At 43.7% G+C, this 72089-nt stretch overlaps 2 protein-coding genes across 3 annotated transcripts; one reads left to right on the top strand and one right to left on the bottom strand.

The window, feature by feature from the left end:
* Positions 1–24157: 24157 nt before the first annotated feature.
* Slc40a1 (solute carrier family 40 member 1) lies at positions 24158–43629 on the bottom strand. 2 transcript variants are annotated; one of them, XM_048456009.3, is made up of 9 exons: positions 43539–43629; positions 42252–42439; positions 41744–41811; positions 37445–37604; positions 35188–35303; positions 34590–34716; positions 28291–28536; positions 26941–27591; positions 24158–25783 (listed from the first exon to the last, which is right to left on the bottom strand). In XM_048456009.3, the coding sequence occupies exons 2-9, from the start codon at positions 42292–42294 to the stop codon at positions 25470–25472; spliced, it is 1725 nt and encodes a 574-aa protein (XP_048311966.3). In that variant the 5' UTR covers positions 42295–42439; positions 43539–43629; the 3' UTR covers positions 24158–25469. The 2 variants fall into 2 exon arrangements, with proteins under 2 accessions (XP_048311966.3, XP_048311964.3); XM_048456007.3 differs by lacking the exon at positions 43539–43629 and having other exon boundaries at positions 42252–42592.
* On the top strand, positions 42293–48808 carry LOC148117690 (uncharacterized). Its single transcript, XM_087902366.1, has 3 exons — positions 42293–42331; positions 42444–43039; positions 45004–48808. Exons 1-3 carry the CDS (start codon positions 42293–42295, stop codon positions 45107–45109), a joined length of 741 nt encoding a protein of 246 aa, XP_087758492.1. The 3' UTR covers positions 45110–48808.
* The last annotated feature ends 23281 nt before the right edge of the window (positions 48809–72089 follow it).

A 72089-nucleotide genomic window follows, 5' to 3' on the forward strand; every position in this document is an offset into this window, starting at 1 on the left:
CCTTCCCTTGTGCTTGCAAAGCCTAGGCTACTGCCTGTACTCAGTAGGCCCTTGGTAAGAACTTGTTGAATAAATGATTGAATGATTACTTGGTTGGGATCAGCATCTCAGCACCCCTATCCTTTCTCTCCCCTCTGCATGCTCTCTCCCTCCTATCAGCTACTACATTACCTTCTCACCACCCAGTTTTTCACACTCACGAATCATCCTGCGAGCGCAGGAAAGCCTTCCATGTTTTATCCTAGGTGACATCCAAATCTTTGCTTCCCCACAGATAGTATGCAGTTTACAGAGAGATACCAGCTAATGGTCTGCCTCCGATGTCTGAGGAAGAAGGACGGAGGGGTCCACAATGCCAGCCCTTTATTACAGACCTCAAACAGGCTTGTGTTCCCTTGCTGTTGACTCTGAGGCTAGAGATGGCCAAAGATACTGCAGGATAAATCAGCTCCCACCTTATAACTTTATACCATCTATAGAAACAGCAATTCTCATTTTCAGTCTCCCTGGATTATTACTAAATTCATTTGTTTGCAGATTCACCCCAAATGTCACTGTGTTTTGTATTAGTTGCTTGTTTATATTTGGCTGATTTACTCTTGTTTTAGTAGATGTTGAAATAAGTATGTGCTTTACAATTTTAAAAACCCACATGTTTCTGCCAGGAATCTATATACAGATGATTTGTGCTACACAGTTTCTTATTGCCTTTCTTGCTCAGAATATGACATCACACACAAACTGTAATATAATCAATGTGTTGCTACTGATTCTCTGTTACGTATGCCAGTCCTGTGGTGCATCTTTTAAGGTACATCGTGTTTCTTTAAAAATATGATTAAAAGGTAGAATCCCTTTACATACGCACGTGCGCATGCACACACACACACACACGCACATGCACACACATTGTGGGTGAGCACAGATCCTACGTTACAGAGAATAGAGCAGGGGAAGGAGAGAAGAGGTATGGATGGGTACCCGTAATATGACTTCTTCCCTACAATGACAGGAAACCAAGGTAATGAATTGGCCAGTACATTTTAAAGGGGATGGGTCTCAAGAACTCTAGAAAGAAATATCTGAAGTATACATAGAGAGGAACAATTCTTTTTTTAATATTTATTTATTTATTTATTATGTATACAATATTCTGTCTGTGTGCATGCCTGCACACCAGAAGAGGAGACCCCATTACAGATGGTTGTGAGCCACCATGTGGTTGCTGGGAATTGAACTCAGGACCTTTGGAAGAGCAGACAATGCTCTTAACCTCTGAGCCATCTCTCCAGCCCCGAGAGGAGCAATTCTTATTCCACTATCCATTGGCTCACTTAACAAACATTGATTTGGTAGAAAGGGTTCTTATATGCACCAATCATAACATGTTACTCTCCCACCCATGTTATGTTTTCGGATGGTTAAGCAAACCTAAGTCATTTGAAGACTAAACTTTGAAGATTTGGGCTATTTTGTGCTCATCCCAAAAGTACAATGTTTGTAGTCTTTCTGGAACATTTACTTGGAGCTGATGATGCTGATCTGGAAGCTGAAGCTGAATGGAGCCATTCACGGGATCATGGCCTCCTCCCCGCTTCAGTCTGGACTTGGCCTTTCCCCCTTTCCCCTCTGTTGTATACTGCAACTCTTCAGAAATACTTCAGCAGCATTCTTACACTGAAGGATTGCCATGTGTCAAGACTACCCTTTGCATATATCAAGCACCTGTAACAACCAGAGAAAGCAATATGATAGATTCACTCAGGAGCAAATGGAAACCTGGGATTCTGTAGTATGAGAAGCAGAGGGCTGCGTCCCACTGCCTGGCTAGCTGAACCCTGAAATAACCACACAGAAATTGTATTAATTAAATTACTGCTTGGTCCATAAGCTCTAGCCTTTTATTGGCTAACTCTCACATCTTGATTTAACCCATTTTTAATAATCTATATGTCACCATGAGGTCGTGGCTTACCGAGAAAGATTCAGTGTGTCTGACCTGGCAGCTTCATGGCAGCCCTCTCTGTCTGCCTTCCTCCTCCCAGCATTCAGTTCTGTCTTCCTGCCTGTCTAAGTACTACTGCCCTATCAAAAGGCCAAGGCAGTTTCTTTATTTAACCAATGAAAGCAACACAAATACAGAAGGACCTCCTACACCAGGATTCAAGATCATTTTTCTTGTCTTTAAACTTCATCCCTTTTTCTCTGGTTTCTTCAGGTTCTTCAACTGCTGTGAAACCATTCCTAAAACAAGCCTGAGCCCCCTAAGGCAGGCATGTCTCGCCCAGCAGCGGTTTAGTCTCCCTTCTGAGGTCTGCCTGGCTTAGTGACCAAGCATTGTCATCCTGAGAAACAACAGGATAAGGTGATCGAGCGGAAATCAGTCAGTGAAATCAGACAAATAATAAAGTTAGTAACAAATAGTAACATTCTGAACCAGATGATAGTATGAATTAAAGGTGGAAAATTGATAATGGAAACAAAATGGAGCTAAGAAACAATGATTTAAGGTTCGCCAGACTCAAAGAAACGTCATTATTACCCAGGCAGCCTGCAGGCCAGTGACGTCACAATAAGTTGGGGGAATTTTATACAACTAGATCATTCTGTTTCATCATGAGGATTATAAACACAGAATGAGCTTTGGTCCTGTCTTTCAAGTTCAAACTCACTTTTAGAAAATGGCTAGAAAAAAAATTACCTAGACCCCAAAAGATAAATGCTGTATGTTTTCTCTTATATGTGGATTAGCTTTTAAGCCGTCCATAGTTCTGTTACAATCCATATCCCCATAGAGATTAGGGACCCAGGAAGGTACTAGGGAGGAGGAGAGATTTCCTAAGGAAAGGGAAGTAGAACGCACAGTTATGGAGAGTCAGGGGGGAAGACTGAAGGGGAGGATTAAATGGGGGCAGGGAAGGATGGGGGTAAGGGAGGGACAGCTAACACTATGGGCCATTTGAGGGAAAACATACTACTGTAAGCCTCCTACAGTATATGTGTGTGTGTGTGTGTGTGTGTGTGTGTGTGTGTGTGTGTGTGTGTGTGAAAGAAATCTAACCAGAGCCATCAAATAGTGGGGAGACAATGTCCCAACTAGACAATATCTTTCACCACCAAGAGAAGCCTCCAGTACCAAGAGCAGGTTGCTTCTAGTTGAGGAAGCTGTGGAGGGTAGAAAGAGTATAAGAGCCACAGGGGATAGAGAATCCCAAAGAAATCATGTCCCCAGAAGTCATAGAGACTGTGGCAGCATGCACAGGACCTGTGCAGGTTTGAACCAGTTGGGGTCCCAGTGCTAAGAGGGGATGGGGCACAAACTCCCATCGCCTAATCAAGGAACTATTTCCCATTGATACCCTCTTGCAAAAGAAAAATTCATAACATAGTTTTGTAGAGTTTTTTTCCCCATGTTGCTTTGTTTGAGCATTTTTTACCTTTCTGATTTTTTGTTAATGTAATATGGCTTCTGATTTTGCAAGTTTTGTGTGTTTGTGTGTCTAGATCAGAGTTTCTTGTTGGGCTTTTGCTTTGTTTGGATTTTTTGTTTGTTTGTGTTTAAAGGAAAAGGAAGCAAAGGCATGGAGTTGGTGGGCAGGGAGGTAAGTAGGGTTTGAGAGAAGATGGGGGAGGAGAAAAGCATTATCAGAATATATTGTATGAAAAGAAATTTCAGTAGAAAAATGTTTCGGTGGCCTCGGGCATTGTGACGTTTAGAAAAGCATTAAAATTGTTTAGCAGGATGTAGGTCAAAGAACTGATGATGGCATGCTAACGTGTTGTGATAAAGAAAACTATGCACATAAAAAGAAGAAATGGATTTAAACCACATATGAAGAAGCACAGACTATTTTCCCACCTGCTGCCTCCCTTTGTCATCAGAGTCACACAATGGGCATTGTTCTCTGGTTTAATAAGTTGATTGACATGCTTGAGGTGGCGCAACCAAAGCCATGTTTGAGCAACTCCATGTGGATCCTTTCCCTTCAGTTAGGGCTAGCCTGGTGTCTGCTGGGCAGGAGGTGTCCTGCTGTGTTTTTGTACATGTACACAAAAATACCTAAGTACTTGGTGGGACAAATTAGAAAACAGTTTTTTTTTCTTTTTCCTTTTCTTTCACTCACTCATTCTCCTTTTTTCCCATCAGACCTTAAAATTCAACCCAGTCATGACGCTGATTGAGAATCACTGATCTGCTGCAGCTTTGACTCAAACAGACCATGAATCATGGCGAAATGATTGCCTAGTATTTGTGCCAACACCCTGCCTGATCTACACAGGTTTCCAGGGAAGCTAAAGAGCAGCCTAATCTACCAGATTGTTGTTATGATGTCCCTAATGTGACACTCATTATGATTGGTTACATCCATACCCTGGCTCTTTCTTGGAAAGAGACAGCCTTCAATGTTGCAGTGACCAAGAGGAAGCCATGACCCGAAAGAGATCCCGTGTGACTATGGCATAGTTAGATGCAAATAGAAAGGTTTTCTGCTGATATATGAAGCATACTTAACAACATACCCCAGTATTCATCCAGTGTCCCTAAAATAATAAATGGTGTCAAAACAATAACAACAACAACAACAACAAAAATCCAGTGTGTAAAGCCCCAAACTTAGCCAAAAGCAAATGTGAAGAGCTGGCTAGCTAACAGGTCTCCTCACAGGCATATGAGGTGACTTTAACCTGCTTCTGATCTCTTCTCTGCCTCCTCTACCTACTGTCTCTCTGATCTGAGACCCCCTACCTCTGGTACTTTCAGGGTGAGACTTTCTTCCCTCCATCTTTCTTAACTTTATGCCAAGGAGTTAATGCAGTCTTTGAGCTCTGACATCTGACCATCTCATCCTGCAGCTGGAAATTCAGTCAAACACGTGGTCACTGTCTCCTCTGAGAGGGTTTGCCCGATTATCGGTGGTGGTGGGTTCAGTGTAAGACTCTTTACAAGGGAGAGGAGGCAGGAAAGTCAGCCATGGAGATGTGATCAAAGGCGCAGATGGGCAGACATCTGGAAACACTACGGTGCCCACTTCTGAAGGTGGAGGTAGAGACCACAGGCCAAGGAATGCAGGCCGCCTCAAGCAAGTAGAGGACTGTAGATTTGTTTCCAGAATGTCTGAAAGAAGTACAGCCCTGTCAACAGCCTGACTGTCACACAGGGGGAATCTGTTATAAACTCCTGACATCGAGATTTTAAGAGCTTCCATTTGCATTGCTTAAGTCATTGTCAGAAGGTTCATTACAACAGTGATAAGAAGCTCATAACTTCCAACGTCAAAAGGTTAAAAAAAAAAAAGCAAACCTGTTAGCTCTTAGAAAACTGAGAATTCAATGGTTGGGGCTATGCCACACACACACACACACACACACACACACACACACACACCTTTGATTCCAGCAGAGGCAGAGGCAAGCGGATCTCTGTGAGTTCAGCGTCATCCTGGTATATATATTGAATTCCGGGACTGGCAGGGATCTGTAGAGAGAATGTGTCTCAGGGAGAAAGAAAGAAAAGACAGACAGACAGATAGACAGAAAGAAAGAGGGAGAGAGGGAGGGAGGGAGGGAGAAGGAAAGGAAGGAGTGAGGAGGGAAGGAGGGAGGGAAGAGAAAAGGAAGGAGGGAGGAGGGGAGGGAAGGGAGGGAGAAAGCTGAGAATTCAATTTGTGATGACTCACTTTCTTTTTTAAGTAATTTTTTAAGATTATAATATAATTTTTATCAATTCCCTATTCTCTGCCTTTCACTAAACCGTCCTATGTACCCCTACCTTCCTCTCTTACAAATTTATCCCCCTTTTTCTTAACTTTCATTATATACCTATCATGTGTGTGTATATATCCTAAATCCATAAATACAACCTGCTTACTCTGTATAATGTTGCCTGCTTTCAGGTTCAGATAACTTATTTTTTTCAACATGAGGATTCTGAGGACAATGACCACTTAGAAGTTTTATTTTAGTTTGAGACAAGACGAGATTAAGTTTGGTTTGTATAGTATTTGAGCAGTGGTGAATGCATTATTCTGTTTTATAAAATAGTATTTTAAATCTAGTGTCTGTGGCCCTTCAGAAGTCTTTTGCATGTATAACGCTGACTGCACTAGGAGGCGCCCAAAGGAAGGGTCTTCTGCCGGGGAAGTTGGCCCTATGGTAACTCAGCCACTAAGGACTGTCTGCCCTCTACAGAATGATCACTCACCTAACCAAGGACACCAATGCTGAATTTCAAATTTAAAAAGCCACTTCAGAATGTGGTGACTGGCTTTCCTTTATAGTAACATTTAATATCGAATGATCATACTAACGTTTCCAGAAATTATAATCACATTCTCACCCATTCAGAGTCTTCCATATGAATAGGTAGCTTCACCTAGCTTTACTTTTATATTTAAAAAAAATCTCTTGGTGGTTCCATTGCGTGACTGGGCAATCATTGTGGATAGGAAGAATTATTCCATTTCAGGAGAAAAGTAAGCTGTCCAGGATGGTGGCGAAGATTCATTACCCCAGATGGTCTCCAAAGGGCCCTCTAGCCAAAGAGTGGTTTTCTCTGAGAAATGAAGTGGATTTGGACCATGAGACAGTTTTAAACAGCTAATGTAGGCGTATTCAATCAAAGCATGAGCCAAGCCACTCTGCCCTTACTGTGGATGGGAGATTTTATGTGCATCACCACAGGTTGGCACTGGGAATCCACTGTTTCCAGACATTAGTGCACACATCCTGTGTTACCTTGCAGAAGAAAAGTGTATTGTTTCCCGGTTCTAGAGAGTGGAAACCCAAGACTGAAGAGTCAGCATATAAGCAAATTCACGCCAAGACTTTCTCCTGGATGGTCGTGGCTTGCTGGTGGCCTACACACCAAGACTTTCTCTTAGATGGTTGTAACTTGCTGGTGGTATACATGCCAAGACTTTCCCTAGACGGTTGAGGCTTGCTGGTGGCATACATATCATGACTTTCTCTTAGACGGTCGTGGTTTGCTGGTGGCATGCATGCCAAGACTTTCTCCTAGATGGTTGTGGCTCGCTGGTGGCATACATACCAAGACTTTCTCCTAGATGGTCGTAGCTTGCTGGTGGCATGCATGCCAAGACTTTCTCCTAGATGGTTGTGGCTTGCTGGTGGCCTGGACCATTCTTTGGCAAGGCTGGATCATTCTGTTCTCTACCTTCATCTTTATTAATCAGCTTCCTATATTTGTGTCTAACTAGCCACATTTTTATAAAGTTATCAGTAAGACTGCATTCAAAGCCCACTCTGGTCCAGAATGACCTCATATTAACTGCGTCCATCTGTGGCAGCATCATCTCTAAATCTGGTCACATCCAAATGGATCGGAACTCGGGTCAACAAACAAATTGGTGCGGTGCAATTCAATCCATATGGAATTTGGTCCATTGAACAAATCTACTAGAAAAACAGAACGAAGCAGGTTCCCCTGTTTCACGGTGATCGAAAGAAAATGGCCCATAGGGAGTGGCACTATTAGGAGGTGTGGCTTTGTTGGAGTAGCTATTGCTTCATTGGAGGAAGTGTGTCACTTTTGAGGGGGGCAGGCTTTGAGGTCTCCGATGCTCCTGCTGCACTCAGTGTGGCACGCAGCTTCTTCTGCTGCCTGCCAATCAAGATGTAGAACTCTCACCTCCAGCACTATGTCTGCCCGCGCGCTGCCACGTTTCCTCTCATGACCATAATGGACTAAATCCCTGATACTGTAAGCCAGCCAATGGTTCCCCATCATGACCATGGTCATGGTGTCTCTTCACGGCAGTAGGAACGCCACCGAAGACATCTCTCCTCTCTACCAAGTGCACAGTCTTCTTGCTTTGGCTAGTTCCTGCCAGTGCTATACAATCTTTCTCTTTGTTTGCCCTCCTATCCTAGGGGGTTCGGACAGAAGCAAGTTCTCCCAAATTGTTCATTATTTAAGACTAAAAGCTTATCTAACCCTGTATTTTCCATGACGTCATTTGCAGAGAAGCCAGCAGGACCTGTGATTGGCATTTGATTTGTTCCTCCTTTCCATTACTTAACTGAAGCCCTAGAGGGTAACGCTCACAGTGGACGTTCAGGAAATGTCTGTCTGCCCGTCTTTCCTCCTCTAACTGGCCTTGGAGTTGTTGACATGCTTGTCTTGTCTGCTGGGTTGGAGGCTCCTAGGATATTAGGTTTATATGATACCCACCTTTATCCATCCTTCCAATAGGTTCTTACCTGAGAACGAAACAAAGACAGTTAATTCAAACTAAAAAGGTATCTGAAATGTCACTTGGCATACCAAGAAAACGTGCTTTAAGTCACTCCGCTAAAACACAAGCTGAAGGTTAAGATGATTTGTCTGTCTGAAATTCCCACTTTGTTACATTTACATTGAACAGTACATTGTATGACTTTGTCTTTGAAACATTTCTTAGAACTACCCTATGGATGGGAACTTGCAGGCAAGGGATGGAAACTCCATATACTTAGAAGCCCTGTAAAAGAGAAAGGAAAAACGTTCTCCCAAACCTTAATCTCAAACATGCCCTTTCAGATAAGATTTGCATAGGTAGCTGCTTCTCTTGATCTTTAGAACAATGTTTCCTGCCAGAGACTTGCTTTGCTTCCTAGTTCCTCCATGGTGGGGTGAGCTCACCTATAGAACAATGCAAGACTGTGCTCTCCAGCAAGGACATATCCTTCATTCCCCTCCCCTGGGTGGATGTCCATAGTCAATAGTAATGTTGTTGCAATTTCAGAGACTACCCACTACATGAACCCAACAGTTACACAGTATCAGCTTTGGCTCTGGAAGCTTTCTTTGTGCATCTATTTATAACGTGCATTTGTTTATGTTGTGTGTCAAGGCATGTTTTTGCCATGGTACACATGTGGGAGTCAGAGCACAATTTTCAGGTGTTTCTTTCCTTTTGCCCTGAGGTTCCGGGCACTGAACACAGGTCTTTGGACTTGCGGATAAACATCTTTACCTGCTGAGGCCTCTCCCCCACCCAGCTCTGGGTATTCGAACTGTATAATCAGATCAATTTTCTTTTCAGAGAAGGGCGATTAGACTGAAGTAGCTATTCTGTGGATTCCACCCACTAAAACAAAGCCACAACCAGATGAAAGAAACTTCTCCATCTGTGACAGGATATGGGCCCTCGGGGTAATGGCTGTGTTTAGTGGGGAGCGGTCAAGCCAGTTCCAGATGTTTAGATTTGCTCAGAAGCAGAGCCCTGGGGGCAGATACCTAGGCTCAAGAATCAAGATCTTCCCTTCTAAGCGAGCAGGACCTAGGCTCAAAGCACCAACTCCATCCCTGCTAAGTGAACAGATACTGAGATTCAAGGAACAACTTCACCTTTACCAAATGGGCAGTACCAACTTCATCCCTTCCAAGTGTACAATGTATTAAAGGTATTGGCCGTAACGTTTCCTTCCCCAAAAGCTTTCTGTGACAATTGAATAAAACAACAAACCCTTCACACCCTAGAGTCCCTACTCAGGCTACCTTAACGTTGACAGCTGCCGGGTTTCTGGTTGAATTCAGCTGACTAACTACTGCTATGCATGCCAGTTTGTTCACTAAGTTCGGTATTCCTGACCAAGCCAGCTCTGTGGAGATGTAATTCACATCCTCCACACTTCTTTCCTTTAATCCGTAGTGGCTTTACCATAGGCACAAAGTTGTAACTATGATTACAATCGAACTTCAGAGCACGTTTCTTTTGTGCAAAATAAATTACTGGGTGCTTTTGTGATTTGGTTGTTTGCTTACTTATCTGGTGTTAAGGCAAAGTCGTACTATGTAAGCATGGCTGACCTGGAACTCACAGAGAGTCGTCTGCCTCTGCCTCCAGTATAGGTGTGTGCCACCACACCGTGCCTGACCAAATTAACCAATCATCTTTAGGAGTTGTTTTCTTCTTATGGTTTAGAATTCTCCTCATTCTATGTTTTGAATAGTGGCCTAATTATTATTATTATTTTCAACAGCTAAGTTGATTGCTTTTCTCTGAAAACAATGTTTCCTTGTACCCAATAGACATATTTTAGGGTTTGGGTGAGGACTGTATACTGCTCCATACTGCCAACGGTTGGGTTAAAAGTATTCTCATAAACAGTGACCCTTACCCATTTTAAACACGGAAGGTCTGGAGAACAGCCCTGGAGAGAAAGCACTGAGAAGTATTCTGCGATTAAGGGAGTTCACTGATGCTCATTTGATGACGAAGCACAGGCTGACCCAAACCAGCCTCTCGTGGTTTGGCACTCGAGGCCACGGGTTCAGTGGTAGCTGGAACGCAAGTGTGAGCACCTGGGCAGGAAATGAAACTCCCAGCCACCATCCTGAAGGCGAAGTGGGCTAGGCTGAAAATATGACCAACTGGCAAGCGAAGAACAGTGGGATTGTTTCGCAAACTTGCTGAGGTCCGAGTTAGTTCAGAACACCCACAAACACAAGCCTGTCTGTACCCCACGTCTACAAACTGGAAGCGCATGAGACTTTGGGTTTCTCCTAAGTCGGTAGGCTCCTAACAGACAAAATATGCACGCTATGGAGAACGTCCAGAACTTTCTTTGGACTACTTCAGGACCAGCTGCCCGAATATTTCTCGTGTTGGCTGCCTGCCCCGCTCTACTTCTTTGTAAGAAAGACCACAGGATTTTTTTTTCACTCCTTGTATCTCATGTGGGTTGATGGAAAAACATTTCTAAAACTCAGTGTTTTGACCATGGCTGTGACTCCCGGGAGCTAAAAATACACTGCTAGGATATTTTTCTCTTCTGATAGATTCCTGTTTACTCAGTATTCAGGATTCCTCTCACCCTCGCTCTGGTAGCTATTATCACAAGACAGACAGTGAGGCACTAGAAGATGGCCCTGCAGGGGAGGCAAGCCACTTCTGCACAAGCGTGAGGACTTGGGTTCGATTCCCTCAAGCCTCTGTAAGGTGAAAGAGAGAATGCACTGGGCAAAGTTATCCTCTGACTTCCGCATGCGCACCCGGGCATCAGCATCGCTCTCCTCCCCAATAACATACGCGGTAAAAAATAAAAACCAAAGCCAAAATAAACAAATAAAACAGAAAGTGAGAAATGCTGACCAGGATATGTAAACCCTGGAACCTGTTTGCATTGCCTTGGGGAATGAAAAAAAAAGCTGGTGAGGTTACAGAAGAAAACAACAGGGGACAGATATCACGCACCTTAGCCACCCCCCTACTGGGTATGCACAGGAGGGCACAGAGCAGCAAGGGTTCCAGCTTAACCTTCCACCCACATTTATAGCAGGTAGAAGCAGCCCACACATTCATTGATTGGGAAGCTGGTCAACAAGAGGTGTGTGGATACCCAAAGTGGTACTATTCAGCCTGAAAGGGAAAGACCATTCCGATGGATGGTAAAACGCGGCTGAAACCAGGAAGACAGGCCAAGTCAAAGAAGCAGGTTCTAAGAAGGACAATTACTAGATAGTTCCACTTGTTCAAGTACCGATAGTGTCTGACTCCTTGAGATAGAACTTAGAGCGATCATTACCAGGACCGAGGTGCTGACACTCTGAGCTGTTAGTGTCTAATCCACAGACAGAGTGGCGTCCTAAGGATGGTGAGACTGTTTCGGAGAACTGGTGGCGGTGATGATTGCCCCACAACGTACTGTACTTTATGTCACAGGGCTATTATACGCTTAAATTTTTTAATAAATGCCTGCCTAAAACTTTATCAAATAAAACAAAGATCAAATAGTTGAAAAATACTCTTTTGTGGTACTTAATGGAAAGGAACATAAAATTCATGAAAAGTCTTTTGTTTTTCTGATAGGATCTTGTTTTAGTTGCTTTCTATGGCTATGGCAAAACCACCATGACCAAGGCGACCCCTAAAAGAAAGTGTTTGTTTAATTGAGCTTACAGTTCCAGGGGGCTAAAGTTCATAATGATGGAGGGAAGGCATGGAAGTAGGCATCTGGAGCAAAGCGAGAGCTCACAGCCTGATCCACAAGCAGGAGGCAGATCACAAGAGGAACTCAAAATGGCGTGCGGTCTTCTGAAAGTCCACCCACACCGTCCTACTCTCTCCTGCAAGGCCACGCCTCCTAATCCTTCCCCAAACAGCCACCAACTGAGGATTCTGAAGACTTGTGAGGAGCATGACCACCACAGAGTCACAAAGTAAGGCCAGTCCAATAATGAATAAATCTATTGTTTGAGTCAAAGCGTGGTTTTGCCATAGGACACACGTGGAAGTCAGAGCATAGTTTTCAAAAGTGGTTCTTTCCTTCTGCCCCGTGGTTTTGAGGACTGAAGACAGGTTTGGGGCTTGGGGACAAATGTCTTCACCTAATGATGCATCTAAGCCACCCAGCTCTGGAGAGTTTACAAAGTATTCAAACAAATAGATGAGAAATATCCTGAAAAATGCAAAAAGAACTTGTCTGCACATTTTACAAAGTTAGAATGGATCCTGAACTATAAATTTCTAGATCTTGGTAAGTGCAAGATAATAAAGCCGGTAAGTCATGTCTATGTGAAGTGGGCATTCAATAAGTTACTGGTTAGCAAGCTCTCATTGTGTGCTATGTATTATTTTAAGTCCTTTATATACATTAACATGTGAGCCTTGAAAAAACACCACCAGGAAACAGTTTCGATCTTCCTGGTTTTGCACATGGACAATCAGGTTTGTCCAGTTGTTAAGCAATGGAACCAGAATTTGGACCCAGGTAGTCTGACTCCAAGATCTTATCTTTTAATCATTCTACAGTATTTTAAGCCACCAAGAACTCAAACACAGACAATTAACCAAAACCAGGCCTCATTTTATATGGTAGAGCTTAATTCTAGACAGTTTAAAAACACATGAATAAAACTAAAAAGCACCAGGTAGAAATATAGTAAGGCTTAAAATTTTTTGTCCTTTAACAATGTCAACCATGTTACAAAGTATTCTGGCCCTCACCCAGCTCTCTTTCAACTCCGAATTGCACCCCCTGAGCCTCTTAGACTTTTAAAAGTCTCAGTGTGACGAAGCCTCTTCACAGAGCGCACAAAGGATTGCAAGTCGCAGATCAGCCTGGAGCACCTAGCCAGGATCCTGTCTCAAAACAGCCAGCGAAGAAAACTTACGGACCAGGTTCCGCAGCATTTAAAACCATCATGAAAGTCACATAAGCAAGCAAGTAAAGTCATAATCACAGTGCGTACAACAGGTCTCCAGAAAACAGACACTTTTTTTTATATATATATAAATCAACCAGAAGACCATAAGCAAGCCTAAGGAAACAAGCATGAACATTTCATAAAAATGAGAAAAACGGTCAGGTGTGTTGGCACACACGCCTTGAATCCCAGCCCGAGGGAGGCAAAGGCAGGCAAATCTCTGTGTGTGCAAGGCCTGCGTGTTTCGCATAGGAGGTTCCAGGCAAGCCAGGACTACATAGTGAGACCATCTGAGGGCAAAGAGGGGGGATGCAGGATAAGAGATATTAAAAGGTGTTTAAACTGACAATGTATTAAGGACGTTCACATTTGAATGAAAACCAATGCTCTTTTATCTCACTGGCAGAGATATAACTAATTGGTAAAATCCAGTGTTGGCAAAGCTGTAGAAAGAGGGCTTTGGGCTGAAGCTGAGTGCTAACATGAAGCCCTTAGACTCGATGCAAGCATTACAAAGTGAAAAATAATAGTAAAAACTTTATGAATGGACAGCTCTCCATTTTGTTTTTTTGTTTGTTTGTTTGTTTAAGAGAAGATCTAGAAAGACACACAGCACAATTTCTCTGGAGAAACTCCTGGCTCTCCAGAATTTCACGTATAACATAGGAAGTCTTCTGAACACTATTTTTTTTGCGGAGATCACTGCCATGTACCCAAAGTACTGTACACATAAAAATGTCATCACGGCCCTGTTCAGAAGGGCAATGTAAGCTGAAAACAGCCCCTCTGCTCTTTGGTAAAGAACTAACTACACAAAGTAGCAATGGACCATAAAACCGATGACGTGTTGACAGGGAACGACGCTGGTTCAAGGAAATACAATGAGGACACTGGATGGCAGAGGTCTAAAGCCGCATAAAGAAGCACGTGTGCACCTAGAAGGGCTCTCCCTGCAATGTCCAAGACATTTATCATGATATGGAGAGATTTTCAGTGAGCTGTATCACCAAACAAGGAAGCAGAACAGAATATGAAGATGTGGCTTTTCACAAGTCCATTGTTCAGCAAGATGCAGGGTCTCAGTGAATTAGCATTGGCAGTGATGCGGGAATCCGATTTTGACAATGTGTGTTTTTGTTTGCTTGTTTGTTTGCTTGTTTTCAAATGGAGAGTGTATCTACTTTTTAGAACTCTCCTCTTCTACAGATGCAAACTAGAAGCAAGAATAATTTGCCAGCCAAGTGGTGGCGGTGCATACCTCTATCCAACACAAGGCCAGCCTGCTCTACAGAGAGAGATCCAGGACAGCCAGGGCTACACCGAGAAACCCTTTCTTGAAAGAACCAAACCAAAACAAATCCCCCCAAAGCAAAACAAATCATTTGCTCATCAAGAGATGAGGGACGAGTTAAGTGTGTGCACGCTCCAGGGAGGGGCTAGTGAAGTATGTGCACACTCACGGGAGGGACAGGTGAAGTGTGTGCACACTCACGGGAGGGACAGGTGAAGTGTATGCACACTCACGGGAGGGACAGGTGAAGTGTGTGCACACTCACGGGAGGGACAGGTGAAGTGTGTGCACAGTCACAGGAGGGACGAGTGAAGTGTGTGCACACTCAAGGGAGGGACGAGTGAAGTGTGTGCACACTCACGGGAAGGACAAGTGGAGTGTGAGCACGCTCACAGGAGGGACGAGTGAAGTGTGTGCACGCTCACGGGAGAGACGAGTGAAGTGTGTGCACGCTCACGGGAGAGACGAGTGAAGTGTGTGCACACTCACAAGAGGGACGAGTGAAGTGTGTGCACACTCACAAGAGGGACGAGTGAAGTGTGTGCACACTCACAAGAGGGACGAGTGAAGTGTGTGCACACTCACAAGAGGGACGAGTGAAGTGTGTGCACACTCACAAGAGGGACGAGTGAAGTGTGTGCACACTCACAAGAGGGACGAGTGAAGTGTGTGCACGCTCCAGGGAGAGGCGAGTTCTCAGGTTTTATCTCCGCCTCAAACTTTCCAGTGAACTCTGTATTTTGCAGAGCAACGCTGTGCCCCTAGCTCAGCTCAGAACATTTCACAAGAGCTCCTTATCAGTCCATTAGCTTCAGCATGTGATGTTTGCCTTCTCCAGAGCACAGATTGTCTGCTGGGGTCAGGGTTTTTGAACTATAGTTACATTATACGGACTGTGAGCAGAAATGTCCTCTAACTAGCAACTATTAACACGAAATGCAAAATCCAGGAAAAGAGCAGTAGATGTCAGGTTCCACGAGAGGAGAAAGAAAGAGCTAAGTGATACTGCTTAAAAAGGCAAAAGGTCTAAATTCTGTGTATAAACTATAAATACAGTTGTAAGTATTTGTGATCACACTAGCTTTGTGGTACTGGTCCTCTCCTTTCCTGTCCCCTGCTCTCCTCTGTCCTCTCCTCCCCTCCCCTCCCCTCTCTTCCCCTCCCCTCCTCTCCCCCTTCCCCTCCCCTCTTCTCTTCTCTCTTTCCTCTTCTTTTATAACCAGGCAGTGTCTCAGGCAGTTTGGGGTTGTTTCCATTTTAAAGTCTTCTGGAGCCGTCTCATCTTTAGTTGATGTGTCCCGTGTTTGGATGGGTGTGATTTTCACACGCTATTCCAGCCAAGGAAAGCAGCATCACGTGAGAGCCGTGAGTCCCACCCTGTCAGAGTCAGCACTGACAGGTCAGTTCATGTCTGATTGTTTATTTAATCATCTCAACAAAATTAAGCTTAAAAATGTTTCCAGCATGTTGCTGAGCATAGATCACCGTCCAGAACCGAGCATACTACGTAAAATGATTTATATACTTTCTAGTTTGAAGTTGTGTTTCATAAACCGTTTTAAAGGTGTGCCATAATAAAGCATTTATTTGTTAAAAGAAATCAGAAGCTCAAAAGTTTTGATAAATGTAAAATATTGGAGAATATGGATAAAACACTTTTGGGGAAAGAAGAAAACCACAAGACGACTGGAAGTTCAGTTTCAGCGTAGAATAAACAAACCCTAGATAAAATAAGCTACAAATTAGTCAGTGAATCTGCATGTGGTGAAAACTGTTTATTTGTTAGCAAATAAACAACAGAACAACAAATTAACACCCACTAATACTACATCTCTAGTATCTTGCATATAATTCTACAACCTGAACTTTTCCTTCCTCTCTAAGCAAATATACCTGTGATTTTACTGCTTTTAAAAATAATAGTTTCAATGTATTTTGGTTCTATTCCCCTCCCCTAACTCCTCAAAGACGCGCTCCCACTCCCTCCCTACCCCACCAACTTCCTCTTCTCTCTCCCTTTTTATTAAACCTACCAGGTCTCCAATTTGGGTTGCCCAGGATGTGAGGCCTGCCCTCACCTCTGGTTGACCAAGAATCATCATTAATGATTCTCCCAGCAGCTATCAAAGGCCAATGGATCCCCAGAGAGGGGTGGGACTTCATACCCACACCCCTCTAAGTAAATGCATTTTTCACTTTCACGAAAGAAAGCAAAAGTAATCATTTACATGAATTTACCACTTCACAATACTAGCCTTTGAAGACGCCCGTTTAGATATTCGTAGTTGTACGGTTCTGAGCAGACAATGGAAGTTGCCTTAGTCACTGAACCAGTGATCTCATTAACAATTGTATTTAAGAATGAACTTGCTAATATATACACGGGGAACAAAGAGGCAAATGTCAGGATCCGCTCGGACGGTTGGTAACTAATTATATCTAATTCTCAACGCTACTAACATTATCTCTACTGCTTGGTTTAGTGACATAAGGCAACCTTTCTCTCAGTGGCTCACTACCCCAGATAAGTAACTCATCTCTACCCCTTTCCTACTTCTTCTCCCAGCTTTTCTCACTATATGTTTGCGGTTTATTACATATCATAATCTCAAATAATAAGCCTCAGTGTCCTTTATTGTTTCATGAATTCACACAGCATCTCAGTTTTCTCTCAGAACGTTGAAGATGTAGGAATGATGTACGTATGGTACTGTATATCTGCAATACTAGCAATCTGGGCGCAAGGGCAGGAGGCTTCTGAGTGGGAGGGCAACCTGAACTATGTAGGGAGCCCTACCTTAGTCTGGGCTACACAACAAGACTGTGTCTCAAAGCCAAGCTCTCAGGTTTTATCAACTACACAATGATTTAATTGATCAATATTCTAGCACATTCTGTTCTTATTTCATGAAGCCTCTGGTTCATTCATCTTACTAAAATTCTAGGGGCTTGCATAGTCTTCTGCTTAATTTAATATTTCTTCTTTGATCTTTGGATAGTGTAACTACAACTCTTAAAAAAAAAGAAAAGAAGCTGTATTTTCTTTCATGAATTATCTGTCTTCTTTGATCTGTTCTTTTCTTTATGCATCTACCGCTGCTATCTGGTGCGTTACTTTTCCCAGATATCCGACCACCTTTGATTATCTGTTCACACTTATGAGAGAGAGACAGAGACAGAGACAGAGACAGAGACTAAGTTAATTAATTCAAGAAACTCATTTAAATGCCTGCTGCTGTTGAGGAAGTTGTGTTTTCTTAACTGGCATCCTGTGAGGGAGAGGATTGTGAGTAAGTGAGCAACTCAAGTCAGTAAATGACCTTCAGGGCACAAAAGTCATCAGACCTTCACTGTGACTCTCAAATAGGCCATTCTCTTGATGTCTCGGTCTCACCAGGGATGTGAGCCCCTCCGGGGGCCCTTCTCTAGAGGACCTCAGTCTCACTGCAAGCCCCCCAGAAGAAGTCTTCATTTCTTTATCTTCTATTTGCAAATGTCTCCCAGTCGGTGACATCGGGCATGTGCTCCTGGGTGGATAGGATTAGTTGTTTTAGATAACACAACACTTCTGCCTTCTCCCGCAACTGAGCTGTAATCCACAACACTCTGTGACCTACGCCTTGTGCTTGTGCTAGGTTTATAAGCCAATATTCCTCTACCTGTTTTTGAATACGGAACACTGTTTTAGAACAGGCCGAGAATGGTAGATTGTGTTGAAACAAAGAGTATCCTCAGTTCTGCCTTACGAATTTAAGAAACATTTAAAGGAGACCCTGGACTAAAAGTGCTGATGCCCAGGGAGACAGATGTCAACATTCCATTGTGCAAATGGAACAGAAGTTCAGGCCCATGAATATGGTGTGGAAAGTCCTTCTGTATATGTGTTGCTTTTATTGGTTAATGAATAAAGAAGCTGCTTTCGGCCAATGGCTTAACAGAACATAGACAGACTGGAAGAGATATATAGAGAGAAAGTAGGCAGACCCAAAGAGTTGCCATGTAGCTGACACTGGGAACAGACAAGCCGTAGCCTTGCGGGTAGGCCTCAAGTCTCTTGCTAAGGTGTAAAATGGTGGAGATGGGTTGACTAAAGATGTAAGACCGCACTAGCAGTACGTTTGGGTGATTGGGCAAGCAGTGATTTAAATAATACAGTTTCTGAGTAATTGGTTATTTCGGGAGTCTGGGCAGCCGGGAAACAAACAAGTGGCCTCTGCCTGCAAGAATACAAAGCTAACAATTGGAAAGGCTTAAAATGTGTACACAGCTACCCCTGCCACTCACACAGATGTTAGGAAAGCCGCAGCATCGCCGGAGATCTGCACAAGCACAAACCCAGATGTTTCTCAAGGCCGCACGGCCACAGATAAAGGAAAAACTAGCCCCTTGGAAGCCTCGTTAGAAACCCTCGCATTCTGCTAGTAGACAGAATTCTGCCCACTTTACATGCAACGCGCATTTAGCATAAATAAAGCCCTCAAGAACACAAGGGATTTTCTGGCATTTCCCATTAGCTAAAGCTTCAGTCAGGCTTTGGGTGTAATAGAGGGAAGTAGAGAGAAATGGTTGGGGATTCTATTCTCGTTTGAGAATAAAACAGCTATGTACTCATATAGTATTTATGCTGCAAGTCGGCCTTTCCCATCCGTGCAGTGCAGATGAGAGATACACTTTTCACCGAGTTCAGGAATGAACTGAATACTATAGACAAATAATTGGTGTTCAAATAATAACTCCCTCTGCTCAAATATCTTAAATGCCTTTTACTTAAATATCTTAGAATTCAATGAGAACATTTGCATCCAGTTGACGCTAATACATCAATACTAGACAATACTAAATAAAAACTTAACTCTACCACGGCACAACTATTCTTTCTCAAATACAGTTTGAAACAGTCTACTATCCCTGTAAGTATGGCCTGAACTCTAAAATACCCTAGGTCATTATAGGTTTTTGAATATTAGTTCTACAAAGCTTCATGTATGTTCATGTACACACGAAGAAAAGACAGTGACTGCCTCAGATAATTTTGATCATAGTCATTTGAAGGACTTGACAGTACACTTTTCTTCTAATAATATACAACAAGAAAGATATTCAAATAGAAAATCTACCCGAACATGCACAAGGCCAGGAACAAAAGAACTCCCCTGCGCTTTGATATTTCATGCGTCTGTTCTTTAGATAACACACATGTTCCCGCGTAGACCTGGAAAGTGTGAACAAGTCTCCATATGAGGACAAGGTCCTTTCGTTTGTAAAGTGTGAGCAATATGACCGATTCAGACCTCTTAGGTAACTGTGCACACGGTGCCACAAGATTCTAACATTCCTGCTCTATTCTTGAGCTCTGTCTTGTACAACAGACGTATTCTGGAAGGAAAGACCAAAAGAAGAAAGAAGCCGCCATGGAACAAGCTGTGCAGTTGAGCTGCAGTTATTGGGAGTTTGAAAGAGGAATAATTTGAGGAAAAAGATAAAACTCAGGGGGTTCTTTTTAGTTTTATTTTCTTCGGGATTTTCAGTTTGCCTTTTTGGTCTTAGTTGCAATCTTAGACTAAACTTATTTTCTTTTACAATTTTTATTGACTTTTATTCATGTGTATGGATGTGTTTGTATGTGTGTGCATCACACGTAGGTAGGCGCTCTCAGTAGCCCTCAGAGGCCAAGACTGAGCTGGACCATGGGACGGGAGCTACAGGCAGCTGTGTCGCCGGTGTGAGTGCTGGGGGGAGTAACCAGGGTCCTTTGCAAGAACAGCAAGTGTTCCTAACCACATTTTATTTCTTTTTAAATATTTATTTATTACGCATACAACCCCTGCAGGCTAGAAGTTGGCACCAGATCTCATTACAGGTGGTTGTGAAGCACCAGGTGGTTGCTGGAAGTTGAACTCGGGACCTCTGGAAGAACAACCAATGTTCTTAACCGCGGAACCATCGCTCCAGCCCCTGCAATTTATTTCTTATCGTGCTAAAATACATTAGGCAATTTGTGTACTTACTCACCCAGGCTATAAATCTTTAAAATGCTTGATGAATAGACCTACAAGTCAATATGAACATGACTTCTGTCACGGATCCATCAGCAGGGCTAAAATCTTGGCAAACAGACTATGGTGATACAACAGAACGGACCTCTTCAACTTCATTGAAAAGTAGTAATAAGAATGGATGAAATGTTTACAATGGTTGATTCCAAGGACTCGGAGAATGGTAGGGGAATGAGTATTGACACTCAGATTCTAGGTTTTTTCTTCTTCAAAGTGGAGCGTATGATCTTTACAATTCAGGCAAACTTTCAAAATCATTTTTAAATAGCATTGTTTAACCCAACAGTACTGGCAGCATACGAAATAAAGGAATGAGATGCCAAATTTTTGACCTATGATAGCCGATAAATATATAGATTATGTGACATTTATAGTGCTTTGTAATAAGTTTAATAGCTTAAAATATTCATCGCAGATGTTTGCCATGCTTTCTCTGGTTCCCCCAACTTTGCAATTCTTGCATAAATTTCTCCTCACAATCACTAGCTTTATGAAACTACATCCTCTTGTTCACAAACCATATCATTAGAGAACTCTATTTTTTTAAAAAAGGTAGCCTGTCATGGTGTGTGTGTGTGTGTGTGTGTGTGTGTGTGTGTGTGTGTGTGTGTGGTTTTCAGGCTAATTGCCAATATTGAAGAATTCCAGGTCCTGTCAACACAGGGCCGAGTCACATGGCAAGTGGGTCACATGCACTTGCCTGAGAGCCCTGACCATACCTTGTTCCCTACTAACAGGCCTTGGGTGTGGGTACCTTCAGAATTCCTGGTGCATTGTTTCTTCTTCGTAATATACTGGAAAGTAACTTCTTACCTCCACAGAGGGGTAAAGGTTATTGACTATCACGCCTGTTAAGTTTGCTACAAGGAGCTGGGGGACAGGTAGGGGAAATGAAGGGATGGAAGCTGGACTGATTCTTTGAAAATAAACTGAAATAAAATGGATTGGAAAGACTATTCCATTTTCCCCCCCTCATTTTTGGAATCTAGAGGGATGGATAAAGGGAAGACTGTAAGTAGATGTGCAAAGATCAGGGAAGAGGAAGGGAATCAGATGGGGAGAAGGGAGGCAGGAAAGGGGGTGGATTGGTGGATAGGGCCCTGCTCTGCATACACCTGAAATCATCACAACAAACTAATTGCTTTATGCAAATAATGTAAATTAGTAAAAGACAGAAAAGGTGAGGGTTTCTTCTTTGTGCTTGATGTGCGACTAAAGGAGTTTGCGCCAGAAGCAGCAGCTTAAAGGGCTACAGAGAATGGAAAACACACAGGAAAAAAAAAAAAACCACAATGAATGTGTTTTCAAGTGGATACAAAATGGGGAATTATTTCTAAAATGTAATTGCATACAAAATAAAAGAATATTTTCCTACTTCGAATTCACTGTGCTGTACTGTCCCACTGACCCTGAAGGATTTGGAGCTCTTTCTCTTTGGGGGAGCACGCCTGGAGTCAGGGTCCCTTCCTCCTCCCAGTCGCCCAACCCTGCCCTAATTCTAAACCCTCAGGCAGTAAGTAGCAAAAGCTCTCAAAGATCGCTGCCACAATTCCCTTCATTTTCCTCCTCTTCCAGCTCAGCACAGGCCCCGTAGCCTGCAAAGATAAGCGTGGTGGCTGTAAAATTTCTGTTAACCCACGACTCCACGCTCCTTCCTCCTCCCCCGGGGCCTCTCCTTGTGGGTCCAGCATTTGGCAATGTGCCCATATCAATAGCCTGGATCTTTTCCAGCTCAGATGGTTCGATCCTTTGCACCGCGTCCCAGCCCTTCAGTTATGGCTGCGAACTCTCAGGGCAGGTATCTAACTCCAGCTTGACCTCTGTGGGAAGGAGGAGAGGACCCTGGCGAGACTGCAGTCAAGCCTAGCTTAGCTGGCGTCTGCTGTCTGTGTGAACTCCAGATCTGTAGCTCCGGGGTGATGCCGGAAGCTCTCAACCTTAGGGGAAAGGAGATCTTTATCCACTATGACTTCTAAACTTGCATTCACCAGACCTGATCACAGGACCTAGATCACGTCTTCAATAAAGGATTACGGAATATGTTTCTGAGTGTGTTCTTCCTCACAGAGATCAGACATCTCCTGCCTTTCTGGGGTCCAATCTCTTGAAATGCCACCATCCTCAACGGCTCCGTTTGGCCGCGCTTGTCCGCTCAGGGAAGTACTGGGATAGTCAGAGCTGGGTTTCTAATATTACTCCCAAGTTACAGAAGGGAAAGTAGAACCTCAGAATTCGCTGTGACTGATTCAAAGTCAAAGAATGTGCACTGGGCTCCATGCTCCCTGCACTCTTATTCGGGATACTGTAAACTAATAACGTGGGCTACAAAACTGGGGCCCTTTATAGAGAAAACCACATAGCTCACCAACTCCAGTCATACAGGGAAGAAACCAGCATAGGACCTAACTAGTCCCTCTGAATGTGGGGTGATATTTGGATGGCTGGGGCAGACTGTGGGGCCACTTCCTACTGTTTGTACTGTTTCTTTTGGGGGGGGAACCCATTCTTTTTGGAGGACTACCTTTCTCAGTCTAGATATACTAGGGAGGGCCTTGAACATTCCCCAAAGCAATGTGCCTTACCCTTTCTGAGGAATGGATAGGGGGTGGGATGGGGCAAAGGTGGAGGGAATGGAAGGAGGGGTGGGAGTAGGAACTGGGATTGGTATGTAAAATGAAAAAAGATAGTTTTCTCTTAAAAAATAAAATAAATAGAAATCCACATTATCCAATACAGATGTCCTATACTAAAAAACAGCTTAAATAATTAGCCCCAGGAATCGGCACATGGGGCTATCTGAAGTTAAAAGTTTCAACACAGCCAAAGAAGTTATCAGCGGGGTGCACGACAGAAGAACCAATCGCATTTCACACAGGGAGCTGACATCCAGAGTTTACAAAAACCTGCAAACATTAACCACAAAACCTCTAAACTGTTGACTGAGGAATGGGCTACCAAATAATGTCCCTCCAAGAAGAAACAAATTGCTAACAAGAATTTCAAACTGTGTTCAGCATCCCCCGTCAGGACGACCTTCAGATAGCAAACACTGGCAAAAGGATGTGGAGGAAAGGGACCCTCATTCACGGCTGGTAGGAGTAGAAACTAAAATAGCCATTCTATATGCCGTGGTGGAGCCAGAACTGCCATGGGAGCCAACTATAGCACTCCAGGGCGGATCCCCAAGGACTCTATATCCTACCATAGATAGCCGAGCATTCCAATTCATTACCGCTCTCTCCACGACAGCAAGGAAGTGGAAATAGCTTACATGTCCGTGGGTAGATGAGCGGAGAATGAAAATGTGGCATATCTACACAACAGAATCTTCTCTGCATAAAGACGGGAAAATCTGAAAATTTTAGGGGGGAAATGGATCTTTGTGGTTCTAGATATGAGTAAAACTTACAAAGGAGGAAGCCAAGGCACGGTCAGGTGGTGAGGAAGGACAAGAAGTGGTCAAAAGGATATAGGAAGAGGGAAAGTTACTGAAGAAGCAAGGGAAGAAGTCAGTGGTAAGAGACGGGGAGGAGAGAAGACATTGGCTATGACATACATTGCTCCAAAGGCCATAATGACAGCAAATGCCTTATATGCTAGTTTTTGAAATAAGTAAATAATAATAATAATCATTGGAGAACCCAACTCAGTAAAGAGAAATTAAGATTTTCAAAACATTTTATATAGAAACATTTTATGAAGATTTTACAACATACTAAATCATGTCATACTGTAGAAAGAGGAGGAGAAGGTTAAACTCAAGGACAAACAAAGTGCTCGAAGCAACGTATTGCAGTCTCCATGAAAGTGCATAGAAAGTAAGGCAGTGTCCCAGGTCGGCACTGGCAGGTCACACAATAACTTGCAAAACAGTTTTAAAAATATATACAGACAGTTTTTCCTTTTCCTCTGCTCGGAGGGACTGACAGGGGAACCTTTGTGGCTGGCTTGGCTCTAGATATAATGCAGAGGCAACCAACGCCTAAGCCCAAATCTATGAAAGTAAAATGTTAGGGGGGAGGGGAAAATCAGCCAATGACTCCCAGGTCTTTCTTTCCAAGAGTGGCCGCTCCTCTCCAGGCTGCTTCCGGGGCTGGAGGGCATCTAGCTCCCGTACTAAGACAGTGACCACTGACTATGGTGACTCTGGTTCCATGGGGGCCTCAGCCTTTAGGTGTTGTGCTTAACTGTCAGCGGCTATAGACACACCAATAACTTACTTTCCGACCTCCCGCCCTGCCCTAGGGGTCTATAGCTTTACTGGTGTGCACCTACAGCTTTTGAGAGTCGCTTTGGGAAGAGCCACAGGCGTGTTACTGGAATATTTGCCCGACCTGATAGTCGAAATGCAAAGGTTAAGCCATAATCCTTTTTCTTTTTTTTTTTTTTTGAACCATGCTGGTTACGTATTTCATTCTCCACATACAACAAATTCCTTACGTTCAACGGGCTTTAGAAGGGTAATACTGGTTATTAGACTACAATCTTCATATATGGAGAAAAACCTGATTTTATAACATACCTGAGAATGATATGATTGATCTAAAAGGGAAAAAAAAAGGAAGAGGGCCAGACGTTTCCAAGAGTGAGTCTTGGGGAGAATTGATTTATCTGAATTCTAGCAGATATAATATAAATACTTGCTAAGGAGTAACTTAACTCACCCATAGCCACTCTTTGTAAAATTTCATATACTCCTGAGAGCAAAGGAACTTTGTTTCACCATTAGACTCTCTCCATAGGTACTACACCAATCTTTTCTCTCCCTCTTCCTTTTTCCCCCCCATGTCTAAATGTAAGGGAAATAACCAGTCCACCTTGGCTGATTTAGGTTAGTTAGTGCTCTTAGCCCTCAAGGCACAGCGGTGGTAAGAGTCAGAGAAATACGCAGGCATTTATTGGAATTGTGCGGTACAGAATAAGAACACCACGCTCTCCCTAATCTAGTAACAGGGGCCACAGCTCAACGGCTTTACACGACAGAGCTGTTGGGCTGATTTTCATCGGTCACTTCCTTTTCGTCGGGACCACACACAAAGAGCTGGTGGCCCAGAGTCTTCTGGGCAAACCGGAAATACATGAGGTGGCCCATGGCCACGAAGGAGACCGATATCAATACGAGCAAGCCAAAGGCTTCGGGATTGGGGGCCAGGATGACCATGATGAAATGCAGGAGGTCGAGAAGGTAATTCATGGAGTTCTGCACGCCGTTGATAATGCCTCTTTCCGATTCAATGACATTTTCTTGCAGTAACTGTGTCACGGTCAGATCAAAGGACCAAAGACCTATACGGCAAAAGAGATTGTAAAAGATTAAATTTTAGCGTATAATTTAACTTATAATTATATATCTTACATGATGCAGTTGTGTTAATATATGTAGAATACATTGGCGCTCTCAATTCTTTGAATTGCCCGTAGATAGAAAATAGTCATCACACTTCTAGATAATTAATCCCTTATATAATTTATCAGTAGACGTTGGATTATTAATGCCTTTAAGAAGTTATTCTTACAGCCACCGGACCCCATAAAGCTAAGCTACAAGCGTCTCAGTCCCATTTTTCTGTGGTTATTCAGACGACAAAAGTAAAATGGCGTCAGGAAGCAGAGCCTATGAATTCTAGCAGGTCTAAAGTTTAAAGTAATCTAATAATGTGCAGCCGTGGGTAAAGAGTACAGAGACTTTAACCCACTCTGCCATTGCTACCTGAGTATCACAGGGCTCCCAATAAAGCTGTCTTGTCTGAGTATTAATGTCTCTGATAAATTCATGAATTGCTCGGTATCACAAGATAAATATGGGCTCGTTTCAAGAAGAAATGGATTCAGGGGCCAAGCACCAGGACTCCATTAATGATTACTTAACTTCTGCTCGGGAGGATGCCTTGACATTGTGCTTCCGGCCAGAGGTAGAAAACGAATTTGTGTGGCAAAGTGTGTAATGTAGAAAATGCCTATCAGCCAGAGGGGACTTGTTTGTGAAGGGTGTTTCTTACAACCACGATGCCTTCAAAAGAATAGCAATTTAAGGCACGTCCCTAGCACAAGAAGACCCTGGGTTTGATCCCCAGTAGCACACATGAGAGAGAGAGAGAGAGAGAGAGAGAGAGAGAGAGAGAGAGAGAGATTGATTAAATATTTAATCCTTAAAAATATTCATTTAAGGATGTACCTCAGAACTGGAGTTCTCACTTAACATGCATAAGGTCCCAAAACCACACACACACAATTCAAAAAAAATCCTAAACATTTTCTATACATATACACATACAGTTTAAAATATTAAGTAAAATGTTATGTTTAATGGGTAGATCCCATATATAAACAGTGGCTTTTGCTTAAATTAACATGCATGATTTCAGATAATTTACTGTTGAATTCTCTTAGCTATCGCTCCCAGATGATTTAATTTTTTTAATATACAGAAAGAGAGTTCTTACCAATTCTAGCAGCAATGACGCCTGCAAAGAGCAGGATGACGGAGATCATGGGTTCGGATTTAGTACTAATCTCACGGACAGTATTAACAATATTAGACACGTTGGACATAGGTGCTTCAGTCGTAAAGCCGGCCTCGGGTATTTTGGTAGTTGGAGGCACTGGCTCCGCCTGCATAAACCTAGAACGGATATCTTCGAATGGAGAAACAGATAGGTCCAAGGGGCTTCCAGGCATGAACACGGAGATCACACACAAGATCAAACAGGAAAGCTGCGCCAGTCCTGAGAACAGACCAGTCCGAACAAGGCCGCATTTCCGGCGCAGCCAAGTGAAAGCCACGGTTCCCATGATTCCAGTTATCGCTGAGGTTCCCATCAAAATACTGAGGACGGAGCCGCTCAGCCCCTGAGTGTAAGCGTACCCTGTAGTGATGCAGTCGAAGCCCAGGACTGTCATATAGAGGAAAGCCAGGCCCATGCCAGCCAGGAACACCGGCTGGTTGTAGTAGGAGACCCAACCATCTCGAAAGGTGCGGAAGGGCTCGGCCATCTGGGAGGCACATGTGGGCTCTGGCTCGGGTTCAAGTTCGCGGATGTTGGAGTCTTTCCCGCCCATTAGATGAGATTGCTCCAGAGATTTTGGCTCAGTATCTGTAAATAAGACACATCATTGGTTTTGGGTTTCCTCGTTCTCCTCCCGCGTGGTAGTCTCCTTGACTACTACATTGTAAATATGCCTTCCTTTTACTGGTAATTTCAGAATGACAGCCATGGAGGAGTTCCCAAGTAACAGTTCTGGTGTAAAAATGCCATTGGTATCTTTGTTAAACCTCTCTTTCTTTCAGAGATTACGCTTTCACTGAAGCAAATAGCAGGAAAACTTATCAGATTAAAGTACAAAAGTTATGTGGGGGAAGTATACTACCTTTTTTAAAAACCTTAATAAGATTTCTTTTACCAGAAAACCAGCCTCCACTTCTCCAGGAAAAATCCTGCCTCTATCTTCCCCCTGCCCCGCTCCCACTGTTTTCTAAATGGCTATTCTACTCCCCTCAGGAATTCTAAGAAATGCCCATGTCTCCTTTCTTCCCATTTCTATGACTCAGTTTCCCTGCCATCCTCAAACAGTTGTTCCTCTGTGCACACTGCCCACCACAAGAAAAGCGGCCAGGGACCTACCCCAAGTCTTTATATAGCCAACCCACACTCCTTTCCAGAATCTCAAAAGATGACAGCCAACGCATCCAGACCCTCCCTGGAAAGACAGCCTGAAATCCAAACTAGCATCCGGTCTTCAGCAAACTCCCCAAGGGCTGAACTTAGAACTTAGCGGGTGGTTTGGCCAGTTACCTTTGGGTGAGTTCAGTTGCTTCATTTCTGCCTCCTCTACTTTGAGAGCAGCTTTCACAGCCAGAGCAGGGGTCTTCTGATACACCTTCCAGAGCAAGAAATACTCCACACACATGGACACCAGATTCCAGCCCGAAATGAAACCACAGCCAATGACCGGGGAACCGAACGTCATGATCTGGCCGACGGCCATGGGGGCCAGGATGTTGGTTAGCTGGTCGATCCTTCTGATGGTGGCATTCATATCTACAGAGGCAAGAGGCAGGTGAGTGAGACTTCAAACCTACCAAAGACAGCCTGACCGTTTCCATCATAGAAAGCGAAAAGCCAAGGGGACAGATCCCTGGAAGGCCAGTTCCTAAAGGCATCCTGTGACCAAAGCATTCACGGTGAGTAACAGTCCCTGTTTTCATGAAGCTAAGACTCCTTTAGGAAAAGCCAGTCAACTAACCAACAATATATACTATGCATGATCTATTGCAGATGTGTGTAGAAATATGGATCTACAAATGCTGCAAAGAAACCTCTGGCATGTAAACATACAATGTTTATGTTAAAGCAGTGGTCCTTCCTAACACTGTGGCCCTTTGGCACAGTTCCCATGATGACCCCCCAGCCACACAATTATTTCATTGCTACTTATTAACTATAACTTTGATACTCTTCGGAATTGCAATGTAAATGTCTCATATGCAACCCCCAAGGGTGTCATGACCCACAGGTTGAGAACCACTACTTTAAAGGCAGACTCATGATGCGCTGGCGATAGATTATGGCTGACAGAGTCTAAGAAAGCAGCCTCATTGACGGTTCTAAGGAGCGTGGTTATTTTTATTTTTCTTGCGTTACTAAGTACTGAGAAGCAGATAACTTTGGAATAATCAGGTTTCGCATAAAAGCACTAGAACTGGATTTTGGAAATGCTGATTTTGATAAGGCTGTTTGGAGACCGATAGCTACATAAAGGAGGCTGAAGATTCAGAAAGAGATATGAGCCGATTTCAGAAGTTTTTAAAACAACGAAATAAGATCAAGGGGGTGCGTGTAGAACGCAGACCAGGTTCTAAACTGTTGGGAATGCCAGCATTTACAGGTCAAAAACATGAGTAGGAATGAGCAAAGTGATAAAAACAAGAATACCGTGTCCTAGAAATGAAAAGGGGGACAGCGCTTCAAAGTGGAGGAAAACCACCGGTGCCAAGTGCTTACGTGACACGCAAGAAACAGGACACGCAAGAAACAGAGACTGAGGGGCTCTTGGTGATGGCACTCAGACGTGAGACTAAGAGGGGCACTCAATGCCACCCCCAGAGCCAGTGGGCACCTCAAAGATCACAGAGCAGGAGGAGCCCACAAGAGTGCCAACTCCAGGAAACACTGTTTTCTTATCTTTCCAATAGGTGTCCCTTCGGGGCACAATGTGAATGCTGCCCCCCCTCCCCCCCCCCGGGGGGAAATGCTACAAAGTAAACCACAGAGAAAGTTAGCAAGCAGAGAAAGTTAGCGAGGAAGGTGGCATGGTGGATGCTCCTGCAGGATGTAGGAGAAAATGCAGAGCCGTCCTTCAGGATGGAGGGAAAAAGGCTGATCGCCGAGCCAGGCTCGTTCCTCTGACGGCAGGAAAAGAGCAGCTCCATGCTCATGGGCACACGGAGCCAAGTCGTGTGTTTTCTCCATTCTTGCTCTACTGTGAAAGTTGGGGTTAAAGGGGGTTACTGAGTTAGCCCAACAAAAGGAGAGAGAGCCAAGTGAGCCAAGGCAAGCATGGCGTCATGACTGACCGTGGAATTTAAAGAGTGTAAGAGAAGGAGAACGGAAAGGATCCTAGGTGGTCAGAAGGTGATGGATTCTGTGGTTCTTAGGTGCCAGCCAGCATGCAAGAGAGTTGTTTGGAAGTGAAGGAGGGAGTGGGGGAGAGGAAGAGTGGCGGGTGAAGATGCAGATAGAGTGAGCTTATAAGTGGAAGATTTCGCGGTGATAGCAGGGTTTTCTAAAGATGGTTCCTGGATGTACAAGAGTGTCAGAGATGAAGGAAGGGCAGCTAAGGCAATGCTCCACTTTCCCATGCCCTATAGCACGAAGGACGGTGAAAATTCACGAGGCAGATCCTCGGCAATCATCTGGGTCAGCCAGGAAAAATCAATACGTGACTAACGAGAATCCATGGGAATGGCCTCGCTCCTGCCCCTCATTCCTTCCGCGTCGGTGGCTTTCTGATTAGTCCTAGGAGTGTACAAGGCACACACGATAATGGGAGAACTTTGATATTCATCACCTTTCACTTGAAAGGCAAAGGCAGCCGGCACCGACCTCCCGTTGTCGCAATGTCTTCCAAGAGGCAAAGGCAGTGGCTGCGGTCGTCCATCTAGCCCAGGCTCTCCCCCCGTCCCCCCACCCCCACCCCGCCCCGTCTGCCTGCCCACTAACAGGCTTCCAGTGCCCAAGCCAACAGGGACACGAGGAACTGATCCAAGTGACTCAGCAATCTGAATCCAAAAAAGAAAAGCAGTTCAAGAAATAACAGCTGCATCTTAAAACCTCGTTACAGCAGGAAGTGTCTTAGTCAAACGTTTCCCCGTTCCAAGATGATCAAGAACTGGGGGTTCACAGAGCTCCCGAGACCCCGGTTTCCATATTTTAGAGAATACTTAGGAAGGCAATAGTAATGCTTTCTGTCAAGAACAAGGTGGTCAAGAACTGGAGCAGAAGGAATTAAGTAGCCGTTTTGAAGACCTAATTGTTTGGTTGTTAATAGTCTAGAAGAGAATCCGTCTTCTGAACGTTCACACATAGGCGCTCTGTGAATTTACATTTATTCGCATGTGAAGACTCAAATGAGGGTTTGCCTCATGCTGGTTTGGTGGCTTTGGCTATAGCCATGGCACAGAACTTGGCATGGCGCGATTTCTTTCACTGACGAGTACATGATACCACACAGGAGCAAACGTGTTCAAAGGGGACTTGCTGGGCAATCAGGAGCCAGCAGGCTGCTCTATCTAGAACATGAAACCAACTTTTAAGCAACAGAGCTAAGGCATGAAACCTACGCACCATACTTTGTCAAAGCGAACCACCAGATTTTCCTCCAGAATACTTAGCCAGAAACCCCAAGAAGCTGTCACTACTGACTGCCCCACAAAGGGGCAAGAGAGACGGATGGATTAGAAAGCCTGGGGAAGGAGGGCGCACGGACTCCATGGAAGAGAGAATGTCTTAAAAAAAGATTGATCCTGAAAAATATCTGACTAGTTCCTAGATTCGTTAAGAGTACACACGTGAAAAACTATACCTTGTTTGACCTCAATGATACAGTTTGCAATTTTAGAACTCTCTGAAATCATGAATGCTGGAATAAGGAAACGAGAGCAGCCAGCAACTAGCTGCCAACTTAGAGTCTTACTCTTTATGTATGCACACATACGCATGCACATGCATGTGCGCACACACGCGCACACACACACACACACACACACACACACACACACACACACGCACACACACACGCCCAGCCGTAAAGCCCACTCTTCTGCTTGGTTTTCTAACATCCTCACAAAAAGCCAAGGCAACAGACTCTACTTTTCTTCTTTTCTCTTCTATTTTTCTTTAGCCATGTCCTTTTTTCCCCCCTGACTTTTCTACTTATAGCAGAAATGACACGCCAAAACCATGGTCAGACATCCGCTGACCCTCCAAGTTAAGAAGTCTATGTATCCTGTTTCAAAACATGGTTTTTAGTTAATATCCACTGAGGTTAAATATCAGAAAAGAAAACTTATAGGTGTCCTTCACTGATCTATTAGCCTGGCTGTGGGGGGTGGGGGCAGAAGGGTAGTAACTAAAACTTGACCACTTGACACACAAAAGAGATCGGCTGACATTCTGTTTTCCTTCTTAAACTGAAGAAAGCCCACAAGGCTAGGAAACAGGCTGTCTTTTCTAGATTCTTCTACCATGAAATAACTCACAAAGAAGGAGAGGGGTCAGTTGAGAAATGGCCAGTCATAGTTTCAATTGTTTCCGGAACATTTTCTCATAGATCCACAGAGTTAGGTTGTCTGTGTCTATGTATTTATTAGGACTACTTAAAGATTTTGAGAATTTCCCGCTAACAAAGTTTTTTGTAGTTGCTGCTGTTGCTTTTCTTTGCTTCCTTGCTTGTTTGTTTGTTTGTTTGTTTGTTTGTGACAGGGTTTCTTTGTGTAACAGCTCTGGCTGTCCTGGAACTCACTTTGCAGACCAGGTTGGCCTCAGACTCACAGAGATCCTCCTGCCTCTGCCTCCCAAATGCTGGGATGAAAGGCATGTGCCACCACTGCTTGGCCCTAATAAAGCTATTGTAAGGAGGAAAGCAACTTTTAAAATTCTTTCTTTTTATTACCTTTTAATGATGTGTATTGTGCAGGTAGATGCATTAAGGGTAGGTGCCCACAGAGCAAGGAAGCATCAGACCCACTGAAGCTGGAGTTTCAGGCAATTGCCTGATGCATGCTGGGAATAGAACTTGGATCCTCCAGAAGAGGAGGATGGGCTCTTAAGGAGCAAGCCATCTCTCCAGCTCCCTAAAAAAACCCTTTTCCTAACTTAATGGACTTTATAGGATCAAAATGGGTGCAGTTAATAAATTCAGATAAATGAAAGAAAATAATTTAGAGGCCAAATTTTTCTTCCAAACATGTCAGAAAAATACATTTGCTACCTATTTTCAAAATACACTCCTTCTCCTCTGAATTTTAAAACACAGACACATTTTACATGCTAAAATAATGCTAAAAGGAGAAAGTTAACAAAAAAGGGATGAAGTCTTATCTTCTCTTTCAGCATAACAAAAAAGAGATGTGAAATTATTATCGTTTTATAAATAAACAATGAAAGAAGGACGGAAGAGAATTTTCTGGAAAGCATTCACTGTTCTGCTCTCACACAAAATCCCAGTGTATTTCCCTGGATTGTAATACGGCAACCAGGAAGTGATGATTCAGACAAATCCTTTTTCTTCTAGAGCAGGGGTGTCCAGCTTTGAAAATTAGAGTGTGGCGTTGCCAGTCACCTACAAATACATGGGGCCACATTCTTAGCTCTCTGAGGGGGCACACAGGCAGGTGGGACAAGCCTCTTCCCGGTCTCCCATAGACTTTGCGCCCCCTTCAATTACTGTTTCCTTCCCGCCTTCTTTTTATGTTTGAACCACCGGGTCTAGTCAAGCGGAGCCACTTGCTAACCCCGGCCCATAGCTTTTGCGTCTGCGTCCTCGAGTGGGCCGTGTTAGCCATCGAGAACGGCTTTCCTGTCTGTCAGGACTATTGGGCAATGGGCTGGTGACACTCATTATCTTAATGACCAGTAGAGTCGGCTCAGCTGACCTGGGTGGCCTTCCTCTCTCACCTTGTGTAATTACCAATCCAGTTCAAACCTGCGGGCGCTGCGGTGAAGAAGGAGGACACCAGGTAAGCCAGGGGCCTTAGGAGCATTCGTGAAATAAGGTATGTGTCTTGAAGGCACTCTGGTCTTGCTTAAACCACTTGTCTGTGTCTCCAAAAAACTACAATTGCTTAGAGAACACTTTCCATTTTCTGCTTGAAAATATATTTCAAAAGTCTTACATTTTGTAGGATGTGAGATACTGTACAAAAGAATTTTTTTTTAAGTGAAAACTAATTTCAATCATCTCTGCTACAACTGTGTTATTTCCATTCGGCAGAAAGAAACAAAGTACCACTGGTACAATCCTTAAAGTGCGCGTAATAATGCCCACATTTATGAGGGCAAAATACCCTCAAAATACCCTCACCATGACAACTGATATTGAGAAACACCATAATTTAAAAAGAAAAAAAAATAAAAAGTTCAAATGAGATGTTCTACTTGCTAGATTTACAGAGAAGAAAAGAGTAGGAAGCGTCCTAAAGCTAACTCCGGAGCACTTAGGTAAGTCACGGTACTGTCTGACGTCTGTAAGGGCAGCAATGCAAAACTCTGGTGCTTCCCGCGGAGTGTTCTTTTTTTTTTTTTTTAAATATTTATTTATTATGTATACATTATTCTGTCTGTGTGTATGCTGCAGGCCAGAAGAGGGCACCAGACCCCATTACAGATGGTTGTGAGCCACCATGTGGTTGCTGGGAATTGAACTCAGGACCTTTGGAAGAGCAGGCAATGCTCTTAACCTCTGAGCCATCTCTCCAGCCCCCCGCGGAGTGTTCTTAAAGCCTTCCCAGACAACCAACGGTAAAAAGGCATCCCTTCCCACTTACGGCCACGGATTCATGGATTCCTTTAGTTGTAAAGGTAATCCCCGTTACCTGCCAATCTGCTTCTGTTTTCTCCCGCCACCACAACAATCCAGTCCCTTTGGATTGTGATCGCGGTAGCAGTACTGGCCAGATTTGCAATGTTTGCAATAGTGATGATCATGATGTAGCAGGCAGTCTGAGGAATCAGAGCAAAAAACTTGAGTTAATACGGAAGCTTAACTTTTTTTTTAATTTCAGTGTCATTCATAAAAAGTAACTTTATTTTCTGCACAAGGGACAACTGAGTACCAGGAGTCAGAAATTAAGGGGCAGGGCATCGTTCAGATCGGTACCATCTATAGTTAATGCCCAAGTTATACAATCATCATTTATAGGACAGCTTACTATTCTTTTAAAAACATCATCAAAGGAGAATCAAGAGAATCAAAATGACCTGTGGATCGAGAAATCAATATTAAAAGTTGCAGTGAAAATCCACAAGGTACACTCCTAGACTGAGAAGGGTTTACACCTTCACCGCCGTTGGATGTGCTGGGGAGCTGAGGCACAGCTCAGTGGTGGAGCGTATGCTTAGTACTCATGAGGTCCTGGGCTCTATCCTCAGGACCCGGGAAACAAACAGCAAGAACCCCCGTGGAGAACTTACGAGGACCCATCCGTGATACATCGTCAGAAGCTCATTTTTGTGTAAGAAAACCATCATGAGGATGATCCCGCAGAGAATGACGGAGACGTTCTGCACCACCAGTGAAGTCTGGGCCACTGTACGGAGCAAAAGCAAAATGTTCGCTGCAGCAGCGTGGTTGAGCAGGATGCCGTCACTCCCGCGACTGCCGAGCTACACGGATGCACACGCATAGCTACTACAAGACCAAGAAACCCCACCAACAGTAAATTCTGTCTCCGCTAGGTCCTGTCCACAGACCTGAGGACCCTGCAGGTCCTCAACAAAATAATGAACCTGTGGCTTTCTCCTACTAGTTGAAGTCTTTCATGATAACTGCATATGTATCTCGACTATTCTTAGAAAGTTTACTACCCTAAACAGAACTGTTGTATGGATACGATCCATCCTTCAACCCTCAACTGCTTAAGCTAAAATAAAAACATGTAGGAGGTTCGAGAAGAGCTGAAGAGGGAGTGGACTCTCTGACCCGCTTACATGGCCGGTTTGATCTAATAAAATAAGGAAAAATACACAAACATTTGCCAAGAACGAATACACAGCAGATTTCTTCTGATTTGTATTGTATTGTCATTGCTATGGGATTCTGAGCTTTGCCTTCCATCAGAGAAAATGCAAGGGCCTGTTAGAGAGAGACACTCCTTCATATAGGTGAGCAAGGCCAGGTAAGAACCCAGTAGCCATTTTCCTGCCACTCATAGGCAGATCATTAGGACAGGGTATTTAATGGTTCTTATGTCTGTGCCTGGTAAGTGTGGGGGATAACATCCGCCTTCCTTCCCTTATGGAATCACAATGATCTTCAAATAAAGTATTTGTGAAAACATTGTGGAAAGCACAAGTCACAATGATAGATCTTGTCATCCAGAACGGTAAATAAAGCTTATCCTGGGTTAGAAGAGCATATCAAAGACTCAAAAGCTTAAAACAAAGCAGACTCCTCTCAGAAGGCAACCTGAAACAAAACCCAACATAGAAGTCATTCCTTCATGCATGTATGCATTCATCTCTAAGGATTGAAAACCAACTCCTCACACACCAGAAGGAAGGACGTGTGGGCGGATGACTAGAACCATCTCAGTACAATAGCAAAGGTACCACAAAGTCTCAGAGAGCAGAGGAAGAGATAGTGAGTTCATTTTATAAGGAGCAGGGAAGAGTCACATGAAGGGTGGCTTGTAAGACGCTCATACTGCAAACACGGGAGACTCCTATCATATACCACAGCCTTCTCCGTCCAACTCAGCACTTCCCAAACACGTAATTGCGACACTCTGTCACGTTATGGTTAAAGGATCCTGTGGAGAATATTCTTGTGGATAGCTCTCAAAAGAATTTGGTTTTCCCTAGTGTATGGAAATTTTTTTTTCTATATGTGCTTTTAGCGACTTACTCTCAAAATAAGAAAATCTTCATATGAATCGTTTTACTAGTAACGCCAAATCCTAGAACTTTGTAAGCCTGCTGACTCTTTATTTAGGAGCAATCCCTCTGAGCTGAACAAAGCTAGCTATACCTTAAAGTTTTCCCCGTGTCTCTCTTCAGGCAGGCATGGACAGCTCTTTGCATTATTAACCGAGTTTCAAATAATTATCCACATACATCTTATACCCTATAGCTAAATTGCCTAGTTATTTCCAATCTCTTGTATATAAAACAGAATATATCTTGGTGCCTTAAAATAAAAATTATTTTATCATGTGTACAATATAATACATGCACGATTTATTATAAATTCTTCTTTTTCCCTAAAAAAAAATTATACTTCAGCTGTCTGTTATCCAGACATGGTTATTCTCCCTTGGATTTAGTTGTCAAATTCCACTGCACACACCTTCGTGTGTACACCAGAGGACAGATGTTCAAGCTGTACCCAGGAACCTCACACTAGAGGGCCTCTAGTGCAATCCATGGTGAGGGAAGAAGCCAGAACTAAGCAAACTTTTAATGTTTAACGCGATTCCCAGAAAACGGGCTACCGAGTTAATTGTTAACATCTGGACCTGACAAACTGCCGAAAGAAAGAAAACTCTATGAAGTCAATGCCCTGACACCCCAACTAATGCAGCCGCCTCAGGAATCTATATGTGGCCATCAACCCCTATTCCTCAGCTGTGTCAGGCGAGTCACCACTCTGAGTCACGATTTATTCTCTCCAGGACAGAGGAAACAAGGGCTGGTCCAAAGAACACAGGCTGGGTTACGTAATGGCACTCACCTTTCAGTCTGGCATTCTTGTCGACCCAGTCACCAATGATGGCGCCCATGACCAGAACGGAGCCTGCCACCACCAGCCCATAGACAGCTGTCAGAAGGAGGCTGTTCCCATAGAGCTCCACCAGAAACACAGACACGGCAAAATGCCACATCCGATCCCCCTGAAACAAGACAAAGAGGTTTGGTTGAAAGGTTTTGAGTTTGCAGCCCACTGCACCCAAGAAGTCGTGTTCTTAACCAAAGGATGCTTTCTGGCTACATCGGATGATTTTCCAAGTCCATAATTAGGAATTGGAAATTGGCCTAACATTAAAGATTCATTCCAGCACAATGAAAAAGCCGAGCTTCATTACTTATAACTTTGAAGCATTAATTTAACTTAAGGACTGACACAAGCCAGTTTTTCAATTTAGGAACTTGCAGGAATGGCCTCTGAGGCCTCTGATGGGTTTTCATTGCTATCTTTTCTTTAATGTGTTATTCCACGAGTAAATTTTTTTCAAAGTTGTAAAATAGCAGAACAAACAGAAGGGGAAAAAAATCAGTCATGGAAACCCTGATCCCATACGACCAAAGATGTTGAAATAAATATATAGGTAAACAGCTATTTTAATGTTTTAATAAAGATACGTTTTGAAAAGATAGCTGGGTGTAGTGATGTACACTTTTAATCCTGCACTCGGGAGGCAGAGGTGGGTAAGTTTCTGTGAGTTTGAGGCCAGCCTGGTCTACATAGTGAGTTCAAGGACAGCCAGAGCTTCATAGTAGATGCTGTCATAAAAGAAGTGGAGACAGAGAGAGTTATATCTTTACATAGTTCCAGAACATATAAGGAATTTTGCAATTAGTTGACATAAAATGTGGTACAAGTTTAACACAAACTTTTTAATTACTCAGATAGATTAATGTATGAACTATCTAGAAGAGACATTTCTATGAGATCGTAAGTTCCAGCCCTGACATTTTAGGTTAACATTGAGGAAAGACACCATTTCGTCAGAATCATCACTAAATTCATTACATATTTGACCCTGTGTGAAAGAACTTCGACTCTGAGATCTTCCCAAAGTCTGGCCAAATCCTCATGATAAACTTATATGTTGGAAGAAAATTATTTTACTGATAAGTCAAATGCTATGAAATTTTTAACAAGACTAAAATAACCACTTTAAATATTCAAAATTTAAACTGCTTCATGCTGACATGATAAACAATTCGTTCTCAACTAGGGAGCATTCTATTCTTAGGGGTCACTTGCTAATGTCTGTAGGTGCTTTGGGGGTATCACAGCCTCATGCCTGAAGGGAACTTGAGGTACAGAAATACTGCCGGCATCCCTCATTCCATCGGGAAGCATTTTCTGACCCCAAGCATTAACACTGCAGGGTAGAGAAATCTTTGTGCAAAAAATGATGCAATTTCCAATCATAATCCAAAACGAACACAAGAGTTAGAGCTTGGGGAATGAGGCTGAACTTGCTCTGGCTATCCTAATTTCCAAAGACCTTAAGCTTTAAAAAGTGGTAAACTGTGTGCTTACAACAACCCCAAGAACCGGGCAACACCTAAGTAAACGCTGGATAAGGGCTCAGCCCACCCTTTCACGCATCCACTGTCTGCCTCCCCGCCACACACTCCACTCTACTTTGATATTTGTTTACGTGCCTTTCTACCCACGCTGGATCTGAGCATTAGTAACCACAGTCATCAATCCACTTAATAAACGCCTCTAGACTGGTTTCTGATGCGTGCCCCACGCGACTGTGGCATCACCACTTCAGCGGGCTCCTTTTCATGGTGCCCGCATTCCTGTCCACAGAAACTGAGGCAAACCAGGCACAGGACAGGAGGTAGCAAAGGCTATGACGCAAAGGGATGTAGCAGGTGGCACTCTACATTATGACAGAGGCCCCTGTGAGCAGAGAAGTAAGCCCCTCTTTTTCACAGTTTCACAGTTGCTGCTTTCGTTGGGGCTGCTCGGAAGCCCTTACTGAACTGTGTTATAAACTCCTAAACGAAAGCACCCACTTCTCAGCCGGTTTGTGCTCCAACGGCAGCATGAAATGTGTTGTCCCATTAGTAGAAATGAAGTCAGAAATGAGAAAAACACACAGAGCACACAAACCTAACCTCAGAGAACCTTCTGCCCAAAGACCCTATATCCAAGGTCTCAGGAATTACAGTTCAGTTGTGTTGGCAAGTGTGTGTATGTGTTGTGTGTGTTGGCACGTGTGTGGTGTATGTAGTGTGCGTGTGTGTGTGGTGTGTATTGGAGTGTGTGATGTGTGTGTGTTGACATGTGTGTGTGGTGTGTGTATTGGCATGTGTGTGTGTTGGCATATGTGTGTTGGTGTGTGTGTTTGTGCGCATGTGGTATGTGTGTATTGGCGTATATGTGTGTTGGCATGTGTGTGCATGGTGTGTGTGTTGGCATGTCTGTGTGTGTTGTGTGTTGGCATGTATGTGTGTTGTGTGTTGGCATGTATGTGTGGTGTGTGTGTGTGGTGTGTAGTGTGTGTGTTGGCATGTATGTTGGTATGTGTGTATCTGTGTGTGTGGTGTGTGCGCGTCTGCACACAAGAGACAAAGCCCAGAACAGAATTAACTACTTAGAGCATCCCCTTCTGCACCCTTTGCAGCGAAGACTAAACACTAACCCTTCTACCGCCCAGTTGTTGCTGTAACATCTTTCTTTCTCCCAAGGACTCGTCCATTTGTTCAGTTGACTATAAGGTTAGAACAAGCATCTTCCACCTTTCTTTAGGAACTTGCTTTAAATTTTCTTGACAAAGTCTTTCTCAATACAAAATAGAAAATAAAAAAATAAAACCCTGGAACACCCATAGCTCTTCTCATGTCTCTGACACCGGAGCCTTGAAGGTCACATGAGCCTTGAAGTTAATCAGTGTTTAGAAAAGAGGTGTCCTGGCTCTCCCGGAGGACTCCAGACCCTCACCCATCACTGGTCCCTTTGTGTTTAATATTACTGAATTGAATTGGAAGAACAAGCTATTGGTTTAGATTTATAAAGGGCTCTTTACTGTTTCTTTTTTTTTCTTATGCCACCAGCTAAAACAAACTCAAGCCAATTCCACTTTGTTTATGCACATATTTGCAGAGTCATCGCTGGGTAAGCATCCAGGACACAGGAATTAGCTTCTCTGGGAAGTTATCTGGGGCTGCTGTTTCCCAGAGAGCCAACAACCCAACCTAACACCCTCCAGAGGACATAGGGCATAGATTTCTTCACGGCTTATAGGTAAGTCAATTAAACAAAATTAGCACTTCAAACTAGACTCTGGAAATTCTTTGTTCTTGTTAATAAGGCACAGAATATGTTTAGAGTCATGGCTTCTAAGCAGTAAGAACAATTGTTTAAAGTTTCTAATAATCATCTATTGAACACATCCAGCCCTCTTTGGGGGTATTTGGGGGGGCTTATAAAGGAATCCAGAGCAGAAATTCTGGAATTCTCTCAAAGCCACCTAGGAAGCCAATGGAAGAATTGTGAAGCCATGGCTAATTTCACTGAGAGGTGGTTTTTAACCCAATTTGTACTACCCACATATTAAGTAGCCACAGATAACAGCTTTGAAGATTAGAATTTTTGTCATTTAGATATTTGATCTTGGATTAGGTATACTTGAGCTAATCTTACAATATTACTGTTACCCTGATAGGCCAACATTTGTTAGTATATCATTCTATTCTATTTCCATGATGCTGCATGCTGGAACCAGACTTTAACAAGAGAAGGAAAGTTAAGTTTCTTTTCTTCTTCTTTAAAAATTTATTTATTTTTATTTCATATGCATTGGTGTTTTGCCTGCACGTCTGTCTGGGAAGGTTCCCGATCCCATGAAATTGGAGCTACAGGCAGCTGTGAGCCACCATGTAGGTGCTAGGAATTGAACCCGGGTCCTCTGGAAATGCAGTCAGTGTTCTTAACCACTGAGTCATCTCCCCAGACCCCAGAAAAGGTTTATTAGACGTGGGAAAAGAAAGAAGACTCAGGAGATAATCTTTCCAGTTGGGGAGGGGGTAATAGAATTTGCCAACCCCAGTAATTATGCATGTTTTCCTGTCCTTGTCAACCTTATTTTGGACAGTTTCACTCTGTAAATTAGCAGCGTTTCCCCATTAAGAAACATTTGCTAATAATCAGGGGAACGGTCTTTGAAGATAAAATCTGCTGAAACATGTGTCGAAGAACAATTTCGCTTAATACAACTGTCTCCAAAGAAAGTAAACAAAGCTTGCAGCAATCATGCGCGAAGAGTCATTGCACAGTCTCACTTACCCAAGAGGAGAGAGCGTGGCCAAGGTAGAGAAGGAACTTTGCCGAGTTCAGGTAGTTTGCTAAGGATCCTACAAAGGCCCAGAGAGAGTAAATGAAAACCATGTTTCACCATGCCCCTGCGCTCAGGTTAGAATTTGCTTTGGGTCCTAAGTATGTGTCGTGTTGAAGGAGGTCACCTACAGATTGATGCATTCAGTTCACTTCGTGCCATCCCCTGAGGTCCAGCGTGGCCTCTTGGCCAATAACCGCCCGACTTCATGCATCGTGAAGAAACTCCAGTTTCAACATTCTTCAACTTTGGTGAGGTTTGTTTATCAGGGCAAGGAATTCCACACTGCCCAGCTTACTCTCTCTCCTTGCCGATATGCAAGCTCTTTTAATCAAACTTTGAATTTACATTCTTCGGAGCCTCCATCCAAACAGAAGTCAACCCTCACGGAACTGCGTGCCCTCCCCACTCCCCACCTGCAATCCCACCTCTTGATGCATTAGGGATTATAGAACTCACCACAGCATCCTTCCTGGCCGCTTTGATCTCTTGCCTTGGTCATGGCACCAGGCGCTCTCCCCTTGCTTGTTCTGGTGTCGGTTGCTGTAGCTGCTCTCGCCCGGGGGCTTGTTCACAGGAGTGCGAGGAACGGGAGATAGCACCGCTAAAAACACGACCGCCTTGTGCCGCGAGACCCCAAAGGACAACTAGGGCAAAGATCAACAGCAAAGCTGCCACCGGGGTTCTCTCTCTGTCTTCTTTCCAAACTTAGCCAACACTGTAGCTGAAGTTGGAAAGCCAAAGCCTTATGGAAGCGGGTTGGAGGATCCACCGGCCGCCGGAGACCCTGAGCCTGCTCCAGTCGCCGCCGCCGCCACCGCCGCCGCCGCCGCCGCTGCGCCGTGGGCCGGGCCACCACTTATAGGCAGCCGGGGGCGGAGCTCGCGAGCGCCGGGGACGCCCCTCCCAGCAGGACACCAGGTCTGGGCGAGCAGCGCTCCGGGCCGCCCGGTGCTCGCTGCTCTGCCAGGAGTCACCCGGAGGGCGCCCACAACCCGCGCCTTGGTAGGGTCACCGCAGAAGAAACTCGAGAAGGGATCGAGTGTCCCGCATCGTGGCAGGGAGACCGTGCGTGGACCCCGAGGGGACAACCGTGGAGACGTTTCGTGCAAAGGGCCGATTGGCAGGTGCCAGAGCGTTGCGCGTCGCTCTGACCTCCCGATTGCCCGACAGTCCCCAGGCAAAGCTCGGCGGAAGCTGGAGAGGAATAAAGGAGCCTCCCACCCCAGCTACATTTTGGAACGCAGGTAGCTAAGTAAATACAAGTCCCGTCACAGAGGCAGCCTTCCTGGCCTCCACGTCCGGCCTCCCTGCGACCCAGAATGTCTTCCTTCCCCGGACTGCAGAGAGGGACTTCTCTCAAAACAGTGAAATCAAAGCGCAGGAAGGGGACTCAGAGATCAGAGAGCCACCCTCCACAGCCCAGCCAGTGACCACAGGCCTCCCAGCCCAGACTTCTGTCCTGCAGGCGCAGCCAGGAGACAGCTCCCTTCAATGTCCTTTCCCTCTGGGCTCTCAGCCCACCACACCTGCCTCCTTTGCTCCTCTACAGGTCCCAGAATCAGACAGGGGGTTACCAGGAATACCGGTTGTCCCGGTTGGGACCCTGGGTCTGTCCCAATCTGATTAAAGCCACCTGGTAGCCTCCTGAAGGAAAGGATGAATATAACTACAGAAAAATGCACCAGATGTTAAGCCTCTAGTGACCTCAGCTCCATCCCCAGGCCATGCCAGGCTGCCACTTACCTTACCGTTGTCAATCTTGTCAACCCTTCCAGAGTAATCCTCAACATTGAAACCCCAACCAGCTTACACCCTTGCAGCGCGGGCAGAATGACACCTGCTAATGAGGAGAGTCACTCAGGAGCACGGGCCTTGTATCTGGACTCTCTATCAGAAGCCCCAAAGGTCTTTGCGGGCGGGGTGCTTCTGGATTCGTTGGGATGAGGGCTGCAGAGCAGAGATAGGGGACTCACCGTTTACTGCTCTCAACAGCTTCTCGGCCTTTGCAAAAACCCTCTCTTCTCCTTCCACACCAACTTTTCAGTTCTCTCTCCTCTCTCAGAGGTGTGGTCGTGTCTGCTGAACCTGTACAATGGGGTGGCGTATCCCAAATGTCTTTTGAAGGAGACCTAAGGTATGTTTACATGGGGTACTCAGGAAGGGGGCATCTAACAAACTGAGAATTTCCTATTTTTTTTTTTTTTTTGGAATTTTATTGACCCTCAAGTAAGACACAAACTCTCCTGATTCCTTGCTGATATGTCACCGTGTGCCGATAACAAGAACCTCTGTGTCCATTAATTGCTGTGTGCCTTAAGGATGGGTGTTGAGCTGTCCCCCAATCTCCAGGTGTCTTAACTTTCAGTCCGTGAAGATTCTTTACTGCAGACTCGGAGAAGCAGCTGAGTTGCTGTGGGCCTCGGAGTGTAACATGGAACTTCTGCTCCCCTTGTCACCAAGAAGTCCCCAGAAACCAAAACTAGGAGAGCGGAGCAGACCAGACGGGAGCCGACCACAAAGCAGGAAGGGAAAAAAAAATGAGCGGCATCCGTAGACGGCGTGATATCTGAGCGTTGGCCAGGGTTCCTAAATCCTGGCCAAGTCGGCGAGGAACGAGGACTCAGAGCGTGTCGCTGGAGCTCACAACATGGGAGGAGTTAAAACAGAAACTGGAATTAAAAACTCCCAAAACACTTGTGAGGCACAAAGTGACAGAGTTTCCTGGCCTTGACATTCCCGATAAGAAAGCCACAGTCACGAGACCTCACCGACTCTTCCTCCTTCCAAAGAAACGTTTGACTGCTCCAAAGTAAAATTTCATCCAAAATGAATGTTTTTCCTCTCAGAACAGAATACATGACTTTCTTGCCAACTGAATCATAACTCGAGGAGCCGTGCATGCGTTAAACCAGTTTTCAAAAGCCAAAAAGCAGGTACCCAAGAGGCATTTCTCAACTCATTTTCAACATTTTGTTTATGAGAGGGAATCTGAGTTACTCATACCGGCTTTGAACTCACAATGCCCCTGCCTCAGCTTCTCTACTGATGGAATGACAGGCATGTGTCACCACTGAGCTAGTCATAGCTGGTCCGTTCCAACGGCAGCCTTTTAAGTATTCCATCCAGAATAAAATGTACTCTTATTGGAAGTGGTTAACCAATACTTAGGGTTGGGAAGTAAAAGGGGTTTTTATTCTTTTCCTTCCAGGTTGTGTCTGGACTTACCTCCAGGGCCCTCGGTCGCCTCTGCTGTTTCGGATGCCATCCAGAAGGAAGACAGCCCAGGGAATGGTCACCACACTCCACTGCCCTGAAGACAGACGAGAAGGAGCCAACACCATGGGGTTATCACCAGCTGTTACAGGAAGGCCTCAGATCTGAGGCCACAGTTCCCTCTGGATACAGAGCTTTTCCTGTAAAGCCGAGGTCCTGCCCAAGTGCCTGTCTCATTATTGGCATTTCTGTCATTTTTAAAACGGAGCGGACTCTTGGTAAGTTCAAGTTCAGGCTTCTACCTCATGTCATAGGTCATTAACTGATAATGAGTGCGTGCTCACAGGTCTTCATTTCGGCTGAGTGTCCCAAAGAGATACGATCTTCACAAGATTTCCGTGAATGCCTTCTGACCTCCTTGCAGACTATTCCAAATTTTTATATATATATATATATATATATATATATATATATATATATATATATATATGGCAAATATAAAGCACATAGTTGACTTCAGGGCTGTAGGTGTTACAGTGGTGTAACATCATAAAAAAAAAGGCCAAGTACCAACAGTGGCAAAATTGTGCATTTTAAAATGATATACATATACACAGTGAATTTTTTTAATATTTATTTATTTATTATGTATACAATATTCTGTCTGTCTGCCTGCAGTCCAGAAGAGGGCATCAGATCTCATTTCAGATGGTTGTGAGCCACCATGTGGTTGCTGGGAATTGAACTCAGGACCTTTGGAAGAGCAGGTAATGCTCTTAACCGCTGAGCCATCTCTCCAGCCCTACACGGTGAATTTTTATAGTATGTGAATTTTACCTTGTGTTTCCTAAAAGGAAAGGCTGCCATATTCCCATATTAGTGGGGACTGGGATTAATGTAAGCCAGATATTCAGAAAGAAGAGACTAGAAATCGAATCTTGCCCATCATAGTGGAAACTAAAACAGACAACTATGCTAATTGTTTAACTGTCTCCATATATAGCCAGAAAACAAATATGAATTTCACTGAATAAACATTTTGGTCTCTCAGCCTTTTTTCCACAGCCCTTCCTTCTGCTCTTTAACCAAACTGTTACAGGACAAAGTTCATTCCATTGTTTTCAGCTAAAGCCAAGGGAGGACGCTGACTGACCACAATCCTGGACGCAGCTCTCAGTCTTGCCTTCCTACAGCTCTCTAAAAAGAAACTCAGATCCCTGCTACATGCTCAGATTCACTTGGCTCGCTGCCCTTTTCCGCTTCTCGGTCGCTTGCAACCCTCACAGAAGAGAGCGCAAAAGTCTCAGAGCTCTTGGTGGGGGACTTCATCCATCCCAAGAGTTCTCAGTGCGCACACCTACCCAAGTCACCTGCCTCAGACACTGCGGACAGCGTGCCTGTTTCTAAGAAACACCTTGGAGCTAATTCCTTCTAAGCCGGTTGTGAATTTCTACTCGAAAAGTTTGCATTCTGGGCTAAAGGTAAAAATGTCCCATTTAGGACCCAGTTCCCAGGCCCAGCGCAGGAGTGACCACCTGACGTGTGTCCCCAAGGCCTTCCTTGGAATGTGCACTGCACCTGCTCTTTATTTTGCTTTGTTTTATTTCTGAAAATATTACTTTTATACTGTTGATTTTCTCTTTATCAAGTCTCAGAAAATGACTAATTATCATTCCACGTCATCGAGGAGTGCACCGGGCTCCAGATAATCCCTGGGCAATTCCCTGATCTCAGGTCCTTGAGTTGTTCTTAAGTGTGGTTAAAGACCTTTAAGGAGAAAACCAGAAGTCTTTTACACAGGATCTGGGCAAAGCCCTCTCATCCCGCACAATTTGAAATCACTGACGAAATTAGCGCAACATTTCCAAAGAAGCCTCTCCCAAGAATGAATGCCCATCAGAGACGTCTCATTAGTGTTATTTGCCTGGGGCAGCACACGTGACCAAAGCCACCTTACCTGAGAGCAGGACACAAGTGGCAGGTAGGAGACAAGGTTCTTATCAGATATTACCATCTCGGTTCCTCTCCACAACACCCGGTGAGGCAATGCGGTCCTTAGCCCAGGTGCAAAGAGAAGCTGCCCAACTCCCTCAAGGTCAGTCAGCTAAAGAGCCAAAAGTAGCTGACACCAGGCCAGTGTTCTCTCCTCCCTCACTCTGCCTCTCACGGACTCACAAGCGTGGCACGAAACAGGCCAGGTAAATAAGTGTGAATGAGTCAATCAAGCGAAGACAAAAAGTACCAGAAAATCAGGCAGCAAACGGTCTTAAAGGGATCACTTTGTCTTATCCCAGCAGCTGAGTTTTTTTTTTCTTTCATTAGGATTTTATACCCTCCCTCAACTGGCAAAGCTATATTCCCTTTAAGACCCTTTGTTACCTCCTCATGGGGCAGGGACCCTCTTCGTAAGAGGAGGAGGAGAGTGTCATGTAGGTGACAGCTTACTCGCTTCTTAGCGTCTATAAGAACATAAAAACATAGCACACCAAATTCTGAGGTTTGGTTTTTTGGTGGGATGGGATTTTGGTTTTGTTTGAGATGGGATTTCTCTGTGTCTCGCTGGCCTCGGCTGTTCTGGAACTGGCTCTAGAGACCATGCTGACCCCAAACCTCAGAGATTCACATCTGCCTCCCAGAGCTGGGGTTAAAGGTGCGTGCCTTTACCACGACTACTCAGCGTGAGGTTTGTAGTTTTAGATACAGGTGTTCGAGGACATTCCATTTTTGTTTCATACCTGCTTGGATCCTGTGTTTTATAACAAGTATTAGAAGATGTAGGGATTGAAGCTTGATTAAAAATATCTTTAAAATAGTTTAAATTTCAGAATTTCTTGGCATTGAGGAGGGAAATAAATAGAATTTGTAAAGAGGACATGGTAAGTGTAGATTTCACAACACCATAACAGTTCTTTTTAAACTGTTGATAAAAAAAACATATTAGCTATGAACTGATGTTTAGAAGGTGGACTTCTCTATGGCACAATAGTAATGCATATTTGAGGATAATTTTTTTGTATTTAGAAAATGCTCAGCTGAGAAATTTACATTTTAATGTTTTTGTGTTTTCTCACTTCTAATAACTATCCAAAAAGCTCTTTTATTGTGGCTATTACACACCAAGTTAGTCCCAGAGCTCTGTAGCACACGCGCGTTCGTGCACACACACACACATACAACACGCAGGCACACACACATACAGCACGCATGCATACACACATATACACATGCATGCTCACATGCACTCTTACACACAAAAGCACACACACCACACCCATGCACACACCGTTGCACACACACTGTGTGTGTGTCCCTCTGGTGATAGAGATGGTTCTGTGTTGAGCTGGTATGAAGGGTGCCTGGATTTGAACTCACTTCAGGAGAACTTCGGAAGCTGAAGATAGAAGGAACCCAAGAGTGGGCTTCAGCAGGGGCAGTGAGCATGGTGTGGCCACGCTTCAGACTAGAAATCAGGAAACAGGTCCATCCGGACCAAAACGCAGCTTTTGTGTCTTTGGGAGACTTTGCTTAGATACAGCTTCTTTATGTGTGAATGAAGTAATTAGTTGACTTCTGATATCAAATTCATTGAAATTTGATATTGATCAAGACTCAGTAGTACAATAATATTTATTTTACTCAGTATTTTTCTATATAATAAGCACATATTGCGGGGGGTTCTGTGTAGCTGTGCCTGTCCTAGAACCCGCTCTATAAACCAGGCTGGCCTCGAACATTAAGATCTGCCTCCCTATAGTGAACACATGTAACTCTTAGAAATAAAGCAAAAAGATTAATTTAAATATTCTGAGGCTTTTTGTATATCATTTATGCCCAGTTCTCTATTTTCTCCATAAAACACTAATTAAGCTCAGTGTCCCAATCATACGTTGGAGAGAACTTTCCTATGTCACTCTACTCTCTGGGACAGCATTATTTTTCTTAAGAGGAAAACGGGTATTTGTTCAACATTTCCAATTTTGTACTTCAACTGATTTCGATATTATGCTTCTGGGGAAATCTAAGGCATTCAGGAAGGTGGCTTAGGACCCTTATTTATTTATAGAGTACTCGTCTACTCGACTACCGGTCCTGTAGTCATAATCTGAGACAATGCCAACTCCAAGAAAGAGACAAATCTCTTAGAGCTCCTGCACTTACCCCGATTGCTTTGGAATTGTTTAATCTGATTCTGACTTTAAAGTAAGAATGGACAACTGGAAGATCTGCCACCTGGACGGCATCTCATACAGAGAGGACACCTACAGAGAGGCCAAAGAGAGGTGAAGTCTATTGGCATGGTTGAGCGAAAAAGCTACCTCTCAGCTTAGCAACCTGAGTTGCTAAAGAGTGCCTTTAGCTTGCTTTTGACTCAGGAAGTTAATCTACATTTGGCCTCAACTTCCTTGGGGATTATTTTCTGAGGTTCCCCTGACCCTCAGATCCACCAGCTCTTCCCCCTCCTCGTCTGCATGCTTTCCTCTGATAGACACAGTGGCTAATTGCCGAGTTGGGACAGGCTCAGTATCTCATTTCTTGTGGTCGCAAGATGAGCTTTTTGTATGACCACTTTATATTATATTCTCAGCAGTGAGGTACATTTGTCCTTTGGAGTTAAAAAAAAAATAACGCAATCCTACGGAGTCAGGTAGAAAACATTAATGTTTTGACTAATTTAAGATAGCAAATGAAAAAGACCTGTACTATAATTTTCGGTTTATGAGGGTGTAAGGTATCATTATGGGAGTTTAGCTGCTGCTTCTCGGTGCCAATTACTTTAGACATGTCTAATTTGTTTTTCTCTTTCATATCCACATTATCGCCTTTAGTCAATGTGAGCGAGAGAAGAGGGTGACGAGCTATGTGTCAGCTCCTCTCGGGGCAGATCATCCAGGCTCAGGTTGAGTGTCAGGTGAGGGGAATTAGGCAAGGCTCCTCCTCTTCGATTCATGTCTCAGGCGTCCCTTTTGCGCGGCTTCCAAAACAGTCCCCTTTTACAAGCAGCTGCCCAACTCAAACAAGACTATAACGATAGCAAATTAATATATTCTTTCACCAATTATGCACTTACGGTGAGTTAGTGATAGATTTAGAAAATAATCTCTTACCGAGATGAGCCACATTAAATTGGCTTCTCTTTCTTAGATTGTGTTATGGCCAAGGCAAAAATCGATCGCCTTCTCTCCTTGCCGACCACTCGTGTGCCAACTCTTCTGTTTGCTCTTGTTCACGGGTTGAAGAGACTGCCTGGCCACGGGTCTCAGACTGCCTCACAGACTTCGCTAGCGTGCAAAAGCATCGTGGCATTAGCGTCTCAGAAACGCCCTAAATGTACCACGTGGTCTAAACAGCTGATGTTTTCGTACAGATCAAAGCAGTAAAGACTCCCAACTTTGTCTCAAGGATGTCTGTACAGTCTGACTATAGGACTCTATAAAACTCCAGCCACAGGTATAAACGAGAACTTCAACATACACAGGAGCGGGAACCATTTTAGAGATAGATTACTGATCTGAGTATCTCGCTGAGAAGTTTCTTTCTGTATGAATGTCCATATTAACTCTGAGAGAAAATACTCGTCAGGCATCCTGACTCTGTCAGCTTCCCAAGTCAAGGAAACCACTCCATTGGACTCCAGGGGTTGACAAATTAAAGAGGGGGTGGCCCATTTATAGGACGATAGGACAGAATTACGGAGCTTTAGGGTATAATTTTTCAGGTGATGGGAATCAAACAGCAAAAATACAAAACCTGTCTGTGTTATATAAGGTCTCAGATGAAAAGTCTCCCCCAAAGACATCATGAATGTTTACAATTTGGATAAAAAATTTCTATCCCCAGTAGTCGCTAAATGTACCTTGTAGCTTTCTAAAGATATCCCTGCCTTAGAGTAAATATAGTCACAAAACAAAAGTATTCTTCTCATTTCTCTTTTAAAAATATTACCTAACAGAAAACTAGGCGTGGTGTGCATGATTATACACACAGCTCCATGGGAGGCTGAGACCACACACACACACACACACACACATACACACACACATACACACGCACACATACACACACACATACACACGCACACACACGCACACATACACACACACACACACACTCACGCACGCACTCATACAAGCACGCACAAGCGCAAGCGTGCCAAGTGATACGGTAAAAGTTAAGCTCACACATTAAACTAGTATCTAAAGAGCTTTTTAAAAAGTGTTGTATGTCATAAAAAGAAAAGAGTGAATTTTATGAGTGGGCATTTCCCATTTTTGAGGGCTTGTGTCAGCGCGGCACGTTGTCATCACGGAATAACGTGTTTTAGGCATTTTAGGCTAGCAAAGTGAAGTTTGCAGGATGGGAGATTTTCCTGTCGACAGTTACGCAGAAGACAGGATGGGTGTCGCCCTCCCAGTTTCCTAGTTATTGATGTAGAGAAAATTCGATGCGTTAGCAAATCTGACACCTCCCACCCAGAATATACTTTCTATATTACACGTGATTGGGGGTCCCCTCCTTGATGCCCTGAAACGAAGTGAGACGTGTCTTAACTGACGAACGAGCAGTGGCATCTCCGGCTGGCTGTGGATCGTTAACTTAGTTAGCGGGTTTGTTTGTTAATTGTTAATTATCAGGGATATATTAAGTATTTTGTTTTGAGCGAATAGGCTTTTTTTTTTTTTTGCTACGTACCACTTTTTTTGTCTGTGTACCACTGGCGCCCCTAGAGGCCAGAAGAGGGAAGACGACTCAGCTTTGTAGGAGAGACCCTGTGGCAGCCTCCCTTCCGTCTCTGGCCCCATCCCCCCAACAGAGCACCAATATCTTCTTCCCCCCAATCTACCTTCCCCCGAGTTATCCTGTTACCCCAGCCACCAGCACCCGCAGGCATTCTCTGAGCATACCAGCTGAGCAGAACAGGAAACAGTAAACTATTGAAGACCCTCACCTCACCTTCCCTCAACCCAAACCCCGGGTCTCATCCTAGTGCTGCTACAGACTTCCTTGCCCCTGTCCACATCTGCTGTGAACCCCACACACCTTCCCCTCCTCACCACCTCTTCCCTCAACTCCATCAGCCTTCCCTGTCCTCCCGCTCCCGTGTCCTGTGGATCCCACAGATCTTCCCCTTCAAACCTTCCTCTCCGTCCTCTTCATTTGTTTTGTTCCAGACCCCAACCCCAGCAGGCACCCGCGGCTAACCCAAGGGCTGCTCCTCCCTGGGCAAAGGAGGCTGAAGACAGACCCACCCCTCTCCTTCTGCTCCTGAGATCCTGTTCACCGGTCTCATCCTCAGCTCTGCAGCAGGATCATGCTGCAGTCTCCTTTCCCTCTCTGACCCTATTCCCAAGGGATCACAGAGATCTTCCCGAACCTTCCCTCCCCCAGTTCAGCCCAGTACCCCAGCCGCCAACACCAGCAGGCATTTCCTATGAACACCCCAGATGAACAGACCAGGTAAACAGTAACACACAACTGTCACACTCTGTGAAAATCCAGGAAGGAAACAGAAACCACGGAACAAAACACCCACCCAACAAAGACAAACCTAGAACTCATCATTTAGACCTATACTCACCCCCAAACCCAAATGCCTAGACACAAGTATAAAAATACAATCAATAACAGGTAGGGAAATATGTCCCAACTAGGGCCCAACTATGATACCACTGCAGGCCCTGAATAATTTCAACATGGGTGAAGTACAAGAAAAGACATTAAAACCAACTATATGAAGATGATAAAGGTTCTCCTAAAAGAAATGAATAAATCTCTTAACAAAATCCAGGAAGAAAACAAACAAATCTGAGGAAATGAGTTACTCCCTTAAAGAAAGCCAAGCAAAACAAACACTTGAAGGAAATTAGTAATTTAAACAATATCTATTCACAAATCCAATCCTATAGAAAGTGCTAGAAGGAAAATTCCCACCCAAGGAGATTAACTACACCCATGAAACACAGGAAATGGATAATTTAAAGCCAGCAAAATCAAAAGAAGAGAAACACACACACATACACACACACACACACACACACACACAAATACCCAACACCCCATCACCAACACCAACAACAATACTAGCACAACCAGCATAGAACCAACCCAAACAAAATAACAGGAACCAACTACTGAGAGCTCCTGAGTACCTGCCTCAGCACGCTCTCGGCGTTCAGAATAGGACTTCTAAACAAGAGAAGACTGCTGAGAACGGGATCTGAGGGGCTGACTGGCTCGGGAATTGAGGAACCGACTGACTTGGGCACGTTTTACCTGCCCATTTCTTTATTCCTAAGGGGAAGACAAGCCTAAGAAGATGCATAGGGGCGTAAGGCTTAAGGGCAAAGTATCAGACATAAGGGCAAAGCCGAAGGGTAAAGGCATCAAGCGTAAGGCATCAGGGTGAAAAAGGAATAAGGGTTAAAAAAAAAAAAAGGTAAAGGTAAGAAAAAGGGGGTGTTCTCCACAAAGCTTTCAGTTTATATTGGCATACAGAGAAGCTAACAATCCACAGGCGGTAACAATAGTATCAAGCATGCATTTTTTACAGAGTCACAAGATCTGGCAAGGAGGCGCCTTACATCTCCGAGGGGGCGTGGCTGTGAAGTTCCCCCGTGGCTGGGAACACAGCCTTGGTAGCTATACTGACCTGGGGGCTTGATTCACACTAGCATTAGCATCTAGCTGGTTGAGTTAAGAGGAATCTCTTCTGGGGACCCTGCTTTTGACTCCAGCAGGGTACCCAGATGAGAATTTTTCTCTCCGAAGCTAGTTTTAGCGATTCAGACCTTTTCTCCTGTATAAACGGTTCATTTCCTGGGTGATGATCCTATGCTAGTTGAAACCAAGGTAGAGGGTAAAGACAGAATCTTAGCAGCCTGTTAAGTCAGAGCAGAAGACCAGGAGATTCCACCTTCCAGAGTCTGCTGTTAGAGCAGACATACTGCCTCCTGCATGAGGCTCCTCTCTTATCAGTGACTCCTGTCAATAAAGAAACTTTGTGGGGGACTATTTTTATGTAGGTTTTGAGGTTTTGAGACTATGAGAGCAAGGACTTGACCGGATGAACTTTTTTACCGGATGTCTTCACGGTGTGGTGGGAGGTATCCCGTTGCCCTACAGAAAAGTCAGGTTTATACCCTGAGACACTACTGAAAAACTATGGGAGGGAGAAATGCTGTGATTTCACAGGATTTCTACAGAATTCACAGTGACTGATCCAAAGGGCAGATGTCTCCCCCCCCCCCCGCACCTCTGCAAAACGGTTCTCCAGGTGGAGTGTATGTATGTATACACTTACCGTGAACAGTCCAATAGATCTGTCAGCTGTCCCTTTACTGTATAATACTTGTGGGCTCACCACAACCAACAATCATTGGTCGTTGATATCTGTCAATATCCGTGGTCTCAGATCCCCAATAAAAAGACATAGCAGACTTTCAAAGAAGAGCTAATTATAATATTCCCCAAATCATTCCACAAAATAGAAACAGAAGAAACATTGCCAAATTCTTTGTATGAGGCCACAGTCACCCTGATATCCAAATCACATAAAGATGAACAAAGAAAGAGAATTACAGACCAATTTCCCTTATGAACATTCATACAAAAATATTCAAAACTTGCAAACCAAATCCAAAAACACATCAAAAATATCATCCACCATTAGAAAGTATGCTTCATCTCAGAAATGCAGGTTAGGTTCAACCTATGAAAATTCATCAATGTAATCCACAGTATTAACAAACTGAAAGAAAGAAAACACGCAATCTCCTCATTAGATGCTGAAAAAGTCTTTGACAAAATTCGATACCCCTTCATAATAAAAGTCCTGGAGAGATCAGGGATGCAAGGGGCATACCTAAACATAATAAAGGCAATTTACAGCAAGCCAATAGTCAACATTAAATTAAATGGAAAGGAACTTAAAGCAATTCCTCTTTAATTAGGACCAAGACAAGGCTGTCCACTCTCTCTGTATCCATTCAACATGGTATTTAATGTTCTAGCTAGAGTAAAGGAGATCAACTAAAGGAGATCAAAAGGGTACAAATTGGAAAGAAAGAAGCAAAGGATCACTATTTGCAGATGATATGACAGTACACATAAACGAGAACCAGAGAACTCCTACAACTGATAAACGTCTTTAGTGAATTGGCTAGATATAAGATTATTAGCTAAAACAAAATTAAACAAAACAAAGCAAAACAAAAAGACAACAGAAGTCCTCCTATATACAAAGGACAAAAAAACCTGAGGAAGATATCTGTCTGGAAAACCACACCCTTCACAATTGCCACAAATACTATAGACCATTTTCTGGGTAACTCTAACCAAGCAAGTGAAAGATCTTTACAACAAAAACTTTGAGTCTTTGAAGAAAAAAACTGGAGAAAATATGAGAAGATGGAAAGTTCTTTCATGCTTATGGATAGGTAGGATTAACATAGCAAAAATGGCAGTCCTACCAAAGGCAATCTATAGATGCAATCCATTCACTATAAATCCATCACAATTCCTTACAGATCTTGAAAGAACAATACTCAACTTCATATGGGAAAAGAAAAGTCAAGGATAGCTAAAACAATTCTGTACAATAAAAGAACTTCTGGAGGTATCACCATTCCCCATTTCAAGCTTTACTGTAGACTTATAGTAATAAAAACCACATAGTGTTGGCACAAAAGCAGACAGGTGGGTCAATGGAATTAAATCTAAGACCCAGACATAAATCCACACACTCATGACCACCTGATTTTTGACAAAGAAGTCAAAATTATGCTATGGAAAATAGACAGCACCTTCAACAAATTGTGCTGGTCTAATCGGATGTCTTTATGTAGAATAATGCAAATAGATTCATACCCATCATCCTACTCAAACTCAAATCCAAGTGCTTCGAAAACCTCAACATAAATTCAGATACACTGAACTGATAGAAGAGAAAGTGGGAAAAAGCATTATTCATGCATTGGCACAGGAGACAACTTCCTGAACAGAACACCAATAGTACAGGTGCTAAGATCTACAATTAGTAAATGGGACCTCCTGAAACTGCAAAGCTTCCCTAAGGCAAAGGACACTATCAATAGAACAAAATGGCAGCCTACAGAATGGGAAGAGCTCTTTACCAATTCTGGTACCGATCTAAGTAGAGAATTCTCAATAGAGGAATCTCAAATGGGCTGAGAATCTCTGAAAGAAATGTTCAACATCCTTAGCCATCAGGAAAATGCAAATCAAAATGATTCTGAGATTCCCATCTTACACCTGTCAGAATGGCTAAGATCAAAAACAGGAGTGTCAGCATGTGCTGGTAAGAATGTGAAGCAAGGGGAACACTTCTACATTGCTGGTGGGACTGCAAATTTGGACAGCCACTTTGGAAATTAATATGGAAGTTTCTCAGCAAACTGGGAATGGATCTTCCTCAAGACCCAGCATATACTACCCTTGGGCATAGACCTAAAGGATGCTCCACCATACCACAAGGACCCTTGCTCAGTTATGTTCATTGCAACTTTATTCATAATAGCCAGTCACTCAACAGAAGAATGGATAAAGAGAAAATGTGGTACATTTACACAATGAGTATTACTCAATCAGTTTTTTTAAAACCACTAGGAATGATGGGATTTGTAGTCAAATAGATGGAACTAGAAAAAAATCATCTGGAATGGGGCAACAAACCTAAAAAGATAATTATGGTATGCACTCATAAGTGGATGTTAGATGTTAAATTAATGGTTAAATAAATGGTAATCATCCATAGATTCTGAGTGATTAGGTAAAGAGGTGACATCTAGGGGGATGGGGTATATGGATCCTTCTGGGAGGGAGAAATGGAATAGATTTCATGGGTGAAATGGGTCTCAGTAGGGAGGGGAGAGGAGGGCTTTCAGGGGGTAGGGGTGGTTTGGGTGTGAGGCAGATGGGGTGGAGAGAGATAGTGCAGGACAGATGGCCGGACTTGGGAGACTTTGGGGGGTAGCGTGAAACCTAGTGTAGTGAAAACTTCCTGAAATTTTTGAAGATGATCTTAACGAGGACTCCTAAGAATGGGGGATTTGGGATCCCAACAGGACATCTCTTGCTGCCAAGAGAGGCTTCTAGGGACAGGACTAGGTGGCATTTAATTGAGTTGTTGGCCAAGGGGGCCCCAGGAAAACCCAGGCTGTTGCTGAGCCAAAGAGTTGGTCTCCACAAACCGGCAGTGGGATCCCATTGCCAAGAACAGCATCCACACAACTAACTGAACATTGAGAAGTCAAGCCGGTGCCTACATGGAGCCTTCACCTCTACGTTCTAGTCTCCTTGGCATGAGAAGGTACTTTGCAGGCTACTGGAGGGAAAAGCGGACACCAACTCAGCCAAAAACCCTTTGACCAACAATCTGTCCTGTCTGCCAAATATGCCAGGTCAATGGTGGTACAGAACTTGCGGTAATAGGCAACCAATGTCTAATCTGACTTAAGGCCTAATCTACAAGCGGGAACCCATACCTGATACTGTTAGAGTAACCAGGAACCAGAGACTAGATAGTTCAGAGACCTAATTTAAAACCAAAAATGACTGGTCTTTTCTAAAGTATGAATCAAATGACTCAGTGATATTCTGCTTTACTCATGGACCCGTACCTTATACAATCATCATCAAAGATACTTCCTCCTGCAGCAGATGGGAACAGATGCCGAGATCAACAGTCAGACATTATACACAGAGAGAGTCTAAATGGGATATCTCCATCACATCCTTCCCTGCAGAGCTAGCTCAGGGAATCCTGCAGAAAAGGAGGTAGAAAGAATGTAAAAACCAGAGAGGACCCGGTGGTGGTGGCGCATGCCTTTAATCCCAGCACTTGAGAGGCAAAGACAGGCGGATCTCTGTGAGTTCGAGGTCAGCCTGATCTACAAGAGCTAGTCCGGGACAAGCATCAAAGCTACAGAGTAACCCTGTCTTGAAAAACAAACAAACAAACAAAAAAAAATAGAACAAAAGAGGATGGGAGACACCAGGAGAACAAGACCCTCTGAATCAACTAAGCAAGGCTCATATAGCTTCAGAGACTTCTGAGACTTCAGAGCTTCAGAGACTTAAGCCAAAGGCACAGAACTCCCATGGTATGCACCAGGTTCTCTGCATGTGTATTACAGCTATCAGTCTGGTATTTTTATGGGACTCCTGACTGTGTGAACAAGACTGTCTCTGCCTCTTGTCCCCACTCTTGGGACTCTTTTCCTCCTGCTGGGGTGCTATGTCCAACTTCAATATGAGAACTTTTACTTCATCTTGTTGTATTTTATTTTGTCGTGCTTGGCTGTTGTGTCTTGGAAGCCTGTTCTTTTCTAATGAGAGACAGAAAGGGAATGGATCTGAAGGGCTGGGGAGCTATGGAGAAACTGAGGGGAGTTGAGAGAAGGAGAAACTATTTGCATTTTTATTATAGAGGGAGAGAGTCTCTATTGTATGAAAAAATGTTTTCAAGAAAAGAAAACGTTGCAATATTTTAAAAAAATTAGGCCCAGCTGAAAGAAGGAAAGCACATAATTCAGTGGTACAGCTCATAAAAGGGGAAAACTTAGAGAGAGGCATGCACAAACAGAAAGAAAAAAGCACAGATCAAGGAAGTCAAAGGCCAGCAGCATCAGATATGAGCGGAGAAGGATGGATGGCGTTCCCTTACATTCAGCCGATAAGCCAACCTCAATCTTAGCTTTCACTTCTAGCCTGCCGAGCTGCGGGAGAGTAAATTTCTCTTGTCCTAACCCACCTGCCTTGTAGTCCTCGGTCACATCAGCCTGGGAAAAATAATGCAGTAACGAGTTACAGTTAAGCCTGTGTCTTCAAGGAGAAGTAACTCTTGATTTCCCGGGCATTTCTTTCCTGCCGCCTGATCTTTTCCCACCCTTACATTCAGTCGTGGTAGCCCGCCTGGAGTCTCAAACCACAGATTTACGAAGCGATGTCTTAGATGCCTAGAAATGCAGACTGCAGTGCTATAACCTAGGGCCAAGATGAAATCTACTCAGTGTTTTCCTAGGGCATAGTCAGGCTCTTGAAGCAGATTAACCCTTACAAAGAGGTCGGACTGCACTAAAATTGCAGAAAAGAAAAGACCAGGAGAGAGCAGAGAGTGGTTGTTTGCCTGGTGGATTGCTTGGTTGGCTGGCTGGTTGGTTGGTTGGTTGGTTGGTTGGTTGGTTGGTTGGTTGGCTGGTTAATTGGTTGGTTGGTTGGTTGGTTGGTTGGTTGGTTGGTTGGTTGGTTGGTTGGTTGGTTGCTTGTTTGGCTGGTTGGTTGATTGCTTGCTTGCTTGCTTGGCTGGCTGGCTGGTTGGTTGATTGGTTGGTTGGCTGATGAGCTCCATCCAAGCAAAGCAAAAGGGGCTCCTTGGTGTGGGGGCAGACGTCGGAGTGATGCTTTGCTTACGTGGTGTGGACAAGGCCCTGGGTTTCTTTCTAGCACTGGAAGCAGCAGCCAAGCTCCTCTTGTCAGGCAACCTCTGAAGGAAGAGAGAGGAGTTTTGTGTGGCTCCAGTTACCCAGAATCTCTCTTAGGCCACCTACGTTTTAGCCGTTCAGTGGCACAGAACACACAGTGTTGGATCAACGGAGGATGCAGAAGTGGTCACTGCCTGGAAAGGCATTTGTCTCTCGGCAAATTAAAGCAGTAGTGTCAGCCAGCGCTTCTTTGAGTTTAGCAAGCATGATATCATTATAGAAGCCAAAGTAAGAGCTAATGCAGGGCACCTGCTGTGTCCCCACGGCTCCTCCATACTCAATATGCTAACTCACTGAACTATACAGTAAGTCCCGTGTTGTAAGTGGGACTGCTGTGCCTGCTTTGTAGATAATTGGAGTTTATAGCCCTAGAGAAAGTTTTCAGCTGAGCTTTTAAACTTACACTCAATCCTTGGCTATCAAGCAATTCTTTAATGCAAGAGTTTGGGGATCTTATTTTGTTGCGTTGCCTTTTAAATTAGCACATACTAATTATACAAAGCACTGAGTTTCAGCATAATACTTTCACGCGCGCGCACAATGTACTTTGATCGTCTTGGACCCTTCTAGAACCCTCTCTTCCCTCCTCCCTTCCTTCTGCATTTACACGTTACCGCCTACCTCCATGTCCTCCTCCCTCCTAAGTTCCACAAGGAGAGCAAACACTTGGTACGTGCCTTTGTGTGCCTGGTTTATTTCACACATGGCACATTGATCTCTAGCTCCACCCAATTGATTCAAATAACAGAATTTTATTCTTCTGGATGACTGAATAATATTCACACACACACTCACGTATAAGTGGGAGTTGGGATGTTTAGGTCTGAACTTCAGCAGACCTAAATAATAAATAAAATAAAATAAATAAAAATAAAAATAGCTTTGCTATTTTTCTAAATTAATAAAATTTTTCGACACAACGAGCACACATTTAAAATGTAAGCTCCAAGGCACATCCCGGGACTGTGTGCCCTGTTCATCACTGTCCCTGCTGATGACCGCAGTACAGGTGACTCCCAAGCGTCTTTAAAGTTTATTTTAACCGGGCTATGGGCAGTCTAGTAACAGGACACGATTCAAACACCTGATGGACGACACAAGGTACTACCCCAGGATCGCTGTTGGCCGGTGGTACCCTCATTCTTTCCAGAAGTCTATACTTGGTCCTGATGGAAGCTGATGAGCCATGTTGCATCCCAAGTGATTTGGGGTGTGAGGGGATATGACAGTTGAAGATTATCCATTTCTTACATCTCGGAATCTGTTTGGGGGACAATGAATTAACAGGCCATCAAAGGATCTGTCTGGCAGAGAAAGAAAAGCAGTTGCCAAGAACTTCTGATCTTCAAAGGGAGAGATTAGCTTGCGTATAGGGGAGGAAACTAGCCTAGAGAGTGCACCAAGGGGTGAGAACGATGGGGCTTAGAACCAGCTGATTCCAGATACTTCAGTTCTCAAAAGCAACTGATTGCATATTCTGTTAACAGCTTGAAGCTTCCAGAGGAACGTTGCTGTGCCTGTTGGGATGTTTTGTTTATCCAGTCTTCGTGCCAAAGCGTTAAGTTACTATTATTACCTGAGGAACATCATTAAGCATTTACCAACATGTCTTTTTCAACCTTGTGCTTGAAGGCAATTCTGAAAACAGCAGATTAATCCTTTACGCTTTCAAACTCTAGTGTAACCGTAAGCGCTAAAAATGTATTCCTTCTATCATTTGTTATTATTTTATCCAATCTAAGATAGCATGTTCTTATTTATCCCAGGCTGGCCACAACTCCTTATGTAGCCAAAGATGACTTGAAACTTCTTCTTTTTTTGGGGGGGGGGGCAGTTGAGACAGTGTTTGTCTGTAGTTTTGGAGCCTGTCCTGGAACTAGCTCTTGTAGACCAGGCTGGCCTCAAACTCACAGAGGTCCACCCCCTCTGCCTCCCAAATGCTGGGATGAAAGGCGTGCGCCACCGCTGCACAGCCTACTTCAAACTTCTGGTCTACTTCCTTCTACCTCCTGAGTGCTGGGCTTTCAGGGGAGTATCACTGTGTGTTTTATGAGGTGCTGGTAACTGAACGTGTGAAGGTGAAGGTTCCTGGCGTGTTAGGCAAGCACAGATCCAGCTGAGCTACCAAACCATTCCTGAGCCTAATTCTGAAAACCTTTCTGTAGCCATTTGCCTTTATTAGCCTCAATAAAATATTTACACTGATTTTTGAAGACTTATTTCTTCTGAATTTAATGCTACCAAATATTAAATTAATATCCGCCACAAAATAACATTTAGTTGTTTTTTTAAAAGCAAGTGTACATATAATGAAGGTTTTGCAAGTTTCAACTTGACACGAAATTATGTTTTAAATGCTGTTTGAGTAATATACTCATTAAAGTTCATATTGTATATATCATCCTTCATTGTTTTTACCATTGAAAACAAAAACATCCTAGGTCTCATTTAATCCTGGAAAATTACTATTTATTAAAAAAAACCTAATGATTCACTATGGCCTTCACAAACCTTATTATTATCTGCATAAATCTAAGAATAAATATCATAATTAGCTCCTGACTTCCGCATAGATATGGTCCCCAAATTATAGGATTGCTGAGGCTTAAGGTCAAACAAGCAAGCAGAGCCCCGATCCCAGAAGCCCAAGACAAAGCTGTTGCTAGAGAGAAGGATGAAGCTCGGTAGCAACAGTGGAAGCCTAGGTTTAGCACAGTGGTTCAAGACGAGAGAGTTCAGCATGGGCAGGTCCATTGAGAGATGCTGACATTGAGAGATGATGCCAGATCTGTGGTCAACGAAGCTCTACAGATCCACGGTGGAGACTGCTGTGGCTCATTTGCAGGGTACTAACACTGACTAGTCGGTGTTGGAGGAAATGATTGTTTCTGTCCCGGAAATAAGTGTGCAACAGATACTTTGGGCATTTGTCAAACTTGCCATTGTCACGTTTCTGGAGTTATGTTTAATTGGGAGATTGTACAAGGTTGGGTACTCGGCACTAAGCTTCAAGACCAAAAGCTAAAAGCTCTTGCAGGTCTCGGTTTAATGAGTATCTTACTATTTTATTGTGAAGTTAATGCTAAGTAAGATTTATTATGTAAGAAAACAAAGCTGATGTATTATGATCGCAAATATTTCTATGCATTTTAAATATTTGATCTTGGGGGCTGGAGAGTTGGCTCAGTGGTTAAGAGCATTGCCTGCTCTTCCAAAGGTCCTGAGTTCAATTCCCAGCAACCACATGGTGGCTCACAACCGTCTGTAATGACGTCTGGTGCCCTCTTCTGGCGTGCAGACATACACAGACAGAATATTGTACACATAAAAAATAAATAAATAAATAAATAAATAAAAATATTTGATCTTTTATCAATTTGATATGGATAGTTAATGCTCTGAATTTAATATTAAAATAAGATTTAACAGATATTAATTAGTGTGTCAACATGAATTCTCTGTCCTGAGTGAAGTTAAAAATTATATAGGATAATTTTTATTAAATTATAGTAAAACAGATTCCACTGCCCCCTTTTCTCACCTCACTGCTCACAGTGCGCCCAGCCCTCTGTTCCCTACTCCAGAAAACTTCAAAGCTCACATGCAGGCCATATAAGCCAGAAAAACAGAGACTATCACGCCAAAGGCCAAGTTAGCCACCAGAAGTCCATCTTGCAACTTGGACAGGGACTCTTAGATCTGAGGTCATGTCAGGTACCAGAGATCCAGGCCACAAAGACCGGAAGACTAAAGAGGAAACAGAAACCAAGGTGCAAAACAATCATCCAACAAGGACAAACTCAGAAATCAGCACCTAGACCTATAATCATCCCAAACATAGATGCCTAAATGTCAGAGTAAAAACACAATCAACAACAGCCAGGGTAATATGACACCATTACAACCCAGCTATCCTACAATGGTGAGATCTGAATATTTCAACACAGCTGAAGCACAAGAAAATGACTTTGGAATAACTTTATGAAGATGACAGACATTCTTAAAGAGAAAAATGGGGAAAAATGCTTTAGAGAAATTGAGGAAAAGCCAAACATAAAGTTGGAAGAATTAATAAATCCCTTAAAGAATGCCAGTAAAGCCGAGGAAAAACAAACACAGGTGAAGGGAACTGTTCAAGAACTGAAATGAAAATGGGTATAATAGCTGGTCCAGACTGAGTTCAATTCCTTGGGCAAGGTTCTGGGCTATGTTTGGTCTTGGCAGGCATTTATTTCTGCTTCTCTTTGGAGATCGGTAATATGAAACGCCGATTTTTCATTACTATCCTTCTTTATGAATTTCAAAGCTGAGTGTTAGAGTTCGAATATTCCTTCTCCTGGAATTCTCTAGAAACGGTGATCCCAGAATTTGCACTGATGAAGGAGGGGATTCATTAGGCCAGCCCTCGCCCCCACAGAGGCCTCTGAGGAAGCTTGGAGTCTCTCAGTCCAGAAAGCAGGAAGCTCTGGGTGAACAACACAGTTCTAGAGTGGACCCACAGTCCTGCTTCTGGCGGGTTTCTGCACACGGAACCTAGCAGGGATATTGTCTTATCTTTGATCCAAAGCTCCGAGTCTCTTCGGCTGGCTCTTTTCAGTTTGCAAATTTGAATAATACACATTGTCTGGCATTGAAACATGTTCCTATACATTTCCCATCTCATTCCTGGAGTCCTACCCCCAGGAAGTGTTTTCCCCTGCCCCACAGTAAATGACAATTGAAGGCAAGACAAAAAAAAAAAAAGACCAAATTTTACTATGCTCACCAAATTAACTAAAAAAACAACAAACCGAAAAGAAACTATTCATTTTATTTTATTTTCCCTACATAGATTTAAGAGAAGCTGATCTACTTACAGTTAAAACTTTAATGAGTCTTTGGGTACGCAAGTGTTCAAAACTGAGAAGCCTTAGGATCAAGAACTAATTTATAGGCTGAGGAGAGGGCTCTTGTGGATAGATGCCTTGCCCTACAAGCATAAGGTCCCGAGTTTGAATCCCCAGGGCCCACATAAAGCTGGGCACAACATCGCGAGTCTATAATGCCAATGCCCGCACAGTGAGGTGGAAGTGACAGGCGACTCCCTGGGGGTTTGGGGCCAGCTAGCCTGGTACGCAACGAGACAAAAGACATGTCTCCACCACAGAGGAAGGCAACACACCTGCAGTGGTCCTCAGTCCACCACATGGCATCCATGTGTCTGCACACTCTCAGGTGCACACATGTGCTCGTCTCCCCGCCCCCACCACACATTTTATGTGTAAAAAAGATATGAAACAAAACTCACTTATCTTACTTTTCAAGTATCCTCAAGCATCTGAGAACTACCTGGGTTCAGTTGTGTCCATTACCTTTTGGATCTTTTCAGGAAATAATGGCACAGTGGCAAAGACTGCCCCATAATGCAAGTCTCGATTTGTTCAACTCTCAGATTAATTATTGTCACAAATACAACCTTTCTTTTTCCTTTTTTTCCCCCTTTGGTTTTTTGAGACAAGGTTTCTCTGTAGCTTTAGAGCCTGTCCTGGAACTAGCTCTTGTAGATCAGGCTGGCCTCAAACTCACAGAGATTTACCTGTCTCTGCTTCCCTAATCTCTGCTGGGATTAAAGGTGTGCGCCACCACCACCCAGCTTATACAACCATTTTAAAAATGATTTTATTGAGCTATATATTTTTCCCCTTTCCCCTCCTGCCCTTCCCTCTTCCCTTTTATCACTTTCCATGGTCCCCACGCTCCCAATTTACTCAGGAGATCTTGACTTTTTCTATTTCCCATGTAGATTAGGTCCATGGATGTCTCTCTTAGGGTCCTCTTTGTTGTCTAGATTCTCTGGGATTTGTGAATTGTAAGCTGGTTTTTCTTTGCTTTACATCTAAAAGCCACTTATGAGTGAGTACATATTATATTTGTCTTTCTGGGTCTGGGTCACCTCACTCAGTATGATGTTTTCTAGATCCATCCATTTGCCTGCAAATTTCAAGATGTCATTATTTTTTTCTGCTGTGTAGTACTCCATTGTGTAAATGTACCACATCTTCTTTATCCATTCTTTGGTCAAGGGGCATTTAGGTTGTTTCCAGGTTCTGGCTACGACAAATATGCTGCTATGAACATAGCTGAACACATGTCCTTGTGGTACAATTGAGCATCCTTTGGGTATATATCCAAAAATGATATTGCTGGATCTTGAGGTAAGTTGTTTCCTTATTTTCTGAGATCACCATACTGACATCCAAAGGAGCTGTACCAGCTTGCACTCCCACTAGCAATGCAGGAGTGTTCCCTTTACCCCAGCATAAATTGTCATCAGTGTTTTCGACCTTGGCCATACTTAAAGGTATAAGATGGAATCTCAGAGTTGTTTTGATTTGCATTTCTCTGATGAAAATTTTAGTGTATTCTCTTTCCCAGATGTCACTTGCCCTTCTTTGGCGAGGCTTCTGTACAGAGTACCCTGTGAAGGCTGAGGCTGAAGATTTGAGGGGCTCACGGCCAGTGCCAGCTGTTCCAGTTAGGAAAATAAGACAATAAAACAGATTTGTAAGTGCTTCTTTACTTGAAGATTAAAATTGTAAATAACTACTGGGTGAAGTGGCGTGTGCCTTTAACACCAGCATCTGGGAGGCAGAGGCAGGCAGATCTCTGTGAGTCCTAGGACAGCCTGGTCTACAGAGTGAGTTCCTGGACAGTCAGAGCTACACTGTAGAGACCCTGTTTTGAAAAAAAAAAGTAAATAACCAAATAAATAGATATAAGAGTAATGCATACTTGTGCATGCATTCATTCATTCATTTGTGTGTGTGTGTGTGTGTGTGTGTGTGTGTGTGTGTGTGTACAGTTAAAGCTAAGGACTCCTTCAACTGTGCACTCACACCTCTCCTTGATGACCAGAAATGGATTCATCACAGAATCCAAGGTCAATTGTGATCTCTGAGGCTCTTCCATGAAGACTCTAACCATTGACCAACCGCCCTTTCCTTGGGTAAGACAATCGTGCTGCAACACAGTCAAACAAACACATCTGGGCATCTTAGCTTATGCCTGTAATGCCAACACTCAGGGAAACAGAGGAAGAGGACCGATGCAAGCTCAAGGCCAGCAGGCAATGACATCATCTCAAGAAAGAAAAACGAGTCAGGTCTAGAACAGCATTTTGTGGCTGTCTGGTTCTCTGGCAATACCTAAGGGCGTTTAGGGATTAAGCCATCCAAGAGCAGCCGTGCCATGGAGTTCTGTAGCATCTCCATCCCCCATTTTCATTGGGTTAACTATGGCATCTGTACTACTAACTGCATAAATACCAGCACCAAGTAAAATGTATTTTGGTAAAACAAAGCCAAAGAAAATCTCTGCCATACCAGGGTTTGAAATGGCTCATTAAGAGTACATAACTGCTCTTGTGAAGGACCTGTGTTCAGTTCCTAATTCTCTCATTGGGTGACTCACAACTTCCTGTGACTCCAGCTCCAGGGGATCCAAAGCCCTTTTCTGAACTCAGGACACATGCATATATGCGTGTGCGGACCCATACACAAACAGGTATGCATATGATTTAAAAAATGAAATAAATATTTTTAAAGGCCCTGTAGCTTACAAAGTTCAAAATGGCTGTCCTAAAGACGTGCCTTGTAGATGTTTTTACCTTGAATTATAAGAAAACTGGTGTGACCATGATGTCACCATCTGGACATGCCCAAAAGTATATGCAGTATCCTGACCCCTTTCCCCCTTCTCAAGAGAACACACGGGTTTCAAGTGAGTAACAGCAATGTACGATAGGTGTGGTGATATTTGTTTGTGCTTTAACAAATAAAGCTTGCCTGAAGAGCAGAGTGTGGACCTAGCCACACCAGTTAGCCATAGAGGTCTGGCAGTGGTGGCACACATCTTTAATCCCAGCACTCAGGAGGCAGAGGCAGACAGGTCTCTGTGAATTCAAGGCCACTCTGGGCTACACCAGATTGATCCAGTCTCAAAGAGAAGCAGAGCCCGGTGGTGGTAGCTCACATCCTTAACCTCAGGACTTGGGAGTCAAATGCCTTTAATCCCAACACTAGGGAGGTGGAGACAGGAAGGAATATGGCTGATTGGAAAGAGGAATATGTAAGGCGGGAGGGAACAGGAGATCAAGGCGTTCAGTCTGAGGATTTGTAGAGACAGGATAACCCACTTGGTCTGAGGATTTGGTAGAGGTAAGAACTAGTGGCTGGCTGTGCTGTTTCTCTGATTTTTCAGCTTTCACCCCCAATATCCGATTCCAGGTTTTTATTATTAAGACTGATTAGAATTCGTGCTACGTAGAGGCCTGTCTTAAAGGTGTATTTGCTCCTCATGCAGAGGAAATGATTGCTGTTCCTATCACTGTGAGCAGACAGGAGCAGCATGGCCGTTAGCCCCCTGCCTGCAGGTCTGCACCTGCAAGTGATACAAACGCCTTATCAAACATGCTCAGAAAAACCTATGTATACCAACGCGGTCACTATTAATGCCTCAAGCATCCAGTATAACAGCTAATACATGGCATTATTATTGGTTGGGTATCGTAAGTAACCTAGAGATGATTAGAGTCTATGGGGAGATGTGGATCAGCTCGTATACAAATATCACGTCGTGTTGAAGAAGAGATTTAGACATCTTGGGTATTGCTATGCAAGAAGGGTTCCATAACCACTGCCCACAGTGGTATTTACCTTGACTTAAAGACAATCTTCTTTATGCAATAATTCTGTCTAGAGAGCAATATTAGCAACCGCTCATTAAAAAGCCCTTAAATTTAGTACTCCTTAAAAAATGCAAATACAGCACTAAATAATTTAGACATAATTACTTCTTAGCTACCTTGTGGTTTGTAATTTATGACCAAGGTTGTTTCAGCAAGCAAGAATGTCTGTGGGGTCTGGTCTTCAGTGAGTTTTCTTCTGACTCTTGCTTTAAAAAAAAAAAAGAGGTTTAAAGTTTAAAATAAGGTTGAAGGAGGTACATGTCTTTAATTTTAACACTTTGAAGGCAGAGGTAGGTGAATCTCTGAGTTCAAGGCCAGCCTGGTCTACAGAGCAAGTTCATGTTTTATGTATGTGTGTGTCTGTGGATGTCTCTGTGTGTGTGTGTGTGTGTGTGTGTGTGTGTGTGTGTGTGTGTCTGAGTCTGTGTCTGTGTGTCTCTCTGTGTGTGTAAATGTGGATCATGTGCACGTGGAGGGCACAAGTCAACATCACATGTCTCCCTCAATCTCTTCACCTATTTATTTGGGACTGGGGTTGCACTCACTGAAGTGAGCTCTCTGATTGGCTGGACCCAGCAAGCCCTAAGGATCTCCTGTCTGCCTCTACAGTGCTGCGGTTGCAGGCATCTGTTTCACAGCCTGCTCGGCTTTTTCTTTCTTTTCTTTTCCTTTACCTTTTGTTTATTTGTAGTTTAAAGCCAGGAGGTGGTGGCGGCATACACCTTTAATCCCAGCGCTCGGGAGGCAGAGGCAGGTGGATTTCTGTGGGTTTGAGATCAATCAATCTGGTCTATAAAGCAAGTTTCAGGTCAGGCAGGACTGTTACACAGAGAAACCCTGTCTTGAAAAACCAAAAAAAAAACCCTATAGTTTAATTATAATGAATTTTAATGTTTCTCCTTTCTATTTCCTCCCTTCAAAACCTTCCACATAACACTTCCCACTCTCCTTCAAACTCTTGGCTTCTTTTTTGGTTAATATTTATTACATGTATATCTGCACTTATATATACATATACATATTTATATACTTCTACATATAACACATTGTGTCCATATAACATTTCTTGCATGTATGCTGTCAGGATTGGTCATTTGGTACTGAATAACCAACTGGTGCCTTCCCTATTGAAACCCATCTGTCTTGCTCCCAGCTTTGCTCAGCCACCTGTGTAGTGCATTGCATAGATTGTATAGGGTTGAGGACTTGTGGGCTTTTCATTGTCCAGTGTAGCATGCCCATTGGTGCCATCTTTTTTATTTTGGTTTGGTTTGATTTGGTTTTTCAAGACAGGGTTTTTCTGCGTAACTTTGGACCCTGCCCTGGAACTCACTCTATAGACCAGGCTGGCCTCACACTCACAGAGATCCACCTACCTCTTCCTTGCAAGTGCTGGGATTAAAGGCGTGTGCCACCACTGCCCAGCTGGGCCACACTTGTTCAGCTCACTCTTGGGTGGTCGTGTTGGTTAAACTTTATAGATGTAACATCTTATGTTGCTAGGGGACAAACTCTTAGAATCTTTCTGCCCCCTCTTCCACAATGTTCTCTGAGCCTTAGGTATCGAGGTCCTTTGGGGTCCAACTCCAAGATCCACTTCAGGATTCAGATCAGACCCTACGGCAAACAAAAGGCACTTTTTTCTTAGGGTATCTGAGCGTGAACAAACTCTGTCACTTGTGTGCTGTTTCAAGCATGTCTCTTTATTCTTCTGCCTCTATTCTAATTCTCCTACCCTTCTAATTCCTTCTAGCTCTTTCCCTAGTTTCTTCTGTAGCCTAAAAGCTCTCTTTCTCACAGCAGCCTTGAAGCAATATAGAAATTACAAGAGTTACCTCTCATTGGTCAAAAGCACATCCCTAGTGTAAGTTATTTACTGAGCTATTTACCATGGCAACATAAAGGTTTCAGGGTTTCAGGAGTAAGACCGGGACCAGATGTGGGGCAGGGGGTGTCCAGTGACAAACTTTGAGACATCTGTCTACTGTCAGCAGACTTGGCAAGTGAAGAATTGGCATGCTTTCCTTAGGGTGCTTTGTGTTACAACCTTGGTTAGACCTCTGTGACTCTGACCTAGTGCATATCTGTAAGGTTTTAAACTCATGATCTATTTACAAAAGGCCTTTAGTCTTGTTTGAACTTGCTCTGAGGTGAAAGTGAGCTACTTGTGTGCTGTTAGTCTGAGCCAAAGGAACAAGGCAGACTTTTAAGTGTCTACAGTCCTCATGGAACAAGTAGATCTAGTTTTGAAGCATGCCCTGGTCTATATTTTATTTATCAAAATCAAGTAGTTTAATGAAAAGTCATCCTCCTGACCACTCACAGATTTATGTGCCCATGAGATTGAGATGCAATCATGAGATTACATATACATATCACAGGAGATTACACACCACAGTGCAGGTACTGGGGAGACACCAAGTCGCCTTAGCGAATGTGAGCGACAGTTTCTAGAGGCAATGGTCCTGCAGGCCTTGCCTGGACAGTATTCACACCAGCTGTGAGACCGCGCTGGGTAGAACATACAAATTCACACCAGCTGTTAGACTGCACTGGATAGAACATACGGATTCACACCAGCCGTTGGACTGCACTGGCTAGAACATACAGATTCACACCAGCTGTTAGACTGCACTGGCTAGAACATACAAGATTCACACCAGCTGTGAGACTGCACTGGGTAGAACATACAGATTCACACCAGCCATTAGACTGCACTGGATAGAACACACAGATTCACATCAACTGTTAGACTGCACTGGATAGAACATACGGATTCACACCAGTTGTTAGACTGCACTGGATGGAACATACAGATTCACATCAACTGTTAGACTGCACTGGGTAGAACATACAAGATTCACACCAGCCGTTAGACTGCATTGGGTAAAACATACAGATTCACACCAGTCGTGAGACTGCACTGGGTAGAACATACAGATTCACACCAGCTGTTAGACTGCACTGGATAGAACATACGGATTCACACCAGCCGTTAGACTGCATTGGAGGTGAAAAGCAAAGACTGTCATCGGAATAAAAGGAACTCAGTACCAGGAAGTCACCTGTAGTACAAGGGCTTCAACCATTAGCTAATTGTGTCTTTACTCTCAAAATGAAACATGATAAAGAACATGAATTCTTCCCAGACTGCTCAGGTTCATATTCAGTTTCCTTGACTTAAAAGTAGCCACACTGGATTGAATTAGCTATTTTTCTAATTCTCTGTTCCTCGAGGTCATAGGGTTGTGATGAGGACTAAGTGGTTTCACCCAAGCAAATCACATAAAGCACTGTAAACACTTAGTAACTAATATTGATTATCTATCTATGTAACTATCTTTCCTTTTAAATGCCAACCCAAAACAGCATTTGATGTTTCGATTTTAATTAGAAGCATATAAGCATCAAATGTATTAATTAAACCTCTTTGCACAAGAACATAAAGTTACTAAACTTTCTGGTTAACATAATCTGAAAAAGAAATTAATTAGGAGTCTTGAGGAATCCCACAAGTGAGAGAAAAACCCGAGAACTTGGTATCTAAGCCACAATGGAGACCGAAGGGTTGTTAACTGTCTGCAGTCTCTCACAGCTTTGACCCTCAGATCAGAGAGGCCTGGAGCTCATTGACTTCCGGTGAAGGGTGAAGTTACTTATTTAGAATTCAAATTCCAAAGCCCTTATTAGTCTAGCTGGGGGTCCTTTGTCCATCCTTCACCTAGGAGATAACAAGGCAGGCTAATCAAAACCACCACTGAGACTCCAAGGATGGGGGCCTGAAATCAGGACGCTGTTATCAGAAGGGAAATGCATGCAGGGAATGCAGAAAGGACAGATGTCTAGCAAGTCACTAAC

This window comes from Myodes glareolus, chromosome 27 (genome assembly GCF_982192425.1).
Source record: "Myodes glareolus chromosome 27, mMyoGla1.1, whole genome shotgun sequence".
Classification (NCBI taxonomy): domain Eukaryota; kingdom Metazoa; phylum Chordata; class Mammalia; order Rodentia; family Cricetidae; genus Myodes; species Myodes glareolus.

Bases quoted from the DNA above. Each gene is read 5' to 3' on its own strand.
- LOC148117690 (XM_087902366.1), top strand. From the start codon at position 42,293: ATGGCACCAGGCGCTCTCCCCTTGCTTGTTCTGGTGTCG. The intron at 42,332-42,443 runs GTTGCTGTAGCT...AAGGACAACTAG, and splicing joins CCTTGCTTGTTCTGGTGTCG to GGCAAAGATCAACAGCAAAG. The intron at 43,040-45,003 runs GTAGCTAAGTAA...TTTTCCTTCCAG, and splicing joins AGCTACATTTTGGAACGCAG to GTTGTGTCTGGACTTACCTC.
- Slc40a1 (XM_048456009.3), bottom strand. From the start codon at position 42,294: ATGACCAAGGCAAGAGATCAAAGCGGCCAGGAAGGATGCTGTG. The intron at 34,717-35,187 runs GTAAGTTCTCCA...CTGATTCCTCAG, and splicing joins TGTATCACGGATGGGTCCTC to ACTGCCTGCTACATCATGAT. The intron at 25,784-26,940 runs GTAAGAACTCTC...TTTGCCGTATAG, and splicing joins CGTCATTGCTGCTAGAATTG to GTCTTTGGTCCTTTGATCTG.